The sequence below is a fragment of the Clarias gariepinus genome, chromosome 2, assembly GCF_024256425.1.
Source record: "Clarias gariepinus isolate MV-2021 ecotype Netherlands chromosome 2, CGAR_prim_01v2, whole genome shotgun sequence".
Classification (NCBI taxonomy): domain Eukaryota; kingdom Metazoa; phylum Chordata; class Actinopteri; order Siluriformes; family Clariidae; genus Clarias; species Clarias gariepinus.
Window position 1 is genome coordinate 47,263,920 of NC_071101.1, and position 51,272 is coordinate 47,315,191.

At 41.8% G+C, this 51,272-nt stretch overlaps 1 protein-coding gene across 2 annotated transcripts; it reads right to left on the reverse strand.

The window, feature by feature from the left end:
- Window positions 1-13,764: 13,764 nt before the first annotated feature.
- On the reverse strand, window positions 13,765-48,158 carry med23 (mediator complex subunit 23). 2 transcript variants are annotated; one of them, XM_053491027.1, is made up of 30 exons: window positions 47,992-48,158; window positions 47,554-47,585; window positions 47,354-47,441; window positions 45,659-45,783; window positions 44,793-44,904; window positions 44,596-44,694; window positions 44,105-44,206; window positions 43,926-43,995; window positions 43,699-43,811; window positions 42,407-42,502; window positions 41,732-41,749; window positions 35,569-35,769; window positions 35,198-35,341; window positions 34,252-34,397; window positions 33,495-33,740; window positions 29,251-29,393; window positions 28,886-29,060; window positions 28,552-28,715; window positions 28,336-28,460; window positions 27,509-27,714; window positions 25,992-26,172; window positions 25,116-25,286; window positions 22,733-22,949; window positions 22,326-22,562; window positions 21,683-21,848; window positions 21,412-21,484; window positions 18,951-19,165; window positions 16,703-16,823; window positions 16,053-16,184; window positions 13,765-15,066 (listed from the first exon to the last, which is right to left on the reverse strand). In XM_053491027.1, the coding sequence occupies exons 1-30, from the start codon at window positions 48,040-48,042 to the stop codon at window positions 14,875-14,877; spliced, it is 4,161 nt and encodes a 1,386-aa protein (XP_053347002.1). In that variant the 5' UTR covers window positions 48,043-48,158; the 3' UTR covers window positions 13,765-14,874. The 2 variants fall into 2 exon arrangements, with proteins under 2 accessions (XP_053347002.1, XP_053347003.1); XM_053491028.1 differs by lacking the exon at window positions 41,732-41,749.
- Between the last annotated feature and the right edge of the window lie 3,114 nt (window positions 48,159-51,272).

The following is a 51,272-nucleotide window of genomic DNA, read 5'->3' on the forward strand; positions in this document are numbered from 1 at the left end:
TTAATCTAATCTGCTGAGCTGATTGGCGCTTCACACAGCGACGCTAGCCTGCGATGCTAGCCCTGGCACACAGGATGGAAAGAAACCTTCCTGACTTCTCGTGATCCCGGCGTCGCGTGTCCTCCAGCCTCACAAGCACAAAAGTAATCTGTTCGGCTCGGTTCTTTACGCTCCACGTGGTGAGACGTTTAGACCGCAGCTGTACTGAACACAAGGACACACAGTCATACAAAACGTGTGTTATATAGTTATTTGCCTTTTTTAATTAAATATCAGACTTTTTATCTCTTTATAGTTACATTAGTTTTCCTCAGCTGAGTCTTAAGATCTGCACCAGATCAACATCAAAGCGGAATGAAATAAAGGCGGATCGTTTGCCGTACTCGTCCCTCTAAAGAGCTGTTACTATAGCAACCGTAATTCGTTTGCTGTTACTTTAATAAAGTTTCAATCAGTTCTAAATGAAATCCTGCCTGTCTCATGCTGTGATTCTGCAATTACTCGGTGTGTTAAGGAAACAACGTCGTGTCCTCACGTCAACGTCCAGCTTCGAACTGGTGAGTAAAGATGGATTTATTTTAAGGTTCAAAGATGATCAATCTGACCCGAGCAGCGTGTGGGATCCTGTGGTGAAACTTTACACTGTGTACAGAAACTCCAGACGTTCATACGTCTACGTCAGTCTGGGAATAAAAAATAAACCAATACATCATTAAACTGGCTGCGTGTTTGGTTTTGGTTTCTTCACATCAAGTATGAAGTGTACTGGAGTAAATATTTAAAGACCCAGACATGAAGCGAGAGAAAGAAAGAGAGGACAATGCGGTAACGAGCCGCTGAAAACAAGGACAAGAATTAGAGTTCAACAAATGTTCCTCAGAGAAACGACTGAGCCGAAGAAATAATGGAGAGAGAGAGAAAGAGAGAGAAATAGTGCGAGAGGCAGGGAGAGAGACAGACATCCAGAGACTGAGAGAATCAGAGAGAAGAAGACAGAAAGACAGAGAGGGGAAAAGAGACAATGATGAAAATAAATGAGGGCAGAATTTGAAAGCCAGAGAGAAAGAGTGAGACAAGTAAGAAGAAGAAGGAGAGAGAGCGGGGAGGATTCGAGGCAGGGAGGGAGAAAGAGTCAGACACGAGAGAGGGAGGTAGAGGAAGAAATATGGTGATTAAGGCGGGCATACAGGGACAGAAAAATAATCATAGGAAGACATGGAAAAAAAGTATTCAGAAAGAAGGACAAAAAGAGAGAGAATGAGAGAGAGAGCAGTAAAGAAAAAGACAAAAAAATGGAAACTGTGTGAGAGAGGCAGACAGGGAAGAAGAGACAAAGAGAAGGACAGAAAGAGCAGCAGAGATAGATAGATAGATAGATAGATAGATAGATAGATAGATAGATAGATAGATAGATAGTGCACTTTTTTAATTCTTAAAATAGATTGTAAAATAATAAGAGAGATTCAGAGAGAGAGAGATGCATAGAAAGAGACAGACGGAGAGAAAGACAGATGGACGGAGACATGGATAGAGAGAGACAGAGAGAGAGATGTTGCGTTTATCTTCTCTACATTCCTCCCGGAGATAATTACGCTGCTGCTGCTCATCCTTCAGTCTGCAGTAGATCATCGGGGAAAGATAACAGGGAGAGGAAAATAAGTCCGTGAACTGTTGTTTTTTTGCAAATGTAAAATTTATTGGACCATAAGTATTGGCACCCCCACACTCAAGGCTAGATTATATCAGCGAAAATACAGGGCCATGCAGATACCAGATGAACTCGTATTCTCCAGCAAGCTCAGTAAAACCTAACAGCTGTTTTCCTTATAGTTCTGTGCAAAAGTCTTGGGCACATACAAAAATATGGCATAAGCAAAAGATGCTTTTGATAACATTTCTGCATTTAAAAAAACTTCTATAAAGAGCAATAAAGAGGTTAAATAAAGATTTTTTTTTTTCCCAACTGAAAACTGGTCGGTCTTGTACTAGGCTATATTTTATATATTCTCCTGTAATGTTAATTATTTATTAATTTTGACGTTATATATGGAAATACTGAATGTTTTTGTACATATATATATGCAGACATGATAAACATATAGAGTGTAAAAAAATGGTACAGCATCTAATATGGTGCCTAAGACTTTTGCACAGTACTGTATATACCGCTACACCGCGATACACACAATACCGCGAACTTTCAAACTGAAATCAAGCTAGCTACCAGATTTGTAGTTGTGCTCGCGTCATTCTAGGAACATAGCATTTTTTTGTTAGTATTGCCGCCTCTGATACGACAACCTACAGTAATCTCACGAGTAAAATCACGTCCACTGATGCACCACACTGCTACTGCTAAAGAGTAAGGACGGTATGCCAACCAGGAGAAAACAGAGGTCTATTATGTGAACAAATCTGTGTATATCTTTTGCTTCGCATTTATCTGACCTTTAAAGTCGGTGTATAAATGAATGCTGTTTATCCTCTGCCTCGACAAACAGCTTCCTCTCTGACAGACGCTTCTCGTTTCTCAGTAGCGTTCGGTCAGGGCCCATTAGCTTTGTGTGTGTATGTGTGTGTGTGTGAGACTGAGCAGTGGTGTTTCAATCACAGTCTTACATCTGATCTCTGTGTCTGATCTCGGACTCAAACACTCACACACACACACACACACACACACACAGACACTGACAGAACTGTCTTATCTCTCATAATTTTCCTTTAAGGCAGACAGCCAAGTGTTTCAAGTGTTCTGACCCGCGGTGCGAGCAGGCTGCTAATAATGTTGTTTACACACACACACACACCTCATCAGTAACGCTACAGGCAGCAAAATGAAAATTTTCAACAGTGTCATTCTGATTATGTTTCGGCTTATTAAATCGTTTCTATTGGACTTTCATCATCATCATCACCATCATCACCACCACCATCGTCAGTACTATCACCACTACTGTCATCATTATCATGACAACCATCACAATCAATCTTTACCACTATTACATCATCGTCATCATCTTAAATCACCACCAGCAAAATTACCACCACCATCACTGTCACCACCATCACCACAATTACCACCATAATCATCACCACCATAACCAATACCAACATTCTCACCTTAATTATATCATAATTAATAATCATTATTATTAGTCTCATGTACAGTACCTTCAGCACAGTGAGCATAGGGTTAAGGGCCTTGCTCAAGGGCTCAACAGTGGCAACTTGCCAGTGCTGGGGTTCGTAACCCTGATCTTCCCATCAGTAACCCAGTGGCCCACAGCCTCAACCATCATTACCACAACAACCATCACCATTGTCACCACTATCACCATCCTCACTATTATTACCACCACTATCCTAATCACCATTATTGGTGATCATAAGCAGTATTGTTACCACCATCACCACTACCATCACAATTGTCACCATCATCATTACCTCCATCACCACCATATCATCACTGATACCACCATTATCATTATTACCACTACTATTGCCACTATCATCAACACCATCAAGAGGTTGACACTGGAAAATAACCCTAACAAGCCATTAGCGCTAGCAAATTATTCAACCGAGCTCAGTAGCTGATGTGATGCATTTCACTGCTAGTTTGTACCGAACGGCCCCTTCTTCTTATTATTATTAAGAAACAGTCAGCAAGCCTGCTTCGCTATGTAGGTATATAGATAAGAAGGTTTTAAAACCTGAAGACTGAGATGGTGTGTGTGTGTGTGTGTGTGTCAGAGATCCAAAGAGTTTAGGAAGTTTGTTTCTCCACCAGTTCATTATTCAGATCATTTGTAAACAGGTGTGTGTGTGTGTGTGTGTGTGTGTGTGTGTGTGTGTGTGTGTGTGTGTGTGTGTGTGTTTCCCACTCATTTCTTTCAAATTGGGCCAGCACTACCTGGCCCCGTCTCCATGACAACCCCCAACCAGGCAATTACAGCAGAGGGCCTTTTGTGAATGAAATTTATTCACAGACAAAGTGATGAACAAGTGCGATGAAGAGGAGTGCTGGGAAGAAGAGTGCTGGAAAGTGGAGCGATGGAAAGAAGTGATGGAAAAAGAAAAATGATAAGTGGAGAAGGCAGTGATGGGAAGAGTGGGAAGGAGAGGAGTAATGAGGAGAGACCAGTGATAGAGAGAAACAGGATGGAGAGAAAAGTGATGGGAAGAGGAGAAGGATGGACAGATAAGTAAGAGAAAAGAGTCATAGAGAGAAAAGTGATAGAGGAAGGAATGATAGAGAGATAAGTGTTAGAAGAAGAATGAAAAGGAGGAGCGATGAGAAGAGAATAAGAGAAAGTAAATTAAAAAAAGTTGCTGTACAGCTTCAGTCCCATCTAAAACAAAATGATTTGTTTGAGAAATTTCAGCCTGTTGATGCTGTTGATCACAATCTTTTTCTTAACAAACGATGTCATACTGTTGGTCTCTCTGACTCTGTTTTCAACTAGTTTTCATCTTATCTTACTGAAAGAACAGAGCGTGTTTCCCTGAAATCCGCTACACACATTGTCACCTGTGGTGTTTCTCAGGGCTCAGTGCTCAGCCCCATTTTGTTTATATAGTACATGCTTCCTCTGGGCTGTGTCATCAGCCAGCACGAGATTTGATTTCATTGCTATGCTGATGATACACAGCCTTACCTCAGGACAAATTCAACTTCCTTATTTACGCCACCATAGTCCACTTTGACCATCTGTTTGGAGGAGATGAAGTCATGGATGAAGCAGAATTTCCTGCAGCGGAACAGCTCTGAGACTGAAGCTATTTTAGTAGGCACCCCACACCAGACTAGGACATCTAACATCACTAGTATTAAAATGGACTCTTGTTTGACCTATCAGGCTCATATCAAACATCTGTGTAAGACGTCTCACTTTCACCTTAGGAACAGTGCTAAACTGTGTCCTGCACTCACTTTTGCAGATGCAGAAAAGGTAGTCCACGCATTTGTCTCCTTCACGCTGGACCTTTGCAATGCACTTCTCACTTCTTACCCACCCCTCCCGATCTCAAAGAACTTATTACCACACATACAGTACATCCACACCCAACCCCCGCTCTGTCAGTACATTCAAATTCTTCTTCCAAGCTTCATGCTAATGGAGATCAGGCTTTCTGCTCAGCCGCACCAGGCTGTGGAACGCTCTGCCAGAGTATCTGAGGATACTCTATTGGTGATGCTACTAAATCTGGTCTTAAAAGGTATGTTTTTTATCAGAGCTCTTGGGTCAACATAATTTTGTAACACTTTGAGATTCACTTCAAATAAAGTGCATTATAAATAAAATGTTTTATTATAAGAAGAATGAATGAACTATAAACATCATCTGCTATGGCCAGCTACAGATACAGTACATGCCTGAGAGGAGCTTCCTGATTCTGTGTGTACACGTGTGTGTGTGTGTGTGTGTGTGTGTCTAATGCAATCCCCTGCAGACTGAGAGGAGGCTAAACACTTTATCTGATTCTGGTTAGAGACGGTACATGCCCAGAGCAAACACGAGTCAAAGACTAGGAGGAAACGAGCGTGCACACACACACACACACACACACACACACTGAGAATCCTTTATGGTCTAAATTTTGGATAAAGCTTGTGCAGCTCCACATCGCAGGTTTATATTAAAATAAAAGTATAAAGAACGATGGTTCAGCAATAAAAAAAACACTGATGTTTCGGGAAAAACAATCAATGTTATGGAGGAACAGTGAACATTACAGTCTCTACAATACAAAATAAAACATGAATAAAGTAACACTACTACACTGCAGTGCTGCTGAAGGTGTGTGCTGTTTCTCTACCTTTCTCACACACACTTTCTCCCTCTCACACACACACACTGATAAGTGCATTCGAGTGCTCTTGATGTCTGATTATCCTGAGTTGCCGATTCTCCGAGCAGAGGTGGAGCGCCGCACCGATGATGAGAAGAGGCCGAGCTGACACCGAGGAATAATTAACACGGCTGATAGAAAGAAGGTAAAAATGAACGATTGAGATGGAGAGGACGCGTCGGGACGAGACGAGAGAACAGCTCGGGGTCACGTCTGAGATCACATCAGCTGTTGATAAAAAATGGATCAGGCTAACACACACCACCACCACTTGAACCTGATCACATCCCTGCCTCCTCAGGTCATTTTGATATGACCACGCCCCTCTTCGGAGCCAGGGGTAGCTCATTGGTTAAGGCTTTGGACTATGGTTCGGAAGATCCCAGGTTCAAACCCCACAACCACCAAGTTGCCACTGTTGGGCCCTTAAGCAAGGCCCTTAACCCTCAACTGCTCAGATGTGTAATGAGATAAAAATGTAAGTCGCTCTGGATAAGAGCGTCTGCCTAAACGTAAATTTCTTTGCTCCACCCCCTTAAAGTGTGAATTTTACTTTATCAAAAGTTAGACATGACACCATTTCTTCTGGCACTGGAGACTCCTTCCTTCTGTTAATGTTATGTAACTGTTTAGAAAAACTCACCGCACTATTCATGGAGCGCCGCGGCAATCCCAACCAATCAGAATCCGGAATTTAACTTCGGTTACTTCCAACTGCCGGAAATAGGATTTTAACCCCAATGTTTAAAAGTAATTGCCCCCCTTAGAAGCTGGAGTGATGGCCTGAGCACCTGAGACGGTGGCTAAACAGCTAATCCTGAGATCTGTGTGTGTTGACTCGCAATCATCCGGCTTCCAACAAGCACCTCACAGTGGCTACGTGGTTAATATCAATCCAAACACTCTTCACACACACGTTACTGAAACAACAGATGTTTTCAGCTAAATGAGCTGCGCCTTAGATGCCGTTCACCTGGGGTTGGCAGGAGAGGCATTGTAGGCTACACTCAATTTCAAGTGTGTGTGTGCTTGAGTGGTTAACACAGACCCACGTTAAGGCAGGAGATACCTCACACATACATAGCACACACTCGCCGTCTCTTTGATGCTCCTTGTTGCCATGGAGACGTGGTCGGGATGGGAAAATGGAGCGGTAAAAGAAAGTGGGGCTTTTTTTTTTTATTCAGACTGAAATGATGGAGGTGGTGAGAAAGGTGGAAAGACAGTGACTGAGATGAAAAGAGATTGCGGGAGACAGAAATAGTAAGAGAAAGAAAAATAGAAGAGATAAAGCAGTAAGGAAGTATGTGTGTGTTTCTAAGCACCACTGCCAGATAAACAGAACAGGATCGATCAGCAACTGTACATCAGTAATCTGGTGAAAGGATCTCGCGCACCAAAGGCCCGTTTGTCTGGTCCGATCCCACAGTAAAGCCAGAGTTTGATCCACAGAGACCCTATACAGCAATCCACAGCACCCAAAGGATCCGCTGCCAACATCCTGGTGTCAGACACCACAGTACACCACATGGCAGAACCACACCACGCCCTGAGGGACCAGAACTCCCCGGTGCCACAAGGGGAACCAAAACCTCCATGGTTGTAAGGTTAGGTAAAGGGTTTAGGGAGTTGGAGCTGATCTACTTATCTATCGAATCCATAAATTTTCAAACAAAGATGCATTTCTCTGTACATCACCACGCGAATTTGAACCTTGACTTTAAGTCAAAGTGTTCAAAAAAGGGTAGCATTAACCATGCATTCATACACACACCCCCATAGATGTCAGTGGTCACACCATCGTTGATGCTGTCATGTGACCATCAGAAGAGAGGCATATATTTTTCATGTTTTATACACACAAACCATGCTAAAGCCTAACGATGACTAAATATGGCAACAGCAGACTTAAAGTAATGCTGTGATATAATGAAACCCTAGCAGCTAGTTTAACATCGATTCATTTTGGCGAGTGAGCAGCTAGCCAGCTAGAGTTCTGACCGTTTAGTGGTAAATCTTTAGCTAGTATAATCAGTAGAACTGCTCAAGTTGTGGAAAGGTAGGGCTTTTCATCTGTATAAGAAATATAAACTAACTTTATATACCACTGACTTATCAAGCCTGGAAACTTGACCCAGCACCCAAGTGAACCCTAAAGCTAACTCTTTCATATAGCTGGATCTCGGTGTGTGAGAAAACAGAAAATAGAAAACACTGTCTCTCCATCATTCCTCCTTATACCAGGGGATCCTAAACTAAAGGCTGAGAACTCGCAGTCTCTTCATTTCTTTTATTAAGAGACTCATATCGAGCCAAATATGAGGACAAGCTCAAATCATCTACCCTCGCTAGGTCATCCAAAACCAGAATAACAATTAGCCCAACAACAGGTCAAAAGAAGATATAGATTGACAGGTGAGAGGCGGAGAAACCAAAATGACTTGACTATGATTGGTTAGAAACCTTGAACATGAAGGTGGGACTTAAGTTGTGTTTTTTGCCAATTTAGCACAAAATTTGTTTATTATTATTATTATTATTATTATTATTTAGTAAATTATCTGTTTCCTTATAAATAATAGAAATGTATAAATAATGAAACAGTGGTATTTCAGCATAAAATTTTTTTGCCTTAACTGAAATTTTTCAAGAAATTTTCCTGAGCACACAGTGTTTTCAGCACACGAGCGACTGAATCGAGCCGAACTGACCGCTTGGTAAGTCGCGCGTCTGTCCGCGAGCCGTGTAAAACTTGATTGTGTCAGTAGAAAGCCAGGAGAAGTGAGTTTACATATTTTTTTAAGTCAGTCTGTGAATGATGTTTAGAAAGAGTCAACCCATGATACCAACACTGCCCTCTATATTGTGTTGTTTTTGCATTTTGTGAAAGATTCAGTCCAGACGTAGCACCATGGGGTCGCAAAAATGTTAGCAAGAAGAAAAGGGAGCCGCTTTCAGTTTGGTTTTTAAAGCAGCCGGTCAAGAGGAAGCATAATTTAAGGTTACGTAAGGTTTAATGTCTTTTTATTTCATATTTTACTTTATTTACATGTCTTTTATATATTATAATGTTGCAATAAAAATAAAAATAATACTTTCTCTTTCAGGTCTCTTAAATTTTGGCACCCAGACTGCTACCTAAGCACTTTTTTTTGGTGATATAACTTAATTTGTCGCTGTGATTTACAACATTCCGAAGAAAAAAGAATGAACTAGAGTCATCCTGAGCTAAACGCCTCCGCTGTAATCCGTCTCAGCATACTGTACATGTGGAGTGGATAAGCAGAGTGTGTGTGTGTGTGTCACTTTTTAACCTCTTGTGTAATAAATTAACCTGAGTGTCCTGTACTCCCACGGTGTGTCTGGGCGAAGGTAACATTAACACACTTCATGTCATTAACTCATGCCATGATGATTGACGGACTCACTGGAGACTCCTTACACAAAAGTTAGAAAAAGATTACCATAATTAATAGATTTTTTGGGGCTGAACTGGTTTATGGTTAGTGGAGAATCTGTCGCTATGGATGAGCTGTTGCTATGGAAACTGTAACATAGTAAAGATACTGTACTAACACAAACCCATGCACCTGTGTACTTTTGATTTTCTCACAAAGTTGTTCCTTGAAAAATATATGAACCACTGAGATTAAAGTCTCACTTTAGCTGAACTTCTCAGATTATCACCTGGTCTGATTAAAGCATAGATTACACACACACACAGCTATCTGAAGAGGGATGGGAAGCAAACCTCCCTCTGTCTCTCAGGTTTTTAAGCGGTAAATATATTTATAGTTAATAAATTAATAATAACACACACACACACACACACACACACGAACGCAGACCGTGGAACCTGTTCCTTCCGTTGGTCAGTCAGGTAACCATGGTAACACTAAGGTTTTCGAGGACAGCTGATGTGTTCAAAGAAAGAAGCGGCAAGTTATTATCTGATAAGATAATAATCTCCACACACACACTCGAAAAAGTCTTTCTAATAATGTCTGTCGACTCCGTGGCCATCTTAAAGCCGTTAATTCCTGACACTCAAGACCGGGTTCGTATTTACTTCAGCCCAGAGCAACTCATGAATCAAAAGTGGATTAACAAGACGACTCGTAAGAAAAGGGGGCGTGGTCTCTGGCCTAAAGCATCAGTATAAGTCAATAACATAAATCAGCATACAGCAGTGTTGTTTACTGGAGCGGGGCTAATGTGATAAAGGGGGAGGGGCTAATGTTATACAGCAGAAGTGTTGATTAAAGGGGGAGGGGCTGATGTAATACAGCAGGAGTGTTGGTTAAAGGGGGAGGGGCTAATGTAATACAGCAGGAGTGTTGGTTAAAGGGGGAGGGGCTGATGTAATACAGCAGGAGTGTTGATTAAAGGGGGAGGGGCTGATGTAATACAGCAGGAGTGTTGATTAAAGGGGGAGGGGCTGATGTAATACAGCAGGAGTGTTGATTAAAGGGGGAGGGGCTGATGTAATACAGCAGGAGTGTTGATTAAAGGGGGAGGGGCTGATGTAATACAGCAGGAGTGTTGATTAAAGGGGGAGGGGCTGATGTAATACAGCAGGAGTGTTGATTAAAGGGGGAGGGGCTGATGTAATACAGCAGGAGTGTTGATTAAAGGGGGAGGGGCTGATGTAATACAGCAGGAGTGTTGATTAAAGGGGGAGGGGCTGATGTAATACAGCAGGAGTGTTGGTTAAAGGGGGAGGGGCTGATGTAATACAGCAGGAGTGTTGATTAAAGGGGGAGGGGCTAATGTAACAGGTGATCACAGAGGGTTTTGCCTGGGAGAGCCGTGATGCCGTGATGTTCTCAGCCAGCGGCGACAAGAGCGGGCATCGAACCTGCTCCGTGTGGTGTTTAGTGCAGATCAGAGACGCACCCGGTCTTCAGGGAGAGTTTGATTGACAGCATGTCTGATCTCAGTACTGCAGCTCAGAGCGAGTCTTTAAGCAGAACCAGTGACTTTAGCAAACAAGCCGTCAATGTTAACTGTCAAGCACCAGTGTGTTCATGAAGGCTGTGTGTGTGTGTGTGTGTGTGATCACTGCCACTGTCTATACCCAGGGAAATGTCTTTCTGCAGATAAACCTTTAGAGGCGTGGCCTAAACCAGGAAAGCTTCTTTATCTTATTATCTATTTATTGTCCTTCCTCCCTTCTTCCTGTCTATACCTTTTTATCCTCTACCTTTTCCATTTCATTTTCTTCTTTCTTGACCTTCTGCTTTTCTTCTCTGTATCTTTTTTGTCCTTTCCTTTTTTTCCCCTCCATTTTGTCCGTCCCCCTACTTTGTCCATTTTGCCTTTTTCTTTCTTCCTTTTCGTCCTTCTTTCTCTTACATTATTCTCCCTTTTATTCTTCATTCTTGAGCTTTCTGCTGTTCTTCCCTCTATCTTAATTCTTTTATGTGTCCTTTCCTCCAGCTTTCCTGGACATTCCTTCTCCACTTATTATCCTTCCTGCTTCAATTCCCACTCTCTCCCTCATCCTTCCTTCTAATACCTCCTGATATTCATAGTCCTTCCCTCTACATTCCTTCCTATTGTTTCTAGTCATTCGTTCATTACGCCCTTTCCATTATTTCATCTTCTTTCATTCCTCTTCTTTCTGGTTTAAACCTTCTTTATTCTTTCTTTCCTGTTTCTTTCATCTTGCTTTCATCGTTCCATTCTTCCTAACGCTTACTCTGTCCTTTTTTCTTTCTTCCTTATGTTCTTCTTTCTTTCTTTCCTTCCTATCTCTCTGATTGAGAGTTTAAACCTTACGGGTCTTCCACCCGTTACACCACGTAGTCACCTCCGATCCACACATGACCAGATTTGTTCAGAATCTGGTTAAAACCTAACCTTATTTTGTGAATAACAAGAAAGATGAAGATAAAGGTTTTTTTTTCATTCACACAAATTAAATATTAATTATTAATTCTCACACAAGTTGTCAATTTTTTAAAGAAATATTACTTAATCCATGATTGATGCACTGATCCCCTTCGTCAGATCGCTACTCTTCCACAGACTAGTACTGTAACTCACACTGGCGTTACTAAGGATGAAGGGACGAGAATTTAAATCCATCAGTGACCGTACTGGTTTTACTAACCATTACTGCCAGCAGCCGGGAATGGAACTGAATCCGTAAAAAAAAAAAAAGATTTTCCCCATCCAGGAGAGAAACAGGAACTCAGCGGACACAAGTTCTCATCTCAGAGTGGACCCTTGCGCTGTCTGGAACAGATAAGAATTCCCAAATGTCCTACGATGACTCAGTAGCATGCTTTGGCCAATAACGGTGCGTTTCCCGTCAGATCGGTTGTACTACTCGAGTTTCCGCCCTGGACCTTATCAGACTGTGGGGACTATGTGGCCGGGAGTTAATTGCCCGTCGTTCAGGGCTCTCTGGTCAGACAGAAACGTCAGTGCAGCTTTTATTGATGGTGAGAATTACACGGTCTGACTGCAGGTCATCAGAGGATTTACAGCCTGCTGCGCTCTTATAATGGTCTCCTTCAGAGTGACACGTCGAGCTTTGGGTGAGCTCACGACGTTGACATTTTTAAAAGCCGTTACTGGAAGACGGTGTTTGGGGTTTTCAAATAAAGACCCTCACTGATATTGTCGTTAGCAGAGTCAGAGTAACATTTTTGTTGAATTAATGGTGTGGAACTAAACAACTGGAAAATGCGCCAACCCTCAGACACTGTAACACTGTTTAAGTTCTGCACGACTACTGTGTGGTTTTTTTTAAGGCTTTAAAAAAAAAAAAAACAGAAGAGAATAAACTATCCAGGACACATTTATTAACTGCTGCAGAAATGGTTCCTCCTGAGGTTCCTCACTCCTTACATACTTTTAAACAAAAAACCCACTACTGCAAAAAGCTGTTTTGTTATAATTTGGACCTGATGCTCATAAACTGCACTTCTGCATAAAAATACAAACAAATTCCTCAAGTAAATATCAAATCTGAGCTAAGAGTACCAATAGAGCTGGGATTAAAGGGAGCTGGTCTGAGATTCTTCAACCACTCAGTGCAAGGCAAAGTATTTCTTGTTTTTCGAGCATTATCTTTGCAGCCAAGCCACTTTTTCCGCATGAGGCATTACATGAGTTAAGACTCCATGTAATTTCTGACAAACTGTATCCCCAGGTCACACTGGAACAAATTCTGTCGTGTAGATCGAACAGGAAAATGTGTCTGATTTAAATCAGCATTGATCCAACATGTTTAGGTCAATATCGACCCTGATGCTGGCGCTCTGTGGACAAATGATCGACTGAACCCTTCAGCTTCTGTAACCCTTTCTTTGATTTGTTCTAGTCGGCAACTTTTGGCAGATCTTAAAAGAAATGAGCTTTAGTTCAAGGCATTAGTGTGTTTCCCATGTTACTTGACATCAAATAGCAAAAGGATTGATTTTTAACTCTGTAGAGTAAATTCCACCAATTAAAGGGTTAACGCTAGGTCTAAAACTGCAGGAAGTGTAGTATGTCTAGTACATACAGTATGTGGAAAACATCACGTCAACCCGACCTTGATTATAAAACCGACCTGTTTCCATTCAGATCTAAATTAAAATATGACTCAGACCCTACCCAGTGGAAAGGAAGTCCATAAAGACAAAAGGTTAATGTCTCAGACACCTTCTTAGAATGTCACCATCTTTACCTCAAAATGTAAAACCCAATGTACATAACTCTTTCAGTTTATATACGATTATGTTGGAAACATTTGATAAATTTGTAATCCTACAATTTAGAGTGTAATACTATGACTTAAGAGTTTGCCTTCATAAGCTGAAAGAGGAACCAGCTTTCTCTATAGCACTTGATTTATTCCTGGAAAATGATTTTTTTTTGTCAATAAAGAGAGAAAGAAAACACTCTACAGTCATCCTGTTTACAAATGAAAAATGTTCTGTATTGTAAAAAAATAACAAAAAAAGGCAGCATTGTCTATAGCAACATCCATCTATGTTTAAACACCACATGATCTAGGTTTTAGTCCATGCACAGGTTTTACTTTAGCTCACCCAGAAAATGCTAATCACATAAACATGTTGCCTGTGGCTGACTTCATTGTTATAATGAAATGTTTTTTTTAAGGAAGTGAAATTTTCTCCACAGCGAGATCGATAACAATCTGGCGAGTTTCCAAAAAACTTCTTGCATCCATGAGTTAAAGAATAAGTTCGCTTTGCTTGTGAAGTTGAAACTTGCTTCATGCGGATGACTCGAATTCAATCTGCCGTTTGCTGCATAAATTCCACTTCCCTTTGGTTTTTACACAGCGCTAAGAACGCTCGTAAATTCGGATTCCTCGTAAATTTCCAGCCAGATTAGAGATTTATCTGTTTCTTGACTTCCTCTTTCAGGTCATCTGTAAATCTTCTGAAATCTTTCTGCTGGAAATTGTTAAGGCTTAGCCAGCGAACACGGACCTTCTGATGAAGAGTCATGGGGCAGAGGAAAGGAGTGATGTTAGGGGTTTTTTTTGATAGAGAGATAAAGAAACAGTAGAAGGTCAAACAGAAAAAAAGAAGAACAAAAGAATGTTGAAGCTAAATGAAAACCCAGGAGAAACGCCTTGACTGCCAACCTTACCTTAGCAAGTGACGAGGAAAAGGTCACATGTATTTTGCCTCTGGTAGATTTTAATGACCGCTCCTGTTGTAACCTTTAAAGTAACCTAACCTACAATACGCTTTACCATTTACACCCACATTTGCTTGAAATGCCCTACTTTTGTTCTCCAATTAGATTTCACAATGACAGTAACAAGGACATACTGGCACCTTCAATGACATAATAGGGTGAAACCTCAGGTCCACAATATAATGTTGGCAAGTCTGGCAAAGACAAAAAGGAAAAAAGGTCAATGATAAAAACAAAAATAGATGTGAGGGTCATTGGGGAGAGCACAGAGAGGTGATACGATGCCACCGTGGAACCTTTTTAATGGATGGTTTTACAGTAGATTAAGCGGGAATAATATGATGTAATAGCGGATCACTGCGAAACTGAGAGAGGGATGCTAGATGGTCCAGGTCCGGTTTGAGGGGCAGGGGAAGACACTGTGGTGGGCTGAGAGGCAGATGTCGCCGTGACGACAGCAGGAGCAGGCTCCATTTTGCTGATGTGTGTGATGAAGCGGAGGCGAAGCTTCATGGCTGGCCTCAATGTGCAGATGATCTTCTCCACCTGGGGGAAAAAAGGGATGGGAATTTAAAAAATCTTAGCGTGCAGTATTTAAGAAAAGAATTAGATTTACATTTAGGCATTTGGCAGATGCTCCTATCCAGAGCAACTTACAAAAAAGGGCGATTAGCAATGTATTGGACTTTATCTACTATGGCAAGTAAGGGAGCAATAATTAAACTGGAGAGATGGATGATGGGGTCACTGGAGGTCTCCCAGTGAGAAGAGAAATGTATGTCACAAGGTTAGTGTGGAACAAACTAAGGAATAGGTGTTGGTTGGAAAGATGGAAACAGGTAACTGTGGAGCAAAAAGAGGGATGGACTTCAGGGAAAAGATTGAATCTTTTGAGGGAAAGATTTTTTTAAACAGGTAGAAGTATGGTAGAGGGTTACTGAAACAGAGAAAGGAATGGTAGGAGGTCACTGGGAAACAGATACTGGGAAGATTGGAGATCACTGGGGACAGGTTCAGATCACTGGGGAACATACAGAAGAAGGGTTGGAGATCACTGGGAAACATACAGAGGATGGTTGGAGGTCACTGGGGAACAGTTAGAGGCATGTAAAAGGTCACTGGGGAACAGACAGAAGAAGGGTGGGAGGTCACTGGGGAACAGACAGAAGAAGGGTGGGAGGTCACTGGGGAACAGACAGGAGGAGGGTGGGAGGCCACTGGGGAACAGCCAGGAGGAGGGTGGGAGGCCACTGGGGAACAGCCAGGAGGAGGGTGGGAGGCCACTGGGGAACAGCCAGGAGGAGGGTTGGAGGTCACTGGGGAACAGACAGGAGGAGGGTTGGAGGTCACTGGGGAACAGATTGAGGGAAGTTTGGAGGCCACTGGGGAACAGCCAGGAGGAGGGTTAGAGGTCACTGGGGAACAGACAGAGGGAGGGTTGGAGGCCACTGGGGAACAGCCAGGAGGAAGGTTGGAGGCCACTGGGGAACAGACAGAGCTATAGTACTGACACTGGACATCAGTGTGTATACCTGGTCCTTGACGCTGTCTCCGGTGAACATGTACTTAATGTGGTACAGGAAGTCACAGATGGGGTCCATGTACGCCAGGTGCTTGCTTTGGTGATCCACGGCCTGCAGCATCTCATAGAAGGCCACCCCGATCTGAGGACGCATGAATGCATGTGTGAGGTTATATAAGAGACTCAGATCATACTGAACATGCATGAGTGTGTATGCAAAATAATGTGCTACAGCTAATGTCATATGTCCGGGGAACTGGAGCAGAAGCTGTTTATATAAATAGAATGGTTGAGAGGAAAAACACAAACACATCTAAATGCATGTGTGTGTGTGTGTGTGTGTGAGGGAGGGAGAAAAATGTGAATGTTATCACTGGGGAAAAACATTTCTGTTTAATAAAAATCATAGATGCTGAATGGGTGGAATTTAAAAGAGAAAGATTAATCTAATAATCGTAGCTTATATACACACAATACAGGCGAGTGAAGGTTAAAAACGAGGCACGAATCCTGTACTGATGTTGCTTTCTCAGCTGAAGCTGCTGAGCTGCCGTAACAGAAAACAAGCCACGGATAAAAAGAGCTCGATCAAAGAAACCCTGGAAAGTCAGGAAAGCGTGTAACTGGAACAGGATTACAACTAAGTGAATGTGTGTGAACCTCGAGCATGCAGCGTGTCCTCTCCTGCTGGAAGCGCTGTAGAAAAGGCCCGACCAGGTGATAGATGTAGAGCAGCTGGAATTCGGTTTTCACCAATGGCTTCAAGACCTCCGACAGGAACCTGCAACGTTACAAGCACAGAGACTCACCATCTTATATCCCAACCCTGTGAAAACTCTGGCCAACAATTACAAGTTTGAATCTCAGTGGCTGTCAGGAGAGCATAACTGGTGTGAGTGATGGTCCTAGAAGTGATGCCAGCCAATCAAAGTCTAACATGTAGTACTCTTCTTCAATGGTACTTGGTATCACAAACTTCGGCGGTTCCTGAGTATGTATGAAAGGGTTTAAAAAGTGGCAAAGATCTAAAAAACTAAATTATGATTAAACATTTTTTTTTGGTTGCTTTGATTTTATTTGCAGGAATATATACAGAGCAGAACCTCAGGATATGGATTGAATTCATTTAAAGGTGAAAATTTGTATTGTGATATATAAGAAATAAAGTAAATGCAGATAATCGGGTCCAGCCATCCAAAAATAATACCAGCTAGACGTGCCTGTGGAATTTAATTGCCTGTTTTAGCAAATGTACAGCGCCATCAGTTCAATGTTGTAATATACTAACATTTTTCGTGTTACCGTGAAGTGCGCGGAATGAAAGTGACATCGCGTTTATTAAGTAGATTTCAACTGCGCGCTCATAAGCGCGTTCTAAAAAAAAAAAAAAAATTTACAGCGCCACCCGTTAAATTGTAAGATGAACTTATAATTTTCAACGTTCATTTTTAAATAATACAATGACATTTTCTATTTAGATTAATTAATTAAAGTAGTCTATCTTCACTTCTTGTGGGCCGATTGCGATGAAACAAAGCCTGTATGTTACCTCAAGCTTGGCCAAATACACCTGCGGCAACCCCATTAAAATTCGTTTAGTAGTTTTTGCGTGATGCGGGCACAAACAAACATCCTGATGTGTTCAATTACTTATCTTACGTCACCTTGAAAAAAAAAAAAATCTGCAAAGAAATTCAAATGTACGGATATGTTTCGTACAGTTTAGAAGTTCATTAAATGTATAGAAGGTATTAAAAAACAATGCACGTGGCTTTTAAATGTATACTTAAGGCAATGTTACTATTTTGGGCTGACTCTTTCCAAAGAGCTTTCTGACTTAAAGGGGAAAAAAAAAAAAGCATAAACCCGCTTCGCTCGGTTTTCCACTGACACAAACAAGTTTTGAACGGCTCCTGTCTGTATGCCGGCTCAAAATTCTTAAGAAAATAATAAAAATTCATGAGGGAGGGCACTCGTTTGCTGAGGTTCCGCTAATTCAGCGAAAATTGTCAAACCATGAAAAAATTGTGTCACCGAATATGGGACTAATCATGTTCAGTACTGACCTTTACAATGCTGATATCTTGTAATATACAAATGAGCCTACAATCTGCAAATGTGCACTTCTAGTTTTCTTGAATTTTTTCCCCTTTACTATATGTAAGTGTGACACGTCACGCGTGCTTCAGCATTTCTTAATATACTGCAAGACATTTGTGTGTGTGTGTGTGTGTGTGTGTGTGTGACAGAGTTTTCACTTGAAGGTTAAACAAAAAGCAAAAAACTCTGTAAACTATTCAAGAACTTTACTGTATGTTTAAGTGTGTATGTGTGTGTGTGTGTGTGTGTGTGTGTGTGTGTGTGTCCTTCTTGTGAGCATTGCCAGAAAATATATGCCTTAACAAAGGCATTAAAGCATGTCTGCTGTGCCTGATGACCTTTGTCTCACTACCTCGCTCAAACACACACACACGCACACACACATCACTGGTGACAGTGGAGGTCAGTAGTCTGGATATTACAGTCATATTTGGGCAGCTCTGGCAGACGAAACATAAAACAAAATAAGAATAACACTCCGTTAGGAGCGCACACACACACACACACACACACACGCAATGTCTAAACAAAGCCAAAGCAAAACATAAGTCAGTGAAAAGGTCAGTGGAAATAACACTGGAGAACGCTAACACTATTTGCCGTCTACTGAGCGACTACTAGCTGCTGCAGATAATTTATTACTGCAGTTATTATCCACTTCAATGTCTTTTGATCTGAATAAAAAAGAAACCTTCCTAAATAAAATAAGAGTGCATCAAAAGTCTTAAAAGCAGTAAAATCCTTAATCTGCTTGAATCCCAAGTCTGTTCTAGCGTTTATCCCTTTTCTCGGTTCCTTTAGAACTTACTTGGGAATGAGAGAAAGCTGCCCGATGCTGGAGTGATGCCACACGGCGTGCGCTAACGCTAGCACGTAGCTGCAGTACATCTCCGAGTATGACTGGTGGCATGCCGTGAAGTCCAGCAGCTGGAAGGGATAACCGACCCAGTCCGTGTCCGAGGTTAGCGCAGGGCTGCTAATCACGCTAACAATGCGGTCGTGTAGTACGATCCAGTACGGCTCCTGTGGGAAAGTAAGGGATAAATCATCGCAACTTAAACTTCTAAATTTTAGAACCACAATTCCTGAAGAAACACTTCACCGTGTAATGTTGTTTAATATGAACATTTCACATAGTATACAGTACAACATAACTCCGATCACAAAGTTGGGTGTACTTGAGCTTCAGGTAGACCTGAACCTCTGGTATTAAAACTTTAACTTCAAACTTGAGTGTAATTTCCAGTATAAATTAACAGCTGTTTAAGTTATTTTTATTTTTAAGGGTTGGGTCTTCTTGAACAACAGTACAGTAAACTCCGGAGTAATGTATATTAGTATCACAGCTATACTATAACCAGAACTCCAGCTATCCGTTAATGCCTGAGTTTGGTATACGTTACCCTCAGTTTATTCAGACCTAGGAAAATCTGAACTCCCTCTATATTTTAACTTCACTGTCTGGTAAACCTAAAGTATACTTAAACTCTAGCTACACTTTTATATAAGAGTTGTGGACATTTAAATTCAAGCTATACTTTTACGCAAGAGTTGTGCATATTTAATATCTAGCTGTATTTTACCATAGAAGTTGAGTATATTTGAACTCTAGCTATACTTTTACATAAAAGTCGGCTATATTTATACTATCTATATTCTTACAAAAGAATTTTGTGTATTTGATATCTAACTTTTTTAACATAAAAGTTGAGTATATTTGAACTCTAGCTATACTTTTACATAAAAGTCGGCTATATTTATACTATCTATATTCTTACAAAAGAGTTTCGTGTATTTGATATCTAACTTTTTTAACATAAAAGTTGAGTATATTTGAACTCTAGCTATACTTTTACATAAAATTCGGCTATATTTATACTATCTATATTCTTACAAAAGAGTTTCGTGTATTTGATATCTAACTTTTTTAACATAAAAGTTGAGTATATTTGAACTCTAGCTATACTTTTACATAAAAGTTGGCTATATATTATATCTAGCTACATTTTAACAGAAGAGCTGGCTATATTTGATACACGAAACTCTTTTGTTAGAATATAGATAGTATATTTGATATCTAGCTTTTTTAACATAGGAGTTGAGTATATTTAAACTCTAGCTATACTTTAACATAAAAGTTGGCTACATTTTATATCTATCTGTATTTTAACATAAGAGTTGGGTATGTCTAAACTGTAGCTATATTTTCACATACAAGTTGGATACATTTTATATTTAGCTATAGTCGAACATAACAGCTGTGTGTATTTGAGATTTAGCTGTTTTTGAACTGAGCTATACTTCAGCATAACTGTTAGATATACTTTACCTACACTATATTTAACCTTTGCATACAAATTTTTCATAGTTTAGTATATTGGAAACTGAGCTATATTTTAACTTCTTAGCTTGGTATTATTTATTTCTCTTTTCTGCGAATGTTCAGCCATCAGCTCACATTTCTGAATAGATTTATAGTTTTCTTTAAACTTCATTTTAAGTTTTTCTCTGTTGAGCAATAATCCAGAGGTGAACCAGATAACCAGACACAGCAAATCTGTGTGGATGTAGTAAAGGAAAAAAAAAGAACAAAGATTAATGAACTGAGAGAGACGGCCTGTTTTCGTGTTCATTCTCTGGCAGCAGCAGTACGCCCGAACAAATCAGGGGAAAAGTCGAGTAGGCTGTTATTTTTCAAACTTTGCAAGCACAGCTGCCAGAAGCACAGGAGCGCTCGAAGTGATTAATATTTCAGTGAAACGTGATTAATATTGCTGTGACCTATTTGAGTTGGCAGAATGTTTTTTTTTTTTAAACACAATATCCAGTGCGTTAGGAGCTCAGGGCGCTCTGGGAAGGCTTTTAAGTAAGGATTGTAGCTGCTAAAGAATTCCTGCCACATTTGTTGTCTAAATCCAGATCAGGTTGTTGTAATATTAAGTTATTTCTGATTATATGATGTGATGTGCAATAGATTTAAAATATAGCTTTGAGTTATGGCATAACAAACTATGTGTCTTTGATACTAATTGTTTGTTCTTTTTCATCCAAGTAAGAATGATGATGTAACATAACGCGCCAGAATAAACTTATCAATCCTTATCAAAAACATTTGACTCCGATTTCTGTAATGGTTCAACACAAATCATGTGTCAGAAAGATAGAACAACACAAATGAATCAAGGACAGCAGAAAAGCCAGCAAGTCTCAGCGAGGGAGTGAGTGAACTTGGAGGATAAAGTGTGTATGAGGGAGGGAACTGGACGTACGGGTAGAGCGGTGATGATTAGGCCGATCGCGTTCATCCAAGCGGTCACGTTCTCCCGGGGCACGAGTGGCTGACTGTAAGAGAAAGCAAGGACACAATCAAACACTATATAAACAAACATTTCGCCCTCACGCACACTTCTTCAAAATCTAACAGTTACATCAGACTTGGACGCAACCAGAGAGAGAGAGTTCTGTCTGCTAGTTTAAACATTAAAGAGAAATAAAGACCAGCATTAGCAAAGAGTGCCTGCTACAGCCATGACCTCTGACCTCTTGAGCACTACATTTAGCAGCGCGTTTCCCACGTCCTTCCCCGGCACGGCGAGCGCCATAAGCTCCACACAGGTGACGTGAAGCGCGTGTGCCGCAGGGTTTGGGAACTCGTTAAACCTCCAGTCACAGTTGGGGAAAGGGCCTGGAGATTTTCCTGCCATCGGTGATGCATGTTAAGGAAAAACAACACCGTGTATTATAGTGTTCAATCCATTAACATTAAAAATCTTTTTATTATTCTTTAAGACTATTTCTATCTGTTTAACCATCTATACGTCTGTTCAAGCCTTGCTATCTGTCTGTCTAGACTTTCTTACTGGTCTGCATGTCGATTCACTAGTCTACGTCCTTGGCCTTGCTACCTGGCCTGTCTGTTGGTTCTGTCTCCTCTCACGTCTTATCTTTTTGTCCCAATAATAAACAGTACTTTCTGTTTATTCATCTTACTGTTTATCCTTGCTTTTTTGGTGTTCTTCTTCTAGCCCGTCTGTTTATCCATCCATTGCTCTAGCCTTGATCTGTCTAAAATTCCTCTAAACCCTCTCAACTCTGACTCGGATTAGGAGGACATCCATTGCTACACAGCGGAAATACGTACAGCATGTTTGGAAAAACTTTCAAAAAACGAAATGAAGGATATTTTCTACAAGGCGCCCGATGAGTTTGCAGTAGTAGGTGTCGTCCGGGACCCAGATGTTATCCTCGCGTGGATTCATGCCGAACTTGAGGTAGGTCTCGCTTAGGCACCATCCGGGAGTACGGTTATCCTTCAGAGAGCTCATGATGGCGTGGACCAGCTTGCGTTTAAGATTGGTGCGGTCACGTAGGTGCCTTTCATAGTAGTGCAAGGTGTTGTAGAGGTACGTCACTGGCCGATCTGTCAAAACAACAATAAGGTAGGAGGTTTGAAGAAAACAGGACAGAGAAAACTAGTCTTGACCAAGCCTACATCAACATATAAAGCACCCCCAGCCCATCCCCAAAAAAACAACCAACAACAGATCTTTATCATGCAAAGACAAATCAATCCTTTTCAATCCCCCTTACCATGGAATTTGTACAATCCCCCTAAGTGGTCCAAAAGAGTTTCCAAGGACTTGGAAACTGGCAGCAGCTCCAGGAAGCGGTGGATTACAATGTCAAAGACGGGCAGGAAGCGCAAACACACATTGCCGAAGTAGATAGGCAGATACTGTGACTGGAGCTGCATGGGAGGGTTCACTTGTTCCGCCAGACCCTCAAAGTACAGTTTCTCTGGGTACTTCTGCATATGGAGAAGAAGAAGAAGAAGAAGAAGAGAGAAACTGTCGTTAGAGCCCGTGGCTTCCTACATCACTTCCATCAATTCATGATTTCTTGCATCGATTCCAGCATAGAATGAATAGGATACCTCTTGAAGATGCCAAGATCCTCTCAAAGCTATCAATAATGAAGCAAATATTTATTTTAAATCTTTAAAATGTTTCCACAGCAAGCTTTTTCATTTATCTTAAAAAACAATACCCAAGTAAAGGGGTGTGTTTCATAATTTCATGGGCAAACAGCCAGATCCGGTACTGCTATTATAGGGGTCAGGGTAAGGGGTCAGGATGTGTCATTATAATTGAATTCTCCCTCTTTAACATTTGCCACAGTTACACAAGAACGCAGGAGAGGGCAAACACTGCAACTTTCTAAATGCCAGCATGAAAGACAGGGCAGCAGGTACAGCCTGTTCAATCCCATTTAAGGAAAAGGAGAGAGAAAGAGAGAGAAAGGGAGAATTAATTCATTTGCCGTTATCTCTATGCTGGACGCAATCTGAATAATAATGAGTGAAAAGCTTTCTGTTCCAAAGTATCATTCATTCAGTTGAGAAAATGAATGCAGCAAGTCAAAAGAGAATTATTAATACATTCATCAAACGCAAACATCCTCAAGCACTTTTCTGCAGTGACAGACACTTGAGCTGTTAAAGGGCACAAAAAGATGCTGATGATGAATGCAAGCTAGAGGAAGTCTGGTTGCATCAGATAAAATGGTTATTGCTACATGCATCTCAAACTTGTAAATGGTGTGTGGAGCACAATCACAAATTTGGGTAAAGCGACCTTGTGGTAAAACCTGTCCTTGGTGTGTTGGTTGAAGCAACCTTGTGGTAGATCCTTTGATTTATGTACTGGGTGAAGCCACATTGTGGAAGTATCCATTTTTGGTGTATTGTGTAATGTTACTTTATGATAGATATATTTGGTATGTTGGGTAAGGGCAACGTGTAGTGTTCGTATTTCTTCTTCTAGCTGGCCAATGTCACCTTATAGTAGAGCTCATATTTAATGTGTTATAAAAGGACAATATGTGTAGTGTTTATAATTTGGTGTGTTGGGTAAAGTCACTGGGTAGTAGCCTTACTATTTAATGCATTAGGGAAGGTCACCCTGTAGTACTATTCATATTTGGTGTTTTATGAAGTCACACTGTGGTAGCATTCGTGTTTGGTCTTTGGTAAGGTCACCTTGTGGAAGTAATCGTATTTGTGTTTGCAAGGTCACCTTGTGGTAGAACTTGCATTTGTTGTGTTGGGTAAGGTCAGCATATGGTAGTATTCGTATTTGGTGTTGGTTTAGGTCAGCTTGTAAAAGTATTTTGTAGCTGATGTGTTGGATAAAGTCACCCTGGATTAAGTATTTATATTCGGTAGTATTGATCACAGTGTGGTAGTATTTTATATTGTGTGTATTGGTAGGGTCACTGTGTGGTAGTATTTGTACTTGGTGTGTTGGGTAAGAGCACCTCGTGGTAGAACTTATTCTGTTGGGTAAGGTCACCTTGTGGGAGTATTTTGTACTTTGTGTGTTGAGTAAGGTCACCTTTTTGGAGTATTTTATACTTGGTATGTTGGGTAAGGTCACCTTTTTGGAGTATTTTATACTTGGTATGTTGGGTAAGGTCACCTTTTTGGAGTATTTTATACTTGGTATGTTGGGTAAGGTCACCTTTGATGTGTTGGGTAAGGTCATCTTGTAGTAAAACTTAACCTGGGGGGGGGGGGGTCTCCTAGGGGTAGAACTTGTACTTGGTGTGATGGGTAAGGTTACCCTTTGGGATTATTTTGTATTTCGTATATTGGGTGAGGTCACCTTGTGGGAGTATTTTGTATTTAGTGTGTTGTGTGAGGTCAGCGTGTGGTAGTATTTGTATCTGGTGTGCTGGAGTGTCACCTGGTAATAGATGTCGAATTCAGTTTTTAAGTAAATTACCCATGTAATGCCATTGATATTATATGTATTATTTAAGGTCCCCCTGTGTATGAACAGCAGTTTGGCATGTTGGGTAAAGTCACCAAATGGTAGACCTTGTATATATGAGGAGTATGTACCTGAAACTGGTGGTGATGCGTTTTGAAGAGGTTCAGTAAGGTAGATAAGCTAGGTAAACTAGGTGAGGTTACCTTGTGGTAGGACATGTGCTTGGTGTGCCAGTCGCTCTGTAGCCAGTGTTCCGGAGCGTTCTCTTTGACAAAGTCGCTGACGCGGTTGCGGAAATCGTTGGGTTTGAGGAGGAGGAGCTGGATGATGAAGTAACACACCTGTGCCTCATTGCCCTCATGACTTCTCATCGCCTACGCATCAGCAAATAATCGGAGTGAATAAAACATAAAAAAACATGTTGAGCTTTAGCAGCACGCTATTTAATATCAAAGGATGGCAAAATAAATCACTCAAATTATCTCTGGTTTACATCCTCGCATCAGTGAAGATTTGCTGTAACGTCAATATCGTTCGTATGTTGCAGATTTTACTAGACCTGGATTGAAAGCTTTATTGATTGCCATTTATAAATAACCATTGATAAACACACTTTTAATACGGCTTCATACAAATCCTGTTTTGTTGCAATTTCCTAAAATAAATAAGCTAAAAAAAATACATATAATAATTGTCTTAATCATTGAACAATCAATAAACTGAGCCTGCTGAGAGCGGGAGAGGCCTTACCGTCAATGGCTGACATTATCGATTGGCTAGCAGCTAATAAAAAGCTGGGTTATTAGAAATGTACAAATATTGACTATCACACGAACACACCGGCCATAAACATGGAGAACAAATTATGTTTATAGATGAGAACATATTATAGCAGGAGCATTCAATAAATCAATTTACATTATAACTCCAGCCTAGGGTTTAGAGCTTTATGGTGTTATTAATGGTTTCGGACAGATGTGAATGTGTGCCAAAAAAAAGAAAAACGTTAAAAGGTTAAGATTTGCATGCAGCAGTTTGATAATAGTTTTCCCCAAACATCCAATTCTAAAGGTCCTCACCAGGCAGAGGATAAGACGGTCCAAAGTGACGATGTTGTACTTCCACACCATGTCGTTCAGGATCTCGATGCACTTGTTCAGCTGCTGCCCGCCCGCCGATGTTGAAAACTCGTACACCAAGAAATCGGCAAACGTGCGTACGTGAGCGACGAGGGCGCGTGCCCCGATTCTCTCCAAAACCCTGTAAAGGACATATACAACGTAAATTTCGATACTTATTCCAAGATGTTTCTTTTGGGTGATGGAAGTTGGAATCTGTGTTTGAAGTTTGGTGTGGTCAGGTTGTACATTAAAGTGAGATCAGGTCTTGGGCGGTAACCCCCTTCAAGTGAGGGCGAGGCGTCCCACGTGTCGAATGCTAACAGGAACAACTGCAGTTGGATCCTCGACTGTGATCCTCAATCACTGACGTTAAAACGTTTGCAACGTTCAGATGTTTTATTGTGGCTAAGAGTCTCATTAAGCAGGGTTTTGGAAGCTCTAAAATTGGAGAATTTGGATGAACACGCAGGAACGTTGTTTTTCCGTCATGTACGTAAACGGGTCCCGAGAGCCTTGTGACTGAGAAAACAATCGGGTATTCGAGGACAGAAAATAGACGTCAGGAGATGTAGCCAGTCATGCATGAAATGAGGCAGTCAGAGGGGCGCTTCGCTCATGAATAATGAATAATGATGAATAACAACAGTAACAATAGTAATGAACATCTCATTTATCCTTGCTGCTTCGCCGAAAATCCCTCAGGAGCAAAGGACTCACGCATCAGTTCAGTTTGAACAATGATTTTCTTTTTTGTTTTTTTCTGCTATATCAGTAAATACGATCGTTCTTTAATGATGTGGAAACCTCTAGCTTCAAGATCATTATGAAATCTCTTTTTGCACCCTGACAGGTCCGGGGAACACACTTTATTTCTGGTGCTTTAAACACCAAAGATGTTTCGGTTTTCAAGTGAGACGCCTTGTTTATCTTTACCGCCCTCTTCTTTCTTTCTGTAGATTAAGTAGCCTTCTCAGGATATTCCCATCCTTTCATCCATCTTCGCGCTCCAAACACTAGCCGCGTTGTCAGTGAGAGATCGTGATCTGGAGTCATGAGAAGACGCCGCCGGGGTCTCAACACAAAACGACTTTGTGGAGCGAGCCGCAGCTGCGGGCTTACAACAAACACAGCGTTTCAAGATCAACTGAGTCGGTACAAAAGTGTCCTTGATAAATAATACCGGAGGAAAAACATGGACGTGTGGTTAAAGATTACCGCCGTGAAGTGATTTTGATTATGATGTTCCTAATAATTAGACACGGCCTGTAAAACAAGTCTGTTCCTGTCATCGCTTATGTTAAGCAGCAGTAAAGAGTCATTCCCTCTCCAGATTTTTGTTACTGAGAAACCGCAACTTGTAAAAGGTATTGGGACATCCTTAAATCGTGAGCACTGACATCATCACAGGATGACGTCCCTGCTGAGAGACAATTTAAAAAAAAAAAAAAAACACATAAGTAAAACTGTTGGCTGACCTGAAGCCGATCTGGTTTATGTGGTCGGTTTCTAGAAGCATCTTCCAGAGCAGGCAGAGGAACAGCGGCGGAGAGCCTTGCATGGAGAAGTGAGTGATGATGTCATTCTCGTTGGTCATGGACTTCCACTTCCTGTACTCCTCCTCGACGTTCTTCTTCAGGTTGAAGCGGCTCTCCTGAGGAACGGTGCTCTGCTTAAAGAACGCCTGCAGGAAGGAAGGAGACGACAACTGTTGAAAATGCTCGACGACTTCTGTTGCGTCGAGAACACGCGGTAGAGGAACGGGCCAGACGTCAAACCGATGCTTCCTCGAAGGCGTACTTTAAAGAGGACAGATATAACTGCGCGAAAATGTTGCAACGGAAATAAGTGTCGTGTCTCCCTACAGAGCGCTGCTGCGTCTGACACACCACACAGATGGAGTGGTACCGAATAAAACAAGAAACAAAACAAGGACAAAACAGATTTCTGACATTCTGGGGTGGTGACTAACAGAGCATACGGATACGTTACTGAAAACTACGATCACACTCTTTCTTTCTCTCTTTTTGTTGCCTTTTCTATACGTATCTTACAGTATAACAAACCATCTTTCCAATCACAAGCACAAACACATTATTTGGATTTTACATTCTAAACAGGTTCTAGATATCCGTCAGCCTGGCTTTATAGGAAATCAAAGAGACACTTCCAGGTTAGGAACCAGTGGTGAAACGTATTTCAGTTACAGAGGTGTGAGATATCTGCACTTCTAAAGTACTCTAAAACCCAACTTAATTGTCACAGCATCCTGCTTTAACGTTAAAATCGGGTGTCGGTTACTGACCTGCAAAGGAGCGGGGAAGCAGCTGAGTGTGTGTGAGGCCCAGTTGTGAGGTGTGAAGTTCATGATGGTCTGTAGAATGTCCTTACACCACGTTCCCTGGATCGAGTCAGAGCCCGTGAAGAAATCTGGAGCCATAAGACAGAGGAGAACCACACGTCATACAGAGTTCACCCTAATATGTGTGCATGTATCAAATCACTGTGTATGAGGGGGTACCGGTGATGTGTGTGGCGCGGGCGAGGGTGAGGATGAGCGCTCGGTTCAGCTCCTCCGACTCGGCCGACAGCACCGTCTTCGGGTCGCTGAGGAAGCGCGTGAACTGCGGCTGCACCTCGGAGCTCCCCAGTGCTGTGATTAGCCTCAGAGCAGTACTTTCCACACTAACACACACACACACGTTAATAGCTGGGGTCCAGCATTACCATTGTTTAAAGTTATGACTTGCTCATAATTTATCAATCACTCCATCACTTTACCCACAGACACACTATTATCTCTTTATCCATCAATTTGTCATCCATTCAAACCTACAAAGTGCTCAGGTCCTTACCAGAGGTGCAGCTGGTTCTGGTTGGTCTGTGGAACAGCGGCGAGCGAGTGGAGGTGTGACAGGAGCTGGACACGGTAGTGTGGCTGGATGTGGTGCATCCTGTAACTGAACATCTCCAACAGCGTGTGAAGAATACCCCAAGCGTGGGACTTAAACACATTTGGCAACAGCTGACCTGGATCACGCCAGAGAGAAGAGACAGAAGTGTTTGGTGTTTCCATCAGAGGAATCAGTCCACTAATTAATACGGCTCATTAAGCACAGACCACGCTCTTCTCTCTCTAAGCTACCGTATCGAGTGCATCAATAGCTCTACAAATCAATAACTGAGCAGGCCTTAACCTTGGGTACAAGTGAGGACTTACTGATGAAGCCTTTGATTCCAAGAGACTCGATCTCCATGTAGACCAGCAGGCGGCTGTAGGTCTCCACCAGCGCCGGCGCTAGAGCGATGCTGGACTTGGCGTGGGCCAGCTTTATGACCCGGGTGGCTATACTGTGGATCAGACTAGCACACCGAGACAAGTGAGTCAGTATGAGTGTGCAGGGATGTTGAGCATTCCTCAAAACAAAAATATCACTACCAGTAAAAATACTGTGAGAAACACTGTATTGTCAAAAGTTTTCGCTCGCCTGCCTTCTCACGCATATGAGTAACATCCAATTCTTAATTCGTAAAGTTTAATATGATGTTGGCCCCACCCCCTTCGCAGCTATAACAGCATCAACTCTTCTGGGAAGGCTCTCCACAAGGTTTAGGAGGGTGTTTATGAAAATTTTTGACCATTGTTCCAGAAGACACCGATATTGGATGAGAAGGCCTGGCTTGCAGTCTCCGCTCTAATTCGTCCCAAAGGGGTTGAGGTCAGGACTCTGTGCAGGCCAGTCAAGTTCTTGCGCACCGAACTTGCTGATCCATGTCTTTATGAACTTTGCTTTGTGCACTGGTGCGAGTCATACTGGAACTGGTGTGAGGTTGTGAATTTGGAGGGAGTTAGGCTTGGCCCTTTAGTTCCAGTAAAAATAACTCAATGCTTGAACATACCGAGACAGTTCGGACAATTCTATGCTCCAACTTTGTGGGCGCAGTTTGGGGACGGCCCCTTCCTGTTATAACACGACTGCGCACCAGTGCACAAAGCAAGGTTCATGAGGACTTGACTGGCCTGTAGATAGTCCTGACCTCAACCCGATAGAACACCTTTGGGATGAACAAATCATTTTTGATCAGGCTTGTGCTACACATTAAAAGACAAGAAGACAGGCACTTCACTACTTCAGGTCCTGTACAGTTCTGTACTGGAGTCTTCATCTCCTTTTTCGACAATGTACTTTGATTGCATCCATAATAATTACACAGATCTGATCTCAGTGATGGAACCACAGTGCCTAAGGAGATAGCCAGGAGTCTCGAGGGACTCGCTTTAGAGTCACACTCCTTTCAGAGTCATAACTCATACTTGTATAGACTGACTTGTATAGAGAAGCTCTGAACCGCAAGGTGCAGTGAAACATTCTTTTGTCCTTATCCTGACTTACTTTGTAAATTTATTCATTTTAAACTCTCATCGGTTCTGATGTTAGAATCTTATCACCTTAATGGAACTTTGCATTTTTGTCTTATTTTGGAATAATATTTTGTTATTTTAAGTACAAACATAATCGTTTTGAATTGGTATTTCATAAGTTGCTTATTATTATAACAAAATTGTGTCGTTATTTAGAATTTTTATTTTTTTACTATTTTACTTAGCATCTCAGTATTCCACCTTAATCTTGTTTTCCCAAAGAATCTCACTATTTTCCATATAGCATCCCAAAAATTCCACTTAATATTTTTTGATTTAGATTTTTTGATGATCTGTCTCCTCTTTTTGATGTGGTATCCCATAATTAGTATCTTTTAGTATCTTTTTTTTTCTTTCATTTAGAAACTCAATGTTTCGACTCGCCAACTTGACATTCTGATTCAGTTTCTTGGCCTCCTCACCAGCTTGACATTTCGACTCGCCAACTTGACGTTCTGATTCAGGACCTTGGCCTTCTGACTCACCAGCTTAACATTCTGACTCAGCAACTCCTTGTTTAGATTTAGCATCTGACCATTTGGCTCTCCAGCTTATTGTCTCGAATCACCGGTAGCACATTTAGACTCGCTGCCTCGGTGTTCCGATTCAATCTCTTGGCGTTATGATGTGGTAACTTTTCGTTTTGACCTAGAAACCTGATGTTTCGACTTATTTTGATTTGGCAACTCAACGTTTCAAAACTTTAAAGTTCAACTTTATTGAGAAGAAACAATCCGTTCAGAATTGTTGAGTATTTGCACTTCGTTGTATATCGTTGTTGATTAAGAAAAGTTGTAGCTCAGGCAGCTAAGGCTTTAGGTTGTTGATTTTGAGATCTGAGGATTTGGGTTGGAGCTCTGCTATCGGTGGATTGCCACACCTTATACCACCCAGTCATTGGGCGCAGTGCCGGTCCCAAGCCCGTAAAAAATGGGAGGGTTGCGTCAGGAAGGGCATCCGGAGTAAAACCTGTGTCAAGTATTGTGAGTATGCTAGAAGTCGGAATAATGACAGCACTGCACTTTTATTTCAGGGATTCCCTAGATGTTAAACTGTGGAGCTTGAATGCAGATTGTAATAAATGTCGTCAGATCTGGAAATATAATATAATCAGAGGAAACAACACTATCAATCAAAATAACTTTGCTGCTCAGAATAAAACATTTCACTGAGAAGCGAAAACATTTCCAGTTCTACTTTACATCACACGAGTCCTCGCAGACGAGCGTTTGATTATCTGTCCTCCGGGATGGCAAATTAATTAATTCTACTTAACCGTAAATAAACAGAAGACATGACACTGATTAACATTCATCGTGACTCTCCGCAGTTAGTCATCGTTCTACGGCCGAGCTGACAGCAGGACACACCACTGCCCCACACACACACATGGAATGACTAAGCACAAGTGATTCTCTCATGAACACAAACAAAAACAAAAGCGCAGTGTGTTACGGCGCAGGAGATTCAGTCGACTTCTCCACACCGAGTTCTGGTGTTGCACAACGGCCGATCGAACACCTCCAGGCTTGAAATTAAACACCTTCTGTAGGAGGGAAACGATAGTAAGGACTGAGTGTGGAGAGGTTTTTAGCGTGATGCAGCTACGAGTCTCGGGAGAACAGAAGCTGATTTGCATAACAGGACCTCGTTAAATGAAGAATTATAGAAGACAAGGCCTCGCTCGGGCTGTACGAGTGGTGCGCTGTGTATAGTTAAGCTCACAAAGAATTTAATGTGGGAGAAGCATTTGCATAAATAATGAATCTTGGGAAACTTATGAAACGATCAAAGACTGTTTTTTTTTTGGTTTGCAAATTTGTTAATGTGCAAATTTCCATTACATTTCAGTTTTAGAAGAAAATCCACTAATTCATCATGTTTTAATTCTTATCCTTAAGGCCCTGCTGTAGAAAGAGATGATCACAGAGGGTTTATACTGGACCTACCGTTATAGTGAACTTCACCACCTTATAGCACCAGGGACTGAGATACACTCATGATGTCACCGAGATGAGGACAGGTTCCCTCTCAAGGTTGCTTTCTTTTTTTCCCCCCTGTTTTCTATTTTATTTTCATAATTTTGTCCATCGTTCTGTAAAGCTCCTTTGCTAAAATGACCTTTATTAAAAAGCGTGGTTAAAATACAACTAAATTCAATTATGTGGGGACTCGAAAATCGCGAGCTTGGTGAAGATGTGGTGGGTGGAGCTTGGTGAAGATGTAGTGGGAAGCGGCTTGGTGAAGATGTGGTGGGAAAAGGCTTGGTGAAGATGTGGTGGGAAGGGGCTTGGTGAAGATGTGGTGGGAAGGGGCTTGGTGAAGATGTGGTGGGTGGGGCTTGGTGAAGATGTGGTGAGAAGGGGCTTGATGAAGATGTGGTGGGTGGAGCTTGGTGAAGATGTGGTGGGAAGGGGCTTGGTGAAGATGTGGTGGGAAGGTGCTTGGTGAAGATGTGGTGGGTGGAGCTTGGTGAAGATGTGGTGGGTGGAGCTTGGTGAAGATGTGGTGGGTGGAGCTTGGTGAAGATGTGGTGGGTGGAGCTTGGTGAAGATGTGGTGGGTGGAGCTTGGTGAAGATGTGGTGGGTGGAGCTTGGTGAAGATGTGGTGGGTGGAGCTTGGTGAAGATGTAGTGGGAAGCGGCTTGGTGAAGATGTGGTGGGAAGGGGCTTGGTGAAGATGTGGTGGGTGGGGCTTGGTGAAGATGTGGTGAGAAGGGGCTTGATGAAGATGTGGTGGGTGGAGCTTGGTGAAGATGTGGTGGGAAGGGGCTTGGTGAAGATGTGGTGGGAAGGTGCTTGGTGAAGATGTGGTGGGTGGAGCTTGGTGAAGATGTGGTGGGTGGAGCTTGGTGAAGATGTGGTGGGTGGAGCTTGGTGAAGATGTGGTGGGTGGAGCTTGGTGAAGATGTGGTGGGTGGAGCTTGGTGAAGATGTGGTGGATAGAGCTTGGTTAGGATGATGGGATGGACCATAAAGAAATAAATACCCATTTAAACGTCATGAGGCGTGTAAACCAGAGGTTGGTTTTTACAGCTCACCTCATCTTGGCGTGGACGGTGAGTGAGTCGAGCAGGTTCATGGGTAGCGGCGTTGTGGAGCACGAGGCCATGCAGTTGGTTCCGGGCAGCGCGATGCGCATCGAACCGTTTCCGTAGATGGTCTCCACCAGGACGCCCATGGGCAGCGTGAAGCACTCGGAGTTGGTGGAGTAGGCGTTGCACAGCAGGGCGATCTTGTAGTCGGTCATGGGCAAGCTCTTGTTGCGCAGGCTCTGCTGCAGAAACCTGACGCACGCAAAACACGACAGGGAGGAGTCATCAACCTCACACGAAAAATAACAGGATATCAAAAAATAAAAAAATATATATATATTTTTTAACTACTAACTTTCTGTTTGTCGTTAAATATAAATGTACATTGCACTGAAATGCACACAAATAAATCTTAAAATCCATCAGTCACAGGCACTGGAGCGCTGATACAGCACCACACGCTGGACAGAAAGAGCACTGCATCTTTAATTTCTTTTATCCCCCAAAGACAGATAAAAGACGAAAAAAGGGTCTATCTGTAATAAAAGTCTGACCAGATTGTTCTAAAGATTCAGTACATCACCTGGTTCTAGTGCCTCTGATTAAATTGTAATAAGTAAAAAAAAGTTTTTAAAAAACATGAAATATTTAATCAGATTTATTGAACAGCAAATTAAAAACAACTTTTTCTTGGGGAAAGTTTTGTAATACATCGACACTCCGTACTGTGTGTACGGTGTGTGTGTGTGTGTGTGAGAGTTACTCGTGGTGCAGTTTGAGGGAGTGTGGGATGGGGATCTGCAGTTTGGAGTTGTCATTCTGGGCTTTGCGGTTCAGATGGATCCAGATGCAGGTCATAGCGAAGGAGTGTGTGGACTGCGGCTTGTTGATGTCAGGGACTGGAATACACTGCAACACACACACACACACACACACACACACACACACACACACACACACTTAGAGGACCACTCTTCACTCAGCACTGGGTCAGAACCGAACACACAGACATATCCTCTACGCAGAACCAGATCACTTGCTGTTCAGGTGCAGAACAAAACTGCTTTGAAAGCCGACTGCATTGTTTCATATTGTATCCATAGCCAACTATTGCTATACTGTTTCTCGAGTCCGGCACAGTGTCTCTAGAGCCAGCTGCATCGTTCTCCAGCAGGCCATATTGATTTTAGAGCTAGCTATAGATAGCTGTATTATTTCTAGCTCATTATGTTTTAAAGCTACTTGTATTGGTTCTGGAGTAAGCTATATTGCCTCCAATCCCTACATCAACAGCTACATCGCTCCTAAGCTCACTTTTATTGCTTCTTCGAGACACCTGCATTGTGTCTAGACCATACTACATTGCTTCAGGATTTAGCGATATTGTTTCTAGAGCAAGCTCCAGGTCTATTTTTTTCCCTATTTCTTTTTTTTCTATAGCCAGCAATATTGTTTTTAGCAGAAACAAAGCTTCTGTTTGTCTTTTTTTCCTTTTTTCCATAAAGCCAGCTGTAATGCGACTATACCCAGTTAAATTGTTTCCAGAGCCAACTACTATACTGTACTTCCTAGAATTGAGCACATTGTTGCTGGCGTTGTTTTTCCCCCTCTAGAGCTAGCTACACTGCCTCCGGGAGCTAATGCTTTGTTTCTAGAGTAAGTGTTCCACTTGAATTTAAAAGTCTCTCTCTCTCCTTCTCTTCCCGTACCTCTTTCTCGGGGTAAAGCAGATCAAACAGCTTCATGACGGGGAGGAAGTCGGCCAGCGCGTTCTTCTGGATGCTTCCGGATATGAACTGCAGCAGCACCCACATCAGGTGATCTCGGCCTTTAATGAGCCCACGCCCAGCCAGCTGCCACACAAACAAACAACTTTCAGGCAATGTTAGTTTTTCATGCGCACTCACAACGTGTAACTTTAAAGCTCACAGACAGGTAAAAAACAGAAAAAGAAACCGCACATCTAAACATCCACTAACGCAGCCCGGCCACCGCGGCGAACACAGACACGTCATCCTTCTGCAAGGCGCCATTACTTTTATTCCAACAGAACGTCTGGCCTTATTGAAGCGACTGGTACCTTCTGATGCAGCGAGAGCACCATGTGAGGGAAGCTGGCGAACTGGAACAGGACGAAGAAGATGAGCTGACTGGACAGATGTTGCCACAGCAGCTGGCTAGTGCCGCCGTCGTCGAACTGCTCCTCGGTCTCCGAGCGCTCCATGGCGTACACCACCAGGTCGACCAGCTGCTCCTCCAGCACGGGGCATCGCTGCTTGTGCTACACACACACACACACACGCACGCACGCACGCACACAGAGAGATCGAGAGAGAACCACAGGACAGACACGCTTATGCACAGGCGACAACAACGATCCGAACATGTTGAGAAAAGTTTTTCAGAAACTTTCTAGAATTTTTTTGATCACAGCATAGCCAGCATTTAACACGCTTATATATAAACATTTTTTTATAATATATTCCTTTCACAGATTTGGTCCTAGCTCACACTTTCTCAGACATCCAAAAGCAACCAGAGCAGCAAAAAACGAACGAACCAAAAGAGAAAGAGAGAGAGAGAGAGAGGGGGAAAATAAAAACAAAAACACAGCCACAACACAAGACAGGCACGAGCGCCAAACTGTTCACTGCACACAAGCATGGCATGACGGCTTGCACGGCTGCACACACACGAGCCCTGATCGCAGGGAAAGCTGCAACGTATCGCACCATCTCGACACGGTCTCCAGACACGGAACAGTTCGCTTCCTGAGGGAGTGTGCTGCCCTCTTGTGGCAGCTGTTACAAACAGCAGATTTGCGCCTATTTGGACGGCGTTAGTTTCTGATTGTCTGCCTTTTCAATTCAAACAGGTTTATGAAAAGTCTTTAGTGTCAGTGCTTGTGTTTAATGTTTGGAAACTCTGGGGGTTTCTGAGTAACACAACAGGTTTTATTTTCAGTCTTATAAACTTCAAGACCAGACGCTACTGAAGGTAAGGTTGTGAAGAGTTGCTGTAACGGGAGAAAGAACAACAATAAACACAACTGAGCTTGAGACGAATAAAACGCTTGGAAGACATAGAGCTTTTAAGAGGAAAACAATCATCTTCAGGGAGTGGAAAGTTTGCTGGTCAGTCTGAAAGCAAGTGTATTTCCATCCAAACTCAAATTTTAAATGTTTTACCTAATAAAATATTTTACCCATCGTTTAAACATTCAGCCATTAAAACGTTACATACATTCATTGTCATTTTTTAAGGTAAAAATGTACTTCTTTATGTGCATCACAAACATCTGGGATCATAGGACAAAAAAAAGAAAATAGTTGAAAAACTAAAAAAATATTTTATTACACTAAAACCATCCAAATAGGTGCTTAAGCAGGTCTTTCAAGACTTTGTCGCGTTAGGTAACCTCGCTGACATGCCCGGGTTACACTGCAGCTTCCCCTGCGAGGTGGCATGCATGGACTGGTCACACGGACACTCTAAGGCACACTCACGGCTACTATGGATGTTAACAACTAATTGCTGTTTAGAGTTTTAGCGATTAAAGATGTATTAACCAGATGATGTTTGTTTTGCATAAGATTTTTCTGTAGCTTTCATAAACTATTGACTTGTACGCCACTAGAGGGTGCACTTCCAGTCCAGGCAGTGTGCTGTACCGAAATGTAGTTTTACCTGCATCGTTTCTGAATTAAACAAGTTTTATTTAAGTAGTAGTTATTATTTATTTTTATAAGACAAACCAAAAGATCTGTTCTATTATGGTTTATTATTAATAATTAATTTGACAATATCTTTAACTATTTGAGAAATGTGTAGGCAGGAAATTAGTATTTTATTAGCGGCTTCTTCTGTGTAATTTTTAACAGTGCTTAGAATGATCGGGCTAAATTTCTTAAGAACTGAACCCTTTATTTTTTTTAAACATATGTTTCTCGGACAGGACACGGCTAATTTCTGATGCTGAATTGAAGTAGGTCTCTACCTCGCTGGACGCAAGCAAATTTTTATTATGATCTTTACGTAAGAAATGTAGCCGTCCAAAAAATTTTTTTTTTTATAAAAGGTTTGGTATAATTAAAGTTGGAAATGACTCACTAAGGTGAACCTTGATTGATTGGCCCTAAATTGTACAACTGCTAAATAGTTTAAGTAGAAACTGCATACGTACTTCATGTCTCTTCGAGGATTATTAGTTTGATTTGGCGTTCAAAAACGCTTACACACAACTTTACAAAAAAAACAAAAACAAACAACCAATCTTTCATTAAAAAAAAAAAATACAAATCAACAAATTACATTGTAAAATATTAAGTTCAATCCACCACCTATAAAGTTTTCACCTCAACGCTAGCGCAATTCTAATTCTCAGCTCAGATCTTACTTTTTTGTTTTTGTGTGCTTTTAAAACAGCACTAATCCGAGCACCCACCTTTGTGGGTCAAACGAGAAAAATTCACATAAATGATACCAGAGCAATGACTAGCACACACAGCGGGAAAATTATTTTATAATTTTTTTTGCTATGAAACAGAATCACAGGCAGACATGCGCCGACCAGGGCTTGAAATTAACGTCATCATGATCATTTCATAATCTGGAGTCTCATTAGCAAGGAAGGAACCCTTTTCGATCGAGTGTTTCTTCCCCTAATTTACCATGACAAATGTGTTTGGGAACGGTAATTGGAACTAAACGGATTGCTTCACATTTTTTTTTTGTTGTTGCATTTTTCATATACAGTAAGTCCCCGACTTTCAAGCATTCGAGCTACAGATTTCTGCAGATACGAACAGACCGAATGGTTCTATGAACATTTCATTGATGCAAACAAATTACGGAAGCAGCTCACGTGTGTTGTACAAAAACAGACACTGCAGTGCAACAGATACCGATATAATATTATATACAATATTCTCAGTGTGTAAGTGAATGTATAAAATGTCTAAACTCCAGTAAATGATGGTGAAAAATCCTAATTTTAGAAATCCACAGTTCACAGTCCAATACAGTGGAAAACAGCTCTGAGACAAAATGGCATCCAGGTTTCCCCTCGCGATTTAAAGGCACAGAGACTACACTGTTACATTTCACGGCGAGTTTCATTTCCTTAGGCGCAATTATGTTTTTTGGCCACATAATGGCAGTGTGGGGTAAGCGGACAGAGATTTAGTCAAGTGGATTGGTATGATTTACAGTCAAAGGCATACAAGACTTACTTTGTCAGACTTAGGAACAAATCCAACCTACGGACGTACTTCCGAAACGGAACTCGTTTGTAAGTCGGGGACTTATTATAATTTTGCAGAACTTTATCATAGACTTTGCTGGTCTTCATAGGAATAGATACAGGAATTATCAAAAGTTTAGGATGACTGAAACGATACATTTCTCTGATGTTTAATTTTTTAGGAACAACTTATTGAACAGGTTCCTCAACATGTTCGTAAAACTGAATGCTGAAGTTATCTTTTAAACAGTTTTTCAGGTAGCAGGTAACAGGTATCTAACTATAGAATCATGCATCCGTTTGCAGTGGGGTAACTTTGTAGCATTTAGATACAAGTTTTACCAAGACAAAACAAAACATGTGGCAACTGAAAATTTAAAAGATTTTGCAACTTTTGTTGGTTGCATAAGTATTCAACCCCAACATCCACCTTTCATTGGAGGTAAATACCAGCAATAACATTAAAAGATCTTTTCTAATGTTGTGGACCACATAATACCAACAAAACAGCGCTGACCCATTGAGGCCTGGACTCCACTAGACCTGTGGAGGCATGCTGCGGTATCCTTAACATCCTTTACGTCCTGCAAATTGTGAGGTGGAGCTGTCATCGATCAGACCAGCTTTCCAGCACACCCATCACATGCTTGAATAGATCAACACCTCAAACTTTCTGTCAAGTTCCTCATACTGTTTCTGGACATTGTATTATATAAATGTTATAAACTTGCATTTCAGTGAGTAAAACAATCCCCTACCAACCAACAAGACTGGTTATGTGCTCATCTGGTACAAAGATTAATTTAGGAAGGTGCTCCTAACAACAACTCATTACATGTATAAAAGCCACCTGTCCACAGAATCTGCATCTTCCATTCAAACCTTACCACCAAGGGCAAGACCAAAGACTTGTCAAAGGATGTCAGGGACAAGACTGTAGACCTGCAAAAGGGCGGAATAGGCTAAAAGAGCATCAGCAAGAAGCTTGGTGAAAAGAAGAAAACTGTTGGACAGATAATTTACTAACAAAAGAAATACAAAATAACCATCACTCGTCCTTGGTCTGGAGCTCCATGCAAGATTTAACCTCATGGGGTAAGGATTAATATAAGAGGGATCAGCCCAGAACTACACAGGAGTTGCTTGTGAATGATCTCAAAGCAGTTGGGACCACAGTCACCTAACATAAAATTGGTAACCCAAGGCACCGCCATGGATTAAAATCCTCCAAAACTGCAAGGTCCCCTTCCTCTAAAAGGCACATGTACAGGCCGGTTTGAAAATGTATGTAGCGAGCTAAAACTTCGGTTTGGCAATTGTCAGCCAAGAAGCCTTAAGGATCTAAATCTAGAGAATTATTATTTTCCTAATTGAAATGAAAATCAACTCATATTACTTGTATCTTGTGCTTTTTCTGGATTTTTTGTTGATTTTCTGCCTCTATCCTTTAAAATAAACCTAATAAAAATGTCTTAATTTCTTTGTAAATGGAAAAACTTACAAAATTTGCTGCGGATCAAATAATTGTCCAATTTGCTCCCCTATGGTCCGGGCACATTATCCTCCTCAAAGAGGCCACTTCTATCAGGGAACACCATTTCCATGAGAGGGTGTAACTTGGTCAGCAACAATGTTTAGGTAGTATGTGTCAAAGTAAAAACCATATGGAGGCCAGAACCCAAGGTTTCTCAGCAGAACACTGTCCAGAGCATCACACTGCCTCTACCAGCTCGCCTTCTTCACGTACTGCATCCTGATGCCATCTTTTCCCCAGGTAAGGGATGTACACAAAGCCCTGACCATCCACAAGTTCTTAAAGACTCATCAGAGCAGGCCAGATTCTGCTATTGTTTTGTTGTCTTGGTCTGATAATTATGACCTAGTTGTAAGAGCTTTTGGTGAAGGAAATGTGCCAATATGGGCACCTATGCAGCCATAAGATGTGATGCACCGTGTCTTATGATTCCATTCTATGAGAATCAGCATTAACATAATTAGCAAATTGTGCTATAATAGCTCTTAAATTGGATCAGACCAAAGAAAATAGCCTAATATGACTAGTCTTTCTCATCACGCTTCCATAAATCCCAGCTTTGCTAAGTGTCCTGTAAAAACATAATCAACTCCCTGAGCTACCAGATCTTCCCTGCTTCTCCAGAATTGTTTGTTTCACAGACTAATGCCTCTTTACTTGAGCACTGTCCTTTGTTCAGCAGCCGGTTTTAAGGCAGAGCCATGGCTGTGATGCATTTTTCTCTTTCTTAGATAATAGACTTGTAAACTGAGTGATTCTTTTTTACAATCAAACTCTAATCGAGACAACTGTCCAGAACATTGTCCTGTTTGGATTTTGATATCAAATTAAAACTATCAGTTTAGATATGTCCCTCTGTGTTCTTCCAGGAACAGTGAAATTTGTTGAATTTCAAACCTGCATACTTCTTCTAGGTAATTACGTCACTTCTAATAAAGACGTGTTCACCAGATATAATTGAAGGGTTTTAAAAGCTGCCACTTTGACACAGTAGTCCCTTTAGTGTCGGTTTATGACAAACAACATGACTGTAATTTTATTTCCAAGTTCTACTGGGGGTAAATACTTATGCAAACCTCTATTGAAAGTTTTTTTTTTTTTTGGGGGGTCCGTTGCAAAAGAGGTGTGTTAAATCTCTTGTGACATAAATCCTAACAAGGAAATGATTGAGCGAGTACTATTTAGTCATTGTGATCTCACGTTAACCTCACAGCAGTGTTCTTACGTTGGAGATGAAAAAGCTTTAAAGCGATGATATCGAGCATGAGGAATTAGCTTGAGCGTGATGCTAACAGTCTGGAGCAGAGGTAATTTCAAGCCCCAGGTTTACAGATTTAGCCTTTCCTCATACTGTATGTATATGTGTGTGTGTTCGTGTGAGGAAGAAAGAGAGAGAGATCTGTTTGGGTGTGGACAAGCTTCCGGAGTCGGGTTAGTCACAATACAACAGTAAGATTATGAACATACCTGAGCAATGTTCAGGGTCTAGAGCATTGGCGCAAGGTGGGCGGGGTAAGACAGGACAGAACAAAAATAAAGGAAGAAAGAAAAGAAGACAAATACAGTGACTAGGAGGCCAGCTCCATGTACCCCCTGTCAAGTCACCACCAAACCACCAAAGCAAAATAAATTCACAAATAAATAAATAAAAGAATAAAAACACCCCTCTAAATACCCATCCTCTCACCCCGCCTCACCTCCATTGAAAACAACAAAAAACAGACATGTATCAGAGAGACAGGAGGGGCTCTAGGGCATGCCGGACGGACAGGGAGGAGAGGATCCGCCCACCCCGTCACACAGGGGCTTCAGGCAGCGAAGCACAGGCGGTGCACAGGGGCTTACTGGAGGCTGGCCTTTCCTTTTTCCCCTTTCTTTTTTTGTTTTTGCAAAATAAATGAGGAAAAAAGCAAAAGCTAAATCATTCCCCTTGCAATCAACTACCACCACCACCAGTGTACCCTCTGACTACAAGCGGGTCGCTCACTTCTGATCAGTTTTAATCTCACACTCTTTTCTCCCTGCCTGACTGAAAGAAACAAAAACCTCTATCTGAGGATAGAGACAGAAAGAGAGAAGTACAGAATAGAGAGAGTAAAAGAGAGAGAGAGAGGGGGGGGATAGAGAGAGAGAGAGACGTACCTGTTTGTTGAGGCCCAGCATGTTGCACACCATGTCTCTGGAGTACGGCTGCTCCAGCACGTACCTCAGTAAACCCGTCTGAGGCTCGAACAGGTCCTGGGGAGGAGAAGACCAACCTCACCGCGGGAGAAAAGTCCTGCCAGGTGTCGCAGTGTGTGTGTGTGTGTGTGATGGGATGATTCATTAATGTGTCATGTGGTTCTTACGTGTGGTCTGCCCCACTGATTCCAAAATCAAATGTTTATTGATTTATATACTAGATGTTTGCATTTGAGGTAAAAAAAAAAAAAAAAAAAAAAAAAAGTCGCCTTTACTAATTCCAGGAAATATATCCTGGGTTAACTTTAGTAAAACCCACACTGGGCTAATTCTAGTAAAGTTATCCCAGGATGTATTTTCTGGAATTAGCCCGATATCTGTTTTATATTTAATTTACTTTAACATATCCTGGATACCTTTAGTAAAACAGATAGTGGATTAATTTCTGTAAATATATATCCTGGGATAACTTTATTAAAATTTATTTAACTGGGCGAATAGCGGGATAATTCTAATCAGATTGTGGGCTAATTCCTGTGAATATATCCTGGGATAACTTTAGCAAAACATATCGTTGGCTAATTCCAAGAAATACTGTATATCCTGGGATAACTTTAGCAAAATAGATGGTGGGCTAATGCCAGCTGATAGTGGGCTAATTCCTGTAAATATATCCTGGGATAACTTTAGTAAAACAGATAGTGGGTTAATTTCAGTACAATATCCTGGGATAACTTTATCTAATGACCTGGGGTTAAATGATTTAAGACACTTGAGCTAGTTAAATATATCCTGGGATAACTTTAGTAAAGTAAATATCGGGTTAATTTCAATACAATATCCTGGGATAACTTTAGTAAAAAATATAGTGGGTTATTTTCAAGATTCAAAATTCAAAGAACTTTATTAATCCCAGAGGGATAAACTGCTTTTCAAGATCAACAGCAAATATATCACGGAATAACTTTATCTAATGACCTGGGTTAAATATTTTAAGACAACAGAAGTAGTTAAATATATCCTGGGACATATACAGTGAAGTATCTTCTGGGCCAGAACTTTCAAAGCAAATTCTGGCATGATTAGAAGAAGAAATATCTGGGGCTAATGAGTATTTTATTAGCCTTGATAAACCTGTTTAAAATCTAACTGTGCTAATTAAATATATCCTGGGATAACTAGTGGTTCAGTAAAATATGTTCCAGTGTGACTACAATAAAACGCACTGTGTGTGTGTGTGCGTGTGTGTGTACCTTATCGTAGGGCAGCATGCCTCTGAGAGGGAAGCGCAGTGTTGCAGGGTCGAGCTTCCAGGAGTTACAGATGGCTCCCGAGTTGTTCACCACAGGCAGCAGACTACAGCGTCCTGACACAGAACACACACTTCTGACTCTGACACCATGGTGTGTGTGTGTGCGCGTGCGTGTGTATATCTGATTTATCAGTACCAGGATAGGATGTATCTGTGTTTTTAACTCACCACAAATGGAGTTGATCCTCGCGGTGGGACGGAAGCTGTCCACAAAGTCAGAGATCAGACTTCCTAAAAGCTGAAGGAAATAAACGAGCAGAAACAACGTGAAGTGTTTTACAATATTTTTGTCATGAAAATGTTTTAGCCTTAAATTATCTGAGATGTGGAGGTGTTCGTCCTCGTACCCAGTGTGAAAGCTGTCCCTCTGGATAAAGCTTCCGGATCTCCGTCACAGCGAAATAAGCAGGCAGGAGACACGCGTTCCTCTCCAGGATATACTCCACCACCTTCGCCATCATCACACACACACACATACACACACAGCAAAGATGACATGCAGTTAAGACATCTGCTGGCCCAGGTCTAATACAATAAGTCTCACTGAAGGTGTGATCACATCTATCCTGGTTTATCTAAACTTACAGTAAGATATATCCTGGGATAACTTTAGTGAAACAGATAAATTGCTCATTCCAATAAATCTTCCTCATGGGATAATTACAGTATTTATCTCTGAGCCACCGATTCTGGGTTAAAGTGTTCACTCTAATTGGATAATCCTGAGCTAATCACATTAACACGGGATACTCACAGATTAATAATAATAATAATAATAATAATAACAACACTCGAGGTTGGACAGACGGAGGAGCGCAGGTGGTGAAGTGTCTCGTACCTCTCGTGCCGGGAGGAGCTGCTGCACCACCGCAGAGCTGACCAGGGTCGGGATGGTCTGGATTTTATCCAGCACAGCCTTCAGCAGGTCCCTCACACCCTGCAGTCACACACACACACACACACACACACTTTACATCCATGTCCAACACGTCTGTCTATCCATAATAAAAGAGAATGAGATGAGCGACGCTGCACCTTATAATCCACACCGCCGATTATCTTCCGGATGAGTTTGAAGGTCAGAGACCAGAGCTGAGTGCGCTCCCACTCCAGAGTCTCAGAGCCGATCAGCGCCTGGCATACCATCCTAAACACACACACACGCACACACAGAGTAAAAAGGGATGCAAAAACAACAACAGCAAAAACAAGTCACATTTTGTTCAATGCTCCTTTTAAAACTCGTACTGATCAATTCAGACCGACTCGACTCAGTCCAACTCATCCCAACTAATTCTGACTCATTTCGACTCACGCTGACTCAAACTCACTCGTACCCACTCATCTTATCTCACATTGAGTCATATTGAGTTATTTTAACTTATGCTCACTCAAACTGACTCTGAGAAACTGAAACTTTGAGATTCATACTGACTCATTTAACAAAAACAAAAATCATACTAAGTCACGCTGACTCAAACTGACTCATAGTGAACATTTCTAAATCGCACTGACTCGTTTTAACTCACACAAATTCATACCGAGTCACTTTGACTCAAACCAAATATTTCTAATTCACACCGACTCATAGCTCGTTTTAACTTATCCTGACTCATTTTTGACTCGTACTGAAACTTTCCGACTTGTGCTGACTCGTTTTAGAACTGACTCGTTTTAGAACTGACTCGTTTTAGAACTGACTCATTTGTACTCATACCATATTTTTAACTTACAGAAACTACAGTGACTTTTAACTTGCACTGACTTATTTTGACTCATACTGAAACTTGACAATTTTTCATACTGACTCATTACCTCGCACTGACTCATTCTGAGTCATAATCTATTCAAACTCATTAATGCCACCTTTTGTGTGTGTGTGTGTGTGTGTGTTTGTGTACTTGGGCGGCAGCAGGCTCGTCTCCACAGCCATGGCTAAGCAGTCATAGAGGAAGGAGATGCGTTTGGGGCTGTGCTGGCTGTGTATGAAGCGCACGATCCACTGCACACACTGCTCATGGGACTCCTGTGGAGAGAGAGAGAGAGAGAGAGAGAGAGAGTGAAACTGAGTGTGTTGTTCTTTCTAACTAAACTATGCACACGTTTGTTCATGAACAATTCAGTCGCTTGAGGTGGACAAGTCACGAGTTTTTCTGTCTGTCAGAAGGTTCAGTTCATGAATTAATCGGATAACTTGAAAATAATCACTAACGTGAATGAATCAGTCCAGCATGAAAGAGTTAAAAAGGATCTGAAAGAACCAATGAGAGAGTCAGAACGAGTCGGTATGAGTCAGATCGAGACGCAGTGAATTAGTATGAGGCAGTGTGAGTCGGAACGAGTCAGAGTGAGCGAGTGAGTCAGAGTGAACGAGCAAGAGCGAGTCAGAGTGAACGGGCAAGAGCGAGTCAGAGTGAACTGCCAAGAGCGAGAGAGAGAGAGAGTCTGAACGAGTCCGAGCAAGAGAGAGAGAGAGTCTGAACGAGTCCGAGCGAGAGAGAGAGAGAGAGACTGAACGAGTCAGAGAGAGAGACTGAACGAGTCAGAGAGAGAGAGACTGAACGAGTCAGAGAGAGAGAGACTGAACGAGTCAGAGAGATTCTGAACGAGTCAGAGAGATTCTGAACGAGTCAGAGAGAGAGAGAGAAAGTCTGAACGAGTCAGAGAGAGAGAGAGAAAGTCTGAACGAGTCAGAGAGAGAGAGAGAAAGTCTGAACGAGTCAGAGAGAGAGAGAGAAAGTCTGAACGAGTCAGAGAGAGAGAGAGAGGGAGTCTGAACGAGTCAGAGAGAGAGGGAGTCTGAACGAGTCAGAGAGAGAGGGAGTCTGAACGAGTCAGAGAGAGGGAGTCTGAACGAGTCAGAGAGAGGGAGTCTGAACGAGTCAGAGAGAGGGAGTCTGAACGAGTCAGAGAGAGGGAGTCTGAACGAGTCAGAGAGAGGGAGTCTGAACGAGTCAGAGAGAGGGAGTCTGAACGAGTCAGAGAGAGGGAGTCTGAACGAGTCAGAAAGAGGGAGTCTGAACGAGTCAGAGAGAGGGAGTCTGAACGAGTCAGAGAGAGGGAGTCTGAACGAGTCAGAGAGAGAGAGTCTGAACGAGTCAGAGAGAGAGAGAGGTAGAGTCTGAACAAGAGAGAGAGTCTGAATGAGTCAGAGAGAGAGGTAGAGTCTGAACGAGAGAGAGAGTCTGAATGAGTCAGAGAGAGAGAGTCAAGGAGAGAGGGCGAGTCCGGACAGGTCAGAGTTGGTGTGAGACAGGCCAAATCATCGTAAGAGTCACTGCGAGTCGGAACGAGTCAGAGTGAGATGGTGTAAGACAGGTCCAATCATCGACAAACTAAGTCATAGTGCGGGTCGGTAAAAGTCAGTTCGAGTCAGTACAACATGAGGCAGTAGGAGTCAGTGAGTGGGTATTGCAGAGAACGAATCAGTCAGAATCAGTAAAAGTGAGAAGGAGTCAGAACGAGTCATTAGGAGTTTAAATTAAAAACAATAATTCAGCGTGTGTTTAGCATCGAGGCGAGTCAGTGAGACGATCATCAGACACTGCGCGTCTCTCGGCTGAGTCCTAGGTTCTGGTGCGGCGATCCTGACCTACCTGAGGAAGCGAGGCCCAGTACTGCCGGAAGGCTCCTAGACAGCTGATCAGCTTGGTCCGCTCGTCCTCCGGCGTGTCCATGAACATCCTGCAGGACGGGAAAGAAGACATCCAAGACACGTCAGGTGTCAACACACGCGTGTTTATTTCTGTCATTATTTACACGTACACAATCCCTGACAGACGTGTTCAGCACTTACCCCGCGAACGCCTCCTCGATCACCTCTGTTTTCTGTTCAAAGGAAAAACACAAAACAAGCACATGAGACAGTCCGTTTGTGTTTCCCCATGGGTTTTATGTTCCCTGTTCGTTTAAAAGGAGGTCACGTGACCACTAAGACCCTTTATGATTGGTCTAACGTATGAAACGTAATATGTTTTCATATTTTTGACACTTAATTGTGATTCTAACACAAATTACAGGTGTAAACGGTGCTGTGTGTGTGTGTGTGTGTGTGTAATAAAAGACCCGCGCGGTGATATTAATATTACAGTGAATCGTTTATCTCCAGAACATCCTTATATTACACATATTACGGTAAAATCCCACATCTGAACCTATTTCGCAGTTGCTAGTTTTGTTAGCATCTCGCGCTACAGTGCGAAACAACCCCATGAAAACCACAGCGAGCTCATACCACTACATCCTCGAATATGCTCTGGAGCTGAGTCTCCATCGGCACCGCCATCCTGCACCGCTTTACACTCCACAACACGGTGCGATCGTTTTAATCGTCTTTATTCACTCCATTCATGTCGTTAGCATCAATCTGCAATAACGTTAATCCGGGTTATGCCTCGAGCCCACCCATAGTCTGACAAGTCCCGCCTTCTTTGCGACCATTGGTTAGTTTCTCGCGCCGTTGGGCGGATCTGAAATATTTTCCAATAAGAAAAATTTTCTCTAGCTATTACAGCCAATGACGTAACGGGAGGCGGGATTTTATGTAATACGGGTAGGAAAAAAATAAAATCGAAAGAGCCGCCATGGGAAGGAAGTGCACTCCGCAAAATAGACCGGGGGAACACAAAAGGTTTAAATATTGGTTCCGCAACATCCTACTGCATAAGGATTAATACTAATTTTATTATTATTTATTTATTTATTTTATTATTCGGATATTGTAAACGATATTAATTTTATTTTATATGACGTCAGGTGTATATATTTTGATTAATTAAATATAAATAATCTACATTTGGGAATATTAATTCCCTCTTCTATTCTTATTAATAACCCCCATTTTTCATTCATATTCATGACTGATTGATTGATTAATCTATTTTTAAAAGCGACTTACTAAAAGTCAACGACTCTTACTGAATCATTTTGACTCGTCCTTGTATCAGGATATATCAAAAAGTTTCGAGACTAGTTCTGTAGCAGGCCAGCAGGGGGCAGCACAAGTCTGTGTACACAGTAACAGGGACACACCGGCCAAAATACACCATCGGGAGCTGCGTGCCTGGTGTTGTTCTGACCATGTGTGTTCAGCGAGGACGGCGAGTTAGAACAAAGACCAAACGTTAAAAATCTGTGTTAAACCGGGTGAATCTGCCGCAGAGACGTTTGACGTCACGCGAGGTGTTTTGAATGGCTTCATGCTTCAAGAGCAGAAGAACATCACTGGAAGTCGATGGAAGATTAGGAAAAACTTCAACGAGCTCAATTCCCACTGCTCCAGTCCCGTCGTCACCTCATTGATTCCTCATCCTCCCAGAACGACTATTTCCTTTACATGGAATATGGCGTAGAAGAAACCCTCCATAGATGTGATCCTCTGGTGATTCAGTACATTCAGGTGGTCAGCTGACTTCATTTTATCGCCCCATAACGTTACTGAGTCTCGACCTGAGTAACTGATCAACCCCAGATCATAACACTGTCTCCAGAGGCTTGTACAGTGGACACTATGCATGATGGGAGCATCGCTTCATGTCCTTCCCTCCTCACCCTGACACGCCCATCACTCTGGAATAGGCTCAGTCTGGACTCATCAGGTCACATGACCCTTTTTCATCGCTCCAAAGTCCAGTGTTTATGCTGTCTAGGAAACTGACCCCCTTTTTTCTGATGAGTCTCTTGCGTGGTTTTCTTATGGACACAGAGCTGTTTAGGTCTGTGATCTCTCATCACGCTGTGTGTGTGTGTGTGTGTGTGTGTGTGTGTGTACAGAAATGCATTCATCCTTACTATTAATCACACATTAAATTGTTCAGCACATTCTTTCATTTTTTAATCTCCTCAGTTGTTTTCTTTGCTTAATGCGGCCCAGTAACCTGGCCATGCGGTGTGTTTCCTGCTCAGACCGGTCGAATGCCGCACATGCAATGAAACCGAGCGTGTCTACTGCTTCCTCAACCGTTCAGATTTAACCCAAATATGTCTTAAATGTCAGCCCACAAATACCCTGTCTATCTGCACCACCATCATCCTACGAGCTTCAGTAAAGCCAAGTACATCCTGATGAGATCTCGGATGTGATACAGAGCAGAGTTTACCGTTAAGAAAGAAAAAAAACATTGCATAGTCGGGGTGTAACAACACACCGTAGCACGATGTATCACGACGGATCACTTATACTGTAACTACTGTACCAGATGCCCTTTATGTCATCATGTCAACTCTAGAGGGCGCCACGTGATAAATCTCCATCTCTCCTGGTTCCTTTTTGTTCTCACAGTTCAATGAAAATGTTTTCTCTCTTTTTTTTCCCACTGCATGAGACATTGTCCTTGTTTCTTTCTTTTTATTTTGCACTGTTGTGTTCAAGTCAAACCAGGACTTTTGATTGTACAGATTTCTGAGTGGCTGTGATTTAAAACGCCGGCCTCCCAGGAACTCCTTTAATGGCCCCAACATGTGGAAATGGGCTGCACGGAGGGGAGTGCTTGGTGGGTTTCCTCAGGGTACTCCGGGTTTCTCCCACAGTCCAAAGACATGCAGGTTCGTCTGATTGACGTTGCCAAATTTCCTGTAGTGTATTGGCACCCTGCCCAGGGTGTGCCCTGCCTCCTGCCCAAAGTGTCCCAGGGCAGCCTGAACACAGACTTTAAATGACTGAATGAATGAGTGACTCTGAGTAAAGGCTGCTGTCGGAGTTTCATTTCGCACAACCGGTAACCCAAGCAGAGTGTAGTCAAGAGGAAAAACAACACAACTGACATGTCGTTGAAAGGTGTTTGAGATGGTGGTGTGTGATTAATCAGTGAACTATTGAGAAAATGAGGAAATCCCAGTTTGTCCACATGTGAGTGGGGCACTTCCTTATAGCTGCTTTTGATTTCTTTCTCAGCTTTATTTCCGCGAGCTCACAGTACACAACCTCATGTGACTATACAGTACTTATACTTATATATATTAGATATATATTATAGATTTATACTTTGTGCAATACTTCCTTCTTTCTAACAATACACTGGTTGCTCCAAGCCCCACTGCACGTATATGTACATGCCATTGTATATACTGCTATATTTATATTTTTGTTTACTGCTCCTGCTCTTTGATCTCTACCAAACAAATTTTGTTGTATCAGATCGACAACAATAAAGTCTCTTTATCTCTTTATCTTTATCTGAGACTGCAAAATAATATAATCCAACACAGTGAAGGTCTGTGCAGTGTGTTCACAAAAGCATGAACACCTTTTAGTGAATCGTGTATGCTAAAATTATTATTTTTTACTTAATGTAAACAGCAGCACAGTGCATTTTGAATTTGCTATAACAGTAGATCAAAGGTTTTTTTTTTATTATCTTTTTTTATTAGGTTTTTATATTAACTTGTAAAGGTAACGTTTCTGATTACATTCCAGATCTTTCAGATTTTTTCCGATACTATACAAATCTATAAAACTTTCTATAAAAACTAAAATTATTCTTAACTGATTAATACACATTTTTTGCATCATCTTTT

Bases quoted from the DNA above. Each gene is read 5' to 3' on its own strand.
- med23 (XM_053491027.1), bottom strand. From the start codon at position 48,042: ATGGCGGTGCCGATGGAGACTCAGCTCCAGAGCATATTCGAGGATGTA. The intron at 43,812-43,925 runs GTGAGTTAAAAA...GTTCTGTGTCAG, and splicing joins GAGGATCAACTCCATTTGTG to GACGCTGTAGTCTGCTGCCT. The intron at 28,461-28,551 runs GTACCCCCTCAT...TTATGGCTCCAG, and splicing joins CCGCGCCACACACATCACCG to ATTTCTTCACGGGCTCTGAC.